Below are 72,089 nucleotides of genomic sequence, written 5' to 3'. Positions count from 1 at the left end.
CAAAGTAATTTAAATATAGATAAACTATTATCAGAGCATGCTTATGACAACTGAAAACATTATCAGAAATCATGTCATATGAATTAATATGTGAGACCAGCCCCATCCAGAAAGAAATTTGTAGCAAATCATAACGTTTTCTAAGAAGCGAGAATAGACAAACAGTTTGTTTGTTTTTTAATTTGGCGCAAAGCTACTCGAGGGCTATCTGCGCTAGCCGTTCCTAATTTAGCAGTGGAAAACTAGAGGGAAGACATCACCACCCACCGCCAACACTTGGGCTACTCTGTTATCAACGAATAGGGGAATTGACCGAACATTATAACATCCCCACGGTTGAAAAGGCGATCATGTTTGGTGGGACGGGGATGCACACCCTCAACCCTCAGATTAGGAGTTGCATGCCTTAACCCACCTGACTATGCCGGACCTGAACAAACAAATCCAGAATCAGTTGCAAATTCGTCTTCGTAAACTAGACAATAGTAAGCAACATAATAAAGTAGGATCTCTGTCTGGAAATGAGGTCAACAGTGTGTGAGTTTATCAAGATAGGGCTTCCAGGTGTACCTCCTGTCCAACCTTGACGTACTTCAAGCATCTGGAAAATACACATAAACATGTTATTCCAAGCGAAAACATAGGACCATGTTGCAAAACACAAAGCATCTTTGAATTTCTATTTGATTTTATTGTTGAAAATGCTGCTTAAAAACCATTGTCATACTAAGTAAGATGGATTATGGAACGTTATAGCTTCAAGTCCATGCCTTTACAATAACAATTACGCTTCAGGGCTATTGTAAAGTTTGTTTGTTTGTTTTGAATTTCACACAAGCTACTGAGGGCTATCTGTGCTAGCCGTCCCTAATTTCGCAGTGTAAGACTAGAGGGAAGGCAGCTAGTCATCACCACCCACCGCCAACTCTTGGGCTACTATTTTACCAACGAATAGTGAGATTGAACGTCACATTATAACGCCCCCACGGCTGAAAGGGCGAGACGGGGATGCGAACCCGCGACTTTAGGACTTGAGTATAACTTTTTAGTTTTGCAAGTTGATAAAAGCTGTATCTAAGTCCACCTTTTGTAATTTTGAAGGCAGAATTTTCTTGTGAATGAATAAATAATGCATTTTGACCGTATCTTTGAATTAATATATTGTCTGCCGATTTTCTGGTATGTAAACGCAGATTTATAGAAATATTATAATTATTGTTATCAGGGGCGTAGATCTTGGGGGGATGGGGATACATCCCCTTCGCTCCCCTTTAGTCTGAGCCTCGATTTTACAACAGGGCTCATTAGACCTGTGTTTGTGGCCCTGATTAATCCATGAAATTTCAGATCATTAACGCCCTCTAATAAAGTGCTGGTGCTTTATGGTAAAAAGAACAATATATTCTCTTATCATAGATAGTAAAATATTGTATTTTCTTGTATAATTAGAACACAAAGGAGTGATTTCAACGGCCTGAAGCCTCTACTCGAATTGTATTGCTAGTTTTTGTTTAGGTGTTTTAATTTAATAGACGTGCTTATAGACATTATATCACAACGTGTTTGCTTTTTGATGAGCTTTAACAGGAATATACTATATTTGTGATTGTTTAATTACTTTTTGAGAAACTTGCAATTACTTGTGTTGTAACTAGCACACATTATTGTCCCAGCGATGCCCAGGCGGTCAGTCGGCTCGGTAGTCACTGTGAGGTTCGCGCGTTTAACTTAAATACATTGTACAGTTCAGTCCTACTTCCATTCTGTTCTATCTTCGTTCGTTGTACGTTAGAGTTTTTCAATAAAGACTATTTTAGCCTGTTGAGTCATCTGGGAAATAGATTCCAATTATGACAAGCAAGCGTCAGAAACTTTCCGATATTAGACAGTTCTGCAAGCCAGTTACTGGTATTACAAGTGACAATGCAGATGCAGATAATCCAACAACCTCAAGCAAAGGAAAAGAAACTTGCCATACAAAGGAAATACCATGTTCATCAGAGGACGAGTCTGAAAATGCTTGTGCAACTATTGCACATCATGAACCACCAGATAGTTGTGAAACAAGTTTCTGCAGTAATGAAAAATCTGACACTCCACAGAAAGTGTGGAAAGCCATATCATCCAGACTCACAACTTATACCACGACAGAAAGCAAAATCTCAAAATATCAACTTCCAGGGCAAGTGGTTTGATGAGTTCCCATGGCTGCACTTCGACAATTAGACTCAAAAATTCACATGCTTTCATTGTGCCAAGGCAGAAAATAGAGGCCTTTTTACAGGGTATACAGGAGTATACCTTCATATCCACCGGTTTTTACAACTGGAAAATGGCAAAACAAAAACCAATCCTCCTCTCAGCACAGATTCGCTATATCTCCAGAAGGTTCACTTGATGTAACTTCAGTGACTGTTCAGCTACATGATGGAAAAAAGAAGCAACGGGAAGAATGCAAAAGAAGTTCTCGCCAAAATATTCAGAAGTTTACGTTTCTTACTGCGTCAAGGTTTAGCATTACGTGGACATACTGATACGGAGGGGAACTTCCTGCAGTTAATGAAGCTCCTGGAAGGGGAAGATCCTGAGTTGACAGCCTACTTGTCAAAGAAAACCACATTCACATCACCCCAGGCTCAGAATGAAATAATGGAGATGTTCAGCTATCAAATACTGAGGAACATAGCACACGAAGTGCAGCAAAGTAAAATCTTTGCATTAATGATTGTTGGCACTCAAGATGTTACAGGTGCCGAACAAGAAGCAATATGTGTACGATACGTAGATGAGAACCTTGACGTCCATGAGACATTTCTTGGTTTGTACAGTGTTTCCAATACAACTGGTGAAACAATATCCTCGATTATACTTGTTGTACTGACTAGACTCAATTTACCACTGTCAGGATTAAGAGCACAAACTTATGATGGAGCCGCTAACATGAGTGGTGCGTACAGTGGATGGCGGGCAAAAATAAAAGAGAAGCAACCATCAGCTTTGTTTTATCAAGGCTAATTTAATAATGCAACATGCAGTTAAAGCTTGTGAATGTGTCCGAGATTCTATCCAGTGGGTACGTGAACTTGGTGTCTTGCTTCAGAAGTCAGGCAAATACAAGACAATCTTTGAAAATATTGTATCGTCAGACAGCCACAATGGTCCAGTTAAATGCATCCACTCACTGTGTCCAACACGCTGGTTATGCTGTCTATCTGCAATTACATGTGCTAATGATCACTATAGTGACATTGTTGATTCTTTGTCTGAATTAGCAAGTGAAAAATCAGATGTAGCAGTGAAAGCACGAGGTCTGCTGGACATATTTGATAGTTTTAGGATTGTTGATGGCTCAGCATCCATTAGCTGCATTAGAGGAAATAAACCATGCATTTCAAGCCATATCAGCGACAGTATCTGGCATGATTGAAGCATCTGCAATGACAGTTGCGCAACTACAGGTATTGCGAACAGAGGAAAATTGCAACAAGATATTTGATGAAGCTGAGAAAAAGGTAACATCCCTAAATCTGGAGCCTATTGAACTACCACGCATTCGCAGATCCCCCAGAAGGATCACAGGTGATGGGTCAGCATACCAATTTGCAACAGCTAGAGATTACTACAGAAGCCAAAATTTTGAATTTGTGGACACAGTCATAGAACATCTGACCACTAGATTCAATGCAGACAACAATGACTTGAGGCAATATCTGGTACTTGAGAACATGATCACATCTGGCAAGATTGACAACTCGGTTGCAAACTGCAATCCAGAAATCTCTGCACAACGGCTCGAGTTTCAGTTGCCCATGTTCAAAGAAACAATAAAAGCAGTATCTCTGAAAGGTGCGAAGGATGCTTACTGTAAAATGCATGAAACAAACTAGGAGATGTTTAGTGAAGTGTTTCTTCTCATGAAAATTTTGCTTGTATGTCCAGTATCCAGCTGCGAATGTGAATGCAGTTTTTCTGCATTCAGACGGTTGAAGACGTGGTTAAGGTCAACTATGTCTCAGTGCCGCCTCAACCATGTGGCAGTTTGTCACACTCACAAAAAATGAGGTCGACAAGATAAATATAGAAGAGCTTATGAAAGAATTCATAAACAGATCATCACAAAAGAGGTCTACGTTTGGGAACATGTAGACTGGAGGACTAAATGAATCTTACTTCAATGAAAAGCATGAATAATTATGTGCTACATTGTATTGATGTGTAATTTTCAAGAGTTCGCAAAGACATTTTAATTATTTTTATGAAACAACATGAAGAGTTTTTCAGTAGATATAAACTTATCAAGGGTAATTACTAATTTTATTAATATTTGAAAACGTATTTCATGCAATGAAAATTATTAGTAACCTTGTCAAGTATAATGGCCATCTTTTATACTGTGCAGTGTGCAGGAATACAATCATGTGGCAGTTAAACTGTGACACATTTGTCTTTATTCTACGGCCCCGCTAGTGCAGCGGTATGTCTCCGGATTTACAACGCTAAAATCAGGGGTTCGATTCCCCTCGGTGGGCTGAGCAGATAGCCCTTTGTAGTTTTGCTATACGAAAAATACACACACACTTTATTCTATTAATATCTTGAAAACTGTTCACAACACTTCACTTATACACACCTACATGGAAATCTTGAAGTATCGTGGCAATAAGATTACTCTGTGACTGCATGTTTATCGCTTTCAGGTTCACGTAATCAGAGATTACCAATTTGCAAATTGAACAGTCGAAATAAGTGGTTGCAAAATCATCCTCCCATCGGGTGAAAAAATGTACGCCCATGTCCTTAAGACTACTTTCTAAAGTTAATATTTTCACGGGTAATGTAGATCTCACTTAATGTATCTTAAATTAAAAATACGACACCTTGAAAACACGAGCGCTTTCAAAGTGGGAACATTTCTTCTTCATTCGTTAACTAGGAATGATCTTTTTGTTTTGTTTCTGTCTGTCTGTGACCTTTATCGAAGTTTCGATCTTATATATTTGTAAGAGCCATGTGCGTTTTTGTCTCAAAGATCTACGAAGGTCTGTTTGTAGTTGACCTCTTCTCAAGACTAAGTCCATATATTGTTATCTATTGACTGTTGTCATTATGATGCTGACTTATTTTGTTTGTTGTATTCTTGTATCTTGTGTTTTATGTTTTGTACAACTCCTGAACTGTTGTATTATGTATGGGAATAAAAAGTATGTTGTTTAGTGATGTTTATGATTAATGTTATGAAATCTTCTTGTGTGGATTCATGATGGGAAACAACATGGTTTGTCTAAAGACAAACAAACATGGCCTTTTTATAACAGAAGTTTGAAGTTACTTCAGTGACTTTTAGCCATGTTAAAATTTTGCAATCTTTCTATAAGAGTACATTGCACAATTCTTTAGTCATAGTTTTTAATCTTATGTATTATTTTGTTGAAAATATTCAAACTAGTCAAGTCGGTTGATGGCGAGTGACAAGCTGACGTGAGATTGATCTATGTTACTGAGTGACGATGTGATACAAACATTGCAACTGAACGAGTTCAATTAATTGATGGTTTACATTTGTGGCTAGTAATAGTCACAAATCATTTATAAGGAGAAAGAAAGTATAAGACAACCTATTGCCATTGTTTTCATTTCAGAACTCATAACAGTGAAGATGTCTACACTTTCGTTTCGTTTTCATTAGCGACAGTGGGAATACCACTTTTAATATGTTTATTATAGTAAGTATAATATTTCTGTTGGTTAGATTTGTTTAATTTTAGGTACAAAGCTATCCAATGGGATCGAACTCATAATCGTTGTGCTATTAATCTTGAAGTTTACAGGTAATTGGTTGGAAGAAGTAATAGTTTAGAAATACTTCAATGTTTCTGACGTTTACTATCACGAACTTTAAAGTTATTTCGAATATTGAAAATTTACAATGATACGATTTTAATACTATTTGAATATATCTAACATGTAAACAATTTACGACTTAGAGTTATAGAATTAGCAATTAAATTCGAATATTTAACTTGCACCCACAAGACAAAATAATTTAAACTCTTATTTATCAGTGTTGATTTGATTTACTAAATCACTAGTTAATTCATTTAATATAGAATTGATATTTTCGTATTTATTTCTTTCGCCCTTATCTTAATCTAGGATCTAATTCAAAGTTGTCTTCGAATAACGAAAATTTGTGATGTTGATCAAAAGAAATAAGAATGCTATCATAAAACATGTTAGGTAGCTGGTGTACTAATATACCACTGTCAACTTATAATGAAGTTAACGATTGGCATGTTACGGTAAAATTGCCCCTATTTGTCGCCGGTTTCATCTTACTATTAATATAAAGGTATACCTACTTATGTCTATAACTACAAACAGATTTAGCAAAATTAGTTCTTTTTCTTTTAGTATTATAATGTGGAAACGGAGACAAACAAACCAGCAACAACAGAGACACACAACAACAAAAGATATTTCAGAAATTTATGACGTGAGTGTTAACAACCATTTAGTTTAAGGTGCTGATAAGCAATATTTATGTTTCAAAATTATGCAATGAGCACAGAAATGTAGTTTTACTTTTGTTTATTTGTTGTGGAGCATAAGGCTACACTACACAATGGGCTATCCATGCTGTCTCCATCAGTGGTAACGAAACTCAGTTTGAACTTTATAAAGCTTCAGATTTACCACTGTGGTACTTAGTTTGAAAGAAAAATATGTTACTTTCTGTGAAACGGATATTGTATTTTTCATATTTTCTGAATGATATTATTTGTTTTCGTACAACTCTGAACAACAGTTGGTCTGGCGTGTCCAGGTGATTTGAGCTACATTCACGAGGTCGAATTCTTCCATCGAACATGACTTTTGTTACTAGTTTGTGGCCATTATACTGTAACGATCAGTTTCACTATCACTGATTAGAATTTCACTATCCGTTAGTCAAGAGTGACCTATGTCTAGTTTTGGAATATTACAGTCAGGGACGGATAGCGGTCATAACCCCAGCCTTGTACGAAATTCAACAACAACAACAACAAAACGAAAAAAAAAGAGAACTGTTTGTGCCATTCGTCCTTATTGTGAATTGGTATACTACAAAGAAGGTAGCTGGCCAACACCACTCACTACAAACGCTTGAAGTACGATAATCAAATTTTGGGATTTAACCGCCACTCTTATAACGCACTCACAGCCTGAAAGTTTAGAGAGTAAATTCACAGTAACGGTATTCGAACTATGGACCCTTTCTAACTGCTAAGCAACGCTGAATAACTGATTGGAAAAACATAATAATATTCTAGATATACACCTAACTAAACAGTAAATCTACTGACATAAAATATAAATCACCTATAGAGTGAATCCCAGAAAATACGTACTTTATAATTATTGTACTTACACTTAAAATATATGTTTATGCATATTGAATTTCTATTCAAATTTGAATATACAATTTTAAAACTGTTGTGATCGAATGTTAAGCCATTCTTTTGAAGGATTTTAAATTTCAAATTTGACACTGTAACCTTAAGGAATTAGTTCATCAAATTACGTATCTATTATATTTTGGTAACAAGTAAAGGAGACAAATTTGTTTTCCAGTCTCAGATATATTAACTTTAACTCAGTTTCAGGATGGTAGTTCGGGTTTCTGTCATGTCAGTTCTGCATTAAAAGTTCTGATGGGCCTGATGATTAACGGGTCAGCTTTAAATTTGAGTTGAACGTAAATTAATTTTGATAAATCTCATTAGCACTGAAAATAATTTAACAATAATAAGTGCTGTTCTTTATTTTGATATTCATTGATGCCTCCTTAAATTCTGAAAATGACAAAATAATATACATTTATATCAAAGACAGTTTAATATTTACAATAAATATTGCTATGAGAAAATATAAAAATCACACACCTGATTCTTTAAAATGAAATAAGTTTAATGTATTCCTAAAATTAATAATAATGTATTTGGGTTACTTTATAATCAGTGTTTCTTCTCCTACCTAAAGATTTTGATTATTTTTAAATATTGTTTTAAAAGGAATACTAATATATCTAATAAAACAACAAATCGTCTGACTTCTTTTACTAATTTCTTTTAGAGGTATTTCGACATTAAAGGTCACTGTTCAGGAAATAATTTTACTGTTAATCAATACAACAACATACATATACTGGTTTTCAACTGAATATAAATAATCTAAAATAAATACTTAAGTAGCAATAGTATACAGTCTATGTAGAAACTAAGTTCATTTCAAGTGTTAAGAAATAAATATAATTAATCAATATACTTTTTCATGATAAGATGTTATTCTAATGATTCTTTCCTTAAAATTATAATATAAATAAAATTTATTCTATAATTTCATAATTTTATTTACTTCTTTTCTATATAAGTCTTATTAACTGTTTTCACTATTTTACAACTTCTACTATCTTTACGAATCCAGTTTCTTCTGCCCTCTTACTACTGGCGATTTAAAGTGGTACCAAAACTTTAATTAAGTGATTTAGTTTTACGAGGTTAGCACAAAGATACAAAAGTGGCTCTCTCTGCTTTGCTCACCACAGATATTGAAACCAGGTATTTAACATTGTAAGACATACTGCTGTACCACTGTGGTCGCGCAAAAAATAAATTATAAAAAATGTTTCGAAAAAATAATCTTTTATCTTTCATATTACATTCTCAGAAAATGAAAACGTGAAATAAACCTCTTTTAGGGCTCGCCAGATGGGTTATGACAATCGACTCGTAACCTGAGTGTCGTGGGTTCGAATACCCGTCGCACCAAACATGCTCGCCTTTTCAAACGTTGTTAAAAGAGTCGGCGGTGGGTGGTGATGGTTAGTTCCCTTGCCTTTAGTCTTACACTGCTACTTTAGGGACGGCTAGCGCAGATAGCCCTCGTGTAGCTTTGCGCGAAATAAAAAAATACAACAAACAATCTTTTATGACTAAATTACATTATTAAAAGACATCGATATATTTGCATAAATTACATGTTAGATTTCCCGAAAAAGTCCATTATATGCCAGTAAACAGTTTCTGAGCGTATCTTGGAAATATTTAGAGTTCTAAAAAAAACACTACATTTTAATGTGTTCCTTTTGAGAACGTAGTGTAAATCAGAAAAGACTGTTTTTCGCAAAAATATTTGGAATTTTTTTGGCACTATTATAATTATCTTGTGGTAAAAGTACAGAAAAATGTGGTTGTGTAAAACCGGTAGTAACTGTGAAACCGTGACAAAATTTACTGACAATTAGAGAAAACAAAAAGTAAGTGAAACTTAGAAATTATAAAATAAATAAGTTCCATTTCTATTATAATTATGAGGAATAGAATGGTTAGGATAATATTTAAAAGGGAAAGTATGATGACTAATTTTAGTTAGTTTTGAACATTTGTAATGTATTAAAATTATACATGGAGTTTATTGTGTATCTGAATCTTTGAAAAGCATACGTATTTATTTAGATTATTCATATGTAGTTGAAAGGTAATATTTGTATGTTTTTCTCTGAAAGTTTTCTCAGTAAAACTATTTTCTGAACAGAAACTTTTGAAGTTAAGAAACCGGAAGAACAAATTAATAAAAGAAGCGGTATATCTGTGGATTTACAACGTTAGAAACCTAGTTTCAATACCCGTGATGGGCAAAGCGCAAAGAGCTCATTGTGTAGCTTTGGCTTAAATTCAAACAAAGAATTTTTTGGTTAAATTTATATATATATATGCAGTTGTTTCACTAGGATACCACAAAACCAACGACTTCCAACCATACCAAAAGCCTCGAACATGCCGAGTAAAGCTCGAAAGAAAAAGGTAAAATATCTCTATTTTTCGACTGTATATTGTTAAAATTATTAGGTTTTAGTCAGAACTTTTTTGAAATATTTATTTTATATGTGACAAAATCTCTTCTTCTTCCTCCTCTTCACTAATTCACACACTTGAAGTACTTGAATACAAGCAACCAAAGTATAGAAGTGAAACTTCACCAAAATAAAACAGAAATGTTTCACAAATAACTTCTATCGAAAACGGAGAAAAGGGATTGGAAAAGAAAACATTTTGTATCAGTTCACTACTTTCAACGCATAAACTTCCATTTTCTACAACTGAACTTTGTGTTCGACAATATCCATTCAGAATATTAATATGATAAAAACGAATAATCAGTTAATCAAATAGAATTAGTCAATACACATCCTAAACTCCTTTCTTATCAAAGCAAAGACAGACCATATGAGCCCAATGTTTCAAGCCAGAGTTATGCAGGACCATCAAAGTGTCTTAGGCCTTAAAAACTAACACGTCATATATTCGGTATATCTTACCAGCTTCTTACCACATCAACTATAATTAAAAAGGATCAAAACGTAGAGAGTAAAACATATTTCTTATAGCCCAGAAATATATTGAAGACAAAAGAAATTCTTGCTCAGGGACTTGTCGCGCTCCAGCAGACATCATTCTTTAGAAGAGTTGGAACAAAATCAAAATCGTTTTGACCATATTTTAAGTGAGCATGGGTTAGCATTCATTCTAATGGAATACCAAATAATCTGTCAACTGGAATAGACTACACACAGATAAAATAAGACAAAATTCGAATCTCACATTACAGCCAATCAATGCCGCAAACTTAATTCATCACCAATTTACAGCATCACTATCGCGAAAAGTTGGATGAAAGAAAAGTAAAAATCATAAGACAACCAATTTGCATGACCTTTTTACCACATGAGTATCTCAAATAACTTTCGAATTAGCAACCACAATTACGTGCTTCTAATGATCACCCAAGGCTAAACACCAGACAAGGGAATGAGACACCATACGGAGTTATTACACTTGTAATATTTATAAACAAAAAAGAATGAGAAGAAGTCTTGACACAGTCTTAGAAATAAATATTTTTATTTTTTCTACATGCCTGATGTCCTGTTAAACGATATTTTAGATCATGTTTTGTCTGTTCATCACAATTTCTTCGATATCAACATTCAAATTGATAAGTTTCAACATTTTGTTTTAATTGTATATATCCTTCAACATTAACGAAAATTTACTTTATCTTATTCGTCGATTGAAATATAGGATAAAATATTTTGCTTATATTAAACACATAAAATTAAATAATAATTAAACATAGAACATAAGGCAGAAGTACACATTCCTTTTGATACTTATGTGAAGAAGCACATTAGGCTGGTATAACAAGTTGGCAAACAACGATTTATACATACAATGAAGTGATGTACATGTTTCCACAGAATATTGGCCTGTCTTCTTCAAATATGGTCTTTAACTCAGCAGTACATGGTTTAAGCTGTTCAATTCAGTTTCTAAGTCGTTTTTGCAAGTACATAATTGTAATAAAATGTAGTTGTGAGTTAGTGAATGTAGGGTTCCCCCAAACCAAAATGTAATTGTTCATTTCACATCCTGTATACATATATATATATATATATATATATATATGCTTGTGTGTTTATAAAATGAAATAATTCGTAAAAATATTAGTTAGAAACATTTTAGAAGACAAGTTTATAAAGAAAACTTCTGTATAATATTTTTCTTCAGGTGTAATACTATCACAGAAGATCAAGCACGTGGGAATAACTGAACAATGTCAAAAAGGTAACGTCTTCTCTGACGAACAAGAACAGTCAGCTCCTCCAGAAGTGATCAAAACGTATGTATTTTGAAGTAAATCCTAACTCTCAGCTTTACTGATTGTCAGGGTCCTCTTGTCACAGTCTTTGGGACGCAGATTTGAACTCTCGTCACACCGAACAACCTCATCCTTTTTGCCGTGAAGGGTGTAAATGTATTATGACGTATTCATTATTTGTAATAATTGCTTTTATTCCAGCGAACTGTGCAAAGACTCGAAGTCGTCGAAAATGTCACTCAAAAAGCGACTTCAGGTCTTTGCAAGATCTGCCAGAAGTACCATCAAAGACATCTTCTGCAAGGAAGGTGCCAACAGACCAAACAAGAAGGAAAGACGGCAAAATCCGCGAAGGTCGAGAAAATCATGTTGTTTTTTTGAAGGCTGAGAATTCCACGTGCTTCGGAAGAGAAAAGGAAGTACTGACAACCAGAATGACTTTGTGGGTTACGACTCGTAAATACGAGGATTTAGATAGGATACCGAATTTTCATACTGCACATACTGAACGCAAACTATTGAATTACAAGAAACAAGTTGTAATAAATGAATTGTAACTGTAAAAATTTTGTTCAGGCCATGGCCTGACTGGCCTTATCGCTTCTTAGGATTCTCTTAGAAACATACATTTTTGACTATACATATATGCATATGCTGGACTGTCCTAGTAGAAGAGATTAGAATAAAATTAATGTTTAAGTTTAACTTCAGTGAAGATCTGTTTCAAAGAAGCGTGTTTTGTTTTTTTTCAGATATGAAAAATACAGTAGTTTTTACATCACTTTGGATGATCTATGATTATTAATTTAATATTCATTTTATGGCAAAGCTTAAATTGTATGGAGTTTGTATATTATACATGTCAGTGGAACTTCTTTTAACAACCATGTCGTATTTTTTATGTTTGTTACTATCATTCACTTGACATAACAATGATTGAAAGTTTTAACTTTTTCATCCATGTTAATATAAAAGGAAAATGCCAATCTGTACATTAACTTATTTATTCACATGACGAATTAAACCACATTTCAGTCATCCTACGTCTGAAAAAATTCCCTACCTCTTTTCGAATACACGTGTGGTCGATTAGTTAAGTTTCTGTCGGATGGAACACATGTTGTGGAAGTAACAAAACCTCCAAATAAGCCATACGGATTTTTTATCGCTCAGAGAAAGGTCGGAAACAACAAAGGTAAGCATCCTCTTGTTTGTACCAGAAAATCGTTTCTTTTATTATTACTATTTCCGCAAATGAGGTCCAAGACCGCCTAGAGGTATTACCTGTTGTTACCATTTGCACCGCCGTTCAGTTGTTTTCTTCTCTGTTTGTTTCTCAGTCTGAAGGCACTAAAATTATGTTATGGTCCAGCATGGCCAGGCGGGTTAAGGTGTTCGACTCGTAATCTAAGGGTCACGGGTTCAAATCCACGTCGCACCAAACATGCTCGCCCTTTCAGCTGTGGGGGCGTTATAATGTTGCGGTAAATCCCACTATTCGATGGTAAAAGAGTAGCCCAAGAGTTGGGTGGTGATGACGAGCTGCCATCTTACACTACTAAATTAGAGACGGCTAGTGCTGATAGCCCTCGAGTAGCTTTACACGAAATTCCAAAACAAATAAACAAAGCACGAAATTAATAAAAAAATAAACAAACAATGATGTAATATAAATGAGACTTAACATTATGATTTGTATTGCCGTGACATTAGTAAAACGTTCACATGCCATGAATCATGAGAATAATTATGCACTCTATAACATGCAACACGACACGTGAACTTGAAAAACAAGAAATGAAAATATTTGTTACTCTTAATTTTGTTTTTATCTACCCTTGAAACAAAACACATCAGAGGACCTTTTAGTAAGCATCAATTTTTTTAAAATACTTCATCGGTGCAAATCTAACCAAAAATGAAAGGATTATTTGTTATTTTCAGGTTAATTCATTACAGGGAAAACAATATTGTCCTGACAATTATCATGACATAATCTTAAATAAAATAAAGTAACCGTTAATTTCAAAATAGAATTACAACAATTTTAACTGATGATGGTACCATGTTAAAGGTTCAAACGATCTAGTTATTAAAAGTCAGAATTTACTTCATGTCGAAGTTGTTGTTATTGTATTTTGAAATAAATTATGTGGTTTAGCAAATTCGTTACTTGTTTCGAAGCTTGTTTCGGCGCTACATAATATTTTATCAATCAGTTATTTTTTGATTTTAGGAGAAAGTAAAAATCACCTGTATTAACTGATTTTGAAATGACATACAGATTAAATGTTTTATATCGAAACTGAAACGATCTTATCTAAACCTTTTACAATTTACCTTTACCAGTTATACCTTTTGGGTTAAAGAAAGAAGGTTTCAAAATAATGTTTGGATAATAGCTGTGGTGGACATAGCGCAGATAGTCCCTTGTCAGCATAAAACACGCACACACACAGATTAACATCAAATTGTCGTAACAAATTGATTAATTTGTGTTTTAGCATATTTTTCACTCAAAGTCCCATATGGGATAACTGAGCATAACTGGTAATGTAGATGGAAGTTATTCACGGAATTACACCCACCAACAACTGCTGCACCCACGAATGACACATCGGTATGCTTGTGGGCTCACACCGCTAAAAAATTGGGTTTTGATTTTCGTGATGGATCGAGCACAGATAACCCATTAAGTATCTGTTCTTTAATCCAAATAAACAATCCAACTCTTAAAACGTTATTTTCTGACCGAATAAGTGTGATTTGACTTTCACTCTCAAAGCATACCCACAGCCTTAAAGATTGAAGTATCTTCTTATGGCGGTGAGACAGGAACTATAATACACGCAGGTCCACTTTCTTTTTCTGCTAACTCTATGGTCAAGCTCTGTCCACTTAACACTTTCAACAGGAAAAAAACATAAACTTATTTGATATGACCTTGTGTATTGCCTCTCTTCAGTAGTTAAAAGCCTGAAAAAATGTTTGTGATTTGAGATATAAGTCAGGGAAAAAGGATGCGAATTTGAGCATGGTTAATAATGACCCCATTTGCTCCAGGACACGTTGTAATACTAACAGTTACACAACAAACCTCATTAAAAGAAATGGGATAATTACGCCTACATAATTGTAATTCGCTGTTCCGCATGTTTTTAATTTATTTGATGTTGCTTTAAGCCACAATGTGTTATTACTTGTTTTCTGCCAAAAATAGTTAAATAAATTTCAGTATAACTGATATATGATTAATATATTAAAAACATTGAATTGTAAGTTTGGGAAATCCTTACCTGTAGAGAAAACGCAACCTAATTTTTCATGTATTTCGACAAGCATAGTCGAACAAATTTCACGATTCAAATATTGGGTTGAGGAATAATTCGTGAGCGTTTTTTCAAGTTAAAAAAAATATATTCATAAATGAAACGCTTTCGCAAAATATTTCATGTCATTTGGTAGATAATTTTTTGCTCTAATAGATGGTGTGTTTGATTTTCATATGTCTTTAATTTTGCTTTCATTTTCAGCTCATTAAATGGAATGTCAAGTGGACAAAATCGAGCATTTTGACACCATCTGCTTTTCACATTTAATTTCTTGCAATTTCGTTTAAAACAATGCATACTACATACCTAGGTATTACATGAAATAAAGTATCATAATAAATGTTTTGGGTGTAATGTGTTCATGCATTGAAGTATTGTATAGTCTTGCATGTAATGCTTGAATGAAATTATTTAAAAACGCTCACGAATTATTCCTCAACCTAATATATATATATCGTTTTGTTAGTTTCAGGAACATTTGTAACCCGGATGAGGGATTGTGAATCATCGATTTTTGTCTCTGGGCTTCTCGACGCAGGCGATGAGATTTTAGAGGTGGACAAAATAAATGTAAAAGGAAAAGACATCAAAGAGGTAGACCACCTAATAATAAAGAAAAACAAAGTATTGTTGACAATATTACCTCGATCAAAACGGAATGACAACTAAAAATATAGAAAAAAGTTCATCGACCATTGCAGATTCGCCAGCGTTTTCATTATCAAACATACTTTTGCAAAATAAACTTAAATTCTATTCTTTACTGTATTATATGTGTGTTACAAAATTTTATTTTACATCTTTCTCAGTATTAATCTTTAAGTCGTAGCACATATACATATGTACAGATTAATACTGAGAAACAACGGATGTAAAATAAACTTAAATTCTATTCTTTATTGTATTACATGTGTGTTACAAAATTTTATTGGTCAATAAATTGAATCATACCCGCAGAATAGCTATAGATGAATCAATCGATAAGAGATTTAAGTTCTGTATAAAGTTTTACTGAGACTAAAAGGTTTTAGTCCCTACAACCAGAATAATTAAACAATGTAACTGTCTTTACCAACAGATCTTACGTGGTTGGCAGCGCGTTAAATATAAATCACTGTTGAAAACAACATAAACAGTAAAAAAACAACAAAGTTCTGAATAGATTATAAGAAAGATATTTCTTATAATGTGTAACTCTTGTCATTATCCATAAAAAGAAGGTTATATAGAACATTGCATGCAGAAACTTTCTGCTCAAATTATAACAAAATTATAAACTCTAGTTTACTGTTGTTCATTAAAAATATTTTTGTATGACCGAACTTTTATTATATTTTTAGTTTTTCCATACAATTTCTAACTTTATGTAATAGTTATGAAAAACAAAATATAATATCCATAACTAATTACTCCAGCTCTTGTGCAATACGCAGTCAGATGTATGTAGGAATCAGATGGAGAGATGGTGTCATACACAACATGACACGTTTACTAAATTAACTTTTTGGAACAGCATGCAGCCTATTTGTCCATCTCAGCTGTTTAATCCTCCAACCTAAATTAAAATAATTTTAAGAATTATAGTCAGCCATTGAGCATGTGAAGGTAACCCATGTCAAACGCCAACCACTCTCTTGGAAAATTGAAACTGTGTGAGCTGAATATGACTTCTACTCTGTCAAAACTTATATTTATGTACCATATTTCAATCAGGACTACCATAACTCTTCTTTTAACAAGAGAAAACAATTTCAGAGGATTTAATATCTCCTCGTATGACAATCCCTCCATCTCAGACACTGTACTAGTAACGCTTCTGTGAACCATTTCCAACAATTCAATGTCTTTCTTAAGGTAAGGAGCCCAAGACTGAACACAATATTCCAAATATTATCAAACTTGTGACAAGTTCAGTGAAATCATAACCTCTTTAGACTTATATTCAATATTTCTGTAGCTACAATTTAAATTTTTATTTGTTCTATCACTTGCAACATCTCACTACTTAGAGGGAGACTGATCAATCATTAAACCACACTCCTTTTCTTTCATGATATTGATAAGGTCGTTCCCATTCAAACTATACTTATAATAAAATTATTAGTACTCACATGTAATATTTTTCATTTTCCATAATTAAAACTCATCTCCCGTTTATTTTCTCTTTTATATAATTTACAAATCTTTTCCCACAACTGATGTAAAACTAATCGGTCTAAATTCACTGAGACAATTTGTATTACCTCTCTTGAAAAGACAATATACCTGAGCTAACTTCCAATCCTCTGGTTTTTGACAACTGTTTTAGAACTGATAAAAAATAGTAGTAAATGTCCCACCTAACCAATCTCTAACATCCCTCAAAACCATTAGAGAAATGTGATATGACTTGGGAGTCTTATCATTTCTTTAATCATCTAACGTTTTTCTTAACCAGTTCAAAATTAATTCAGCAAATTAGTTCAAACTCTTTTACATTGATCAATTATTCAAAACGTGGAATAATGCTTAAATATTCGTAAATAAAAATCGAAGAAAAACAAAATTTAGTAATCCAGCCATTTCATAATCACGATATACTGAGCTTTCTATATCATCCTTGAAGGGTCCTAACTAACAGCATTCTTACATTTTGTTTACTCTTTATGTACATAACGAAATCTTTACTGTTAATTTTTAAATTTCCAGCCAGTATTTTATCATACATCCTTTCCGATGTTCTAATTTCGTGTTTCACGATTTTTTTATCTTCTATAATCCTGTGAAACTCTGGTCATACAAGTCAATTTATTATGCTTTTCTTCGATTTTATCTCTTAAACCCTTTCTGAGCCAACTTGTTCTTTTTTTTTTACCTCCCGCTACCCCTTTCTTTCTCTGAGGAATATATTTAACATAAATATTGAAAAATTATCTTTAAAAATCTTCCACAATTGAGCAGTGTCGCCACATAACTTACATGACCAATTAACAACAGATAACAATAAATCTAAAATATCAATGTTTCTGATAGGTTCCTTGACTATTTGGTAAGTAAATAAAGTAATCCTGAAAAGATTTCAAAACATTTGTCTTCATGGTTTGACCCTAGCAGTTCCCAATATATATGCCTAAAATTAGAATCGTCCAAAATGATTACTTCATTAACAATTTAAATCATAATCACATTATAGAGATTCTCAATTATTACATCAGTATCATTTGGTGATCTCTAAGAAATTCCCACTAAATAGCTTTTCCTTTTTTATCCACTGATACAGACCGTAATTGATTTTATCTTCATACTATTATCTTTAATATTTTCAATTACAACAGGATGTAACCTACATTGTGCATATACAGTCACTCTTCTCCTACCTCTTTAATACTCCATTCCTATTAAATAACCAAAAACCCTCTACTTCAAAACAACCTCTATATCAAAATCATCTAGGGTTACTCGTGTTTCGATTATTTTCATTACATAAAATTCGTCCATTCCTACCAGTGCTTTAAGTTATCTTTTTCATTTCTTATATGTCTAGTATTACAATAATAACAAATAAAGTTATTACATATGCTTATTACATATCTAAAATATTTCTTTGCCTCTCATTCATTTTGCATTTAGTTTTTCTGATCCTTAATATTGTTTAGACCTAATTAAAATCTTCTCTTACAGCTGAGTTAATAATCTTAGCAAGCAAGCCTGCCCCTACCCAATGTAAATGTAAATCATACATTACAATAAATCTCCCTGTATTCGCTGAGCTGATCCCATAAGTCAACCAGAATATCTGCTTATCCTTAAACCTAGCACTTAACCCTAGGGACATATTTATAGCTTCATCACTACAATTAATTTTTGTCAGTATCTATGATAAAACAAACTTATGGCATTTTTCATTAAATGATTATATAGCTAACTGCCTCTCTGCAGGCTCTCTTTATTACATTGTCTAATCTGTCACTTATATCCTCCATGTGTGTCACTGGGTAGTCTTCCATGTGTGTCACTGGGTAGCATAATCTTACTCTTTTCTCCTTCCTTAACACACTGGTTATTGTACACACATGTCTATTCAAAGAATCACCTATAACTATACCCTCCTTTGGTGTTTCTTCCATCCAATAGTTCCTCATCCTCACTAATAATAGGCACATTGTAACTAACTTCATTACGTTTTACTCTGATACTGTTAGTTTTACCTTCCTGAAAGTTACTGTTAGTTGATTTATCCCTTGCATGCAAAAACTTAAGCTCCTCCTAAAATCCTGCTGTCATTTCTCTTTATTTATTGCCTTAACTTTATAAAGATGGTCTCTAACTTCTCCTCCAACCTACAAACGCTACATATAAATTGCATATGTTCATCAATAGTTATCTTAATGTATATGGTAGTCTCAAGTTCCTAAATAAAACACATATATTGCACTCAATACATGTAACAGCTGTGAACACTTAACTCCTACATTGGTCTGAACCACTGCATTTATAATTATGGTCTGACAATAAATATTCAGTACCAAATACCCGTAGTCTATTGTTAACACTAATGTTTAAAAACCAGTTATTAAGGACGTATTCACATGAAAACGTTTCACAAAAAAATCATGAACAAATATATCGTTATAAAATCTGTGGGATTCAAATTTAGACAGGGGTTTCTGTTTCAACGCGTCGACCACGATAATAAACATAGTATATACAATATTGTCAATACTCTGAGAACTACAGTACGTCTTCGTTGTAAGTTCACCTTTCACAGTTCTTCTTCACGAAGATTTTTATTTTTATATTTATGGAGGTTATCCTGATGGGTTAAAATATTCTACTTTTTGATTTCATCGAAAGTAAACATAAACCCAGTAGTGACAACTGGATTTATGGCTCGGATCCAGGTTGACGATTATAACTGTTTTTCTGCATGGTCAGGTTGGTAATCACTGGTAAATATATGCCCTCAAACTTTTTAATGTACATAAATCTTGTGTGAGTATGAAATATATTTCTAATTTCATAGCTTTTACATATCAGATACAATGTTTCTAGACTTACAGATCTCTAAAATTAAATGAAATTCTGCATATCTTAGAACATTTATAGTATTTCAATTTGCAAATTTCCATGTTTCACCAAGTTAAAGTAAAAATCTGAGGAAGATAGATGGGCTGTAAGATCAAAGGCAACGAGTGTATATCGTCTCGAGTATTCGTCATATCTTATATCGATTTCTTGATCTTAAAATTGTTTTCTGTTGCACTAAATATTTCATAAAGCTCTTGTCACGTTGCTTCTCCTTCCATAAAAGGAACCTGGTAGATCAAGGCATGAAAGTACTGCTTGGTCCCTAAAGAAATTCATTAAAACTGTATTATTAGACTTCATTTTCTTTAACATTATCTCCAATATTGTTATGACCTCGTATCCTAAAGTCCATTTAGAACAACATTCTTTGTGTCAATGTCATAACATTTATTACAGCCATGTTAGTGGCACCCGCAAAACTCGTATATCATATTTTATCACACGCAGAAGCATTCTACTCTATAATTCAGGATTTGTTTCTCTCCACAGTTATGAACATGTGGTATATTTACTTCACTGGGCTTTTGTAGATAATCTAACCATTGAATATTAACTTTGCTGCACATTTTGGTGGTAAGGTATTAACCATTAGGTATGAGAGCTATCGACGGATAGCGCAGATAGCCCTGGAGTAGCTTTGCGCAAAATTAAGAAAAACAAAGTGCCAGTGCTGAGAAAAGTATTTTTACGCTGGTAAAAATTATCACATAAAGATGTCGTTTTTTGTTATTCCTTGATTCATGTCTGTTCATTCTTGTGTGATTCTTTCTACAGACTTATAAAATCTGTTATAAACAGTGCAAACCATGGGTTTAACTTTCAAGACTTCATCACTATGAGAAACATTACGATATTCAGAACAATTATGCTCATTTAAAGGTTCAAATGCTTTCTCACATTCTGAACAGTAATAATTTACACTGAGGAACCTTTCATTGACTTTATGACGTTGAAATGACGAGTTGGTACCATTTTGTCTTTGAGAGTGAAGGACATTTATATATTACACAGTTGAAAATTTCTGAAGACACTACTTGTATTTGAGACTTTAATTGACTTTCAAATGTAGAAGTGCCTTGTATACCGAATGGTCTTTCTGTCACATTACCTGAAGTATGCAAGTCTTTAGCCATAAATGTGAATAGTGGTCGTTGGTAATTTCTAATACTGTTATACTTTGGTTCATTTCTGAGCAGTACTGAGGCCAGTACTATAACAAGGTCATTGTTATTATTTATAGCATTGTTGAGCAGTACCAATGGTTGATGCGATTTCTACAGGTAATTACAATGTAGTAAGTCATACTATTGAATGATTTATTCAAAATTTGTCTTTTTTACTTTGATTTAGTCTCTTGCTGCTAGTTAAAACCTTTTCAGTTGAGAAAGTTCTTTATTCTGTTAGCCTGTACTGTTGGGTTTATCCAAATAATCTGAATAAGTGCATGTGCATACTTTCTAGGTGTTTTGTTGTTCTGTCTGTTATATTTTGAATATTCTTATACAGCGTGTCGATAATGTTTATTAGTCTGGTGTTTTGTGATTAAACAATATATTGTATTGTAATAGACGATGCGATGTAGTTTTAACTCTCTTACTCATATACTCATTTTCATGATAAAACTTCTGTTTTCCATGTGGTGATGTTTAGCAGATACGTGTAAAAATCAGAAAATGTATCAATAAGTATAATTTGAAAAGGACGTGGCTGGTGGAATACATTTTGTCCAATAAGAATTAGACCCTTGTGATGTGTGTGAATGATTCATTCTACGTTGTGTTTCCTGGGAACATATAGTTTTATTATTTCAAGTTATGTTTCAAAACATTATATTTGATACAAAAATTAGCACATAATGAAATTTTACACATATCACAGATTTAATTAAAAGTGAATCAATCTTTCATTCTGAAAAATTATTCTTAGTTGACTGAAACTTATATAACGGCTAACAGTATTTCAAAAACTGTGTGTAATAAAAGTGTGCTAACTAATAAAATATAAAGTTATTATTTAAAACAAATAAATAAATTTAATAAATAAAGGTATTGTACTGTATTTGTTATATGCAGAAACTCTTAGGGTGTACGTAGTGTTTGGCCAGTGTTTCTCGTCTTATATGTATTAGTTTGATAAATACTTATATTGTGTTTATATATTAATTAGTTATGTACTACTTGTGTTTAATTTTTTATTTTTAATGCAAACATTCAACTTGATGTAGTTTGATTTGCAGAAATGTCTAAGCAAGATGGCGGTCATTCATGTGTGCAAACGTTTGTGAAAAAACTTGCAGACGAACTTTGCCAAGTATTAACTGCACAGATCATTGTGGGTTCACGTTGTCTTGTTTTTTTTTTTGTTTGTTTGTTTTGGAAAACAAACTCTAGTCTTACACTGCTAAATTAGGGACGGCTAGCTAGTCATCACCACCCACCGCCAACTCTTGAGCTACTCTTCTACCAACAAATAGTGGGATTGACCGTAACTTTATAACGCCCCCACGGCTGAAAAGACGTGCATGTTTGGCGCGACGGGGATGTGAACCCGCGACTCTCAGATTACGAGTCGCACGCCTCAACACGCTCGGCCATGCCAGGCCTACATGTGAACTATTCAGAGTCAAAGTACGAATAAGTACGTTAAATAACGAATGTTTAATATAAATAATAAAAATAATTCTAAATTAAATGTCAAATTTTTCTAAAATTACGTAATTTTAGGATCGTTTAAGACAAAACTATTTTACCAGTTTGTTTCGTTTTCATAAAAAAACTTTCACGAGAGTTACATACCTACTCACAATGTAAGTAGGTTGTAATATCCATTCTGTTTAAATGTGTTCTGTGAACAATTAATATAAATTCTCCTTAGTTTCAGAAAGGACTGCATACTGATTAAAATGTATCTCAGAACGGTTGGAATGGGTATTAACACTTTTATTGATAAGGAAAGAACAACGTTAGGACTTTCATACGTCATCTTCAAGTTAAAAATGACTTATGCAAGTCGAAACGTTGTTCTCTCCTTATTGGCCAGGTGGTTAAGGCACTCGATACTAGTCCGAGGGTCACAGTTTCGAATCCCCGTCACACCAAACATGCTCGCCCTTTCAGCCGTGGGGGTGTTATATTGTGACGGTCAATCCCACTATTCGTTGGTAAAAGAGTAGCCCAAGGGTTGACGGAGTGTGATGATAACTAGTACTCTTCCCTCTAGTCTTATACTGCTAAATTAGGGACGGCTAGCGCAAATAGCCCTCGTGTAGCTTTACGCGAAATTCAAAACAAACGAAACGAAATTTTACTTTCAACTAATGTTGAAGGAGTTGGAAGTTTATTAGAAGAATGATTATATAACTGTGATGTAACATCCTTTCAATGATTTAGTATTTGGGTTCAGTCCATTTAAGAATGATGGGAGCACTTATTCAATACTAGACATCTTGTCCTTACTTTCTAATACCATAGAATCAAATACTTTTGTAAATTCATTTCTGTAATATTATTCCATTAGCAGAACTCTTTGTATGCCTAATGTCATTAATTTATTGAAGAAGTTTAAGTGATATCTGAAAATTTTTATATTTATATTCCTCATCAATACCACTTTGTTTAGCGTAAAAAGCTGCTGGGTCGATTACTTAAACGGTAAGAAAATGTTGAGCAGATGTTTTCTGTGCAAAAACAGTTCAAGCACTGTTTGGGGCCTGGCATGGCCGAGCGCGTAAAGCATGCGACTCGTAATCCGAGGGTCGCGGGTTCGCGCTCGCGTCGCGCTAAACATGCTCGCCCTCCCACCCGTGGGGGTGTATAATGTGACGGTCAATCCCACCATTCGTTGGTAAAAGAGTAGCCCAAAGGTTGGCGGTGGGTGGTGATGACTAGCTGCCTTCCCTCTAGTCTTACACTGCTAAATTAGGGACGGCTAGCACAGATAGCCCTCGAGTAGCTTTGTGCGAAATTCCAAAACAAACAAACAAACAAACAAGCACTGTTTGGAATGCATTAAATTAATTTAATGGGATCCCAACTCCCAGTATATTTGAAGTAATTGGTAAAACCGAAAATGAGACTAGACTATGGGTAATGTAGATGCTTCTATTCTTCAAATAAAGCCTTGATTAAACAGTCAGCAAATAATAATTGAAATTTTATTTGGAGTTTAGATAATTAAGTTTTCACGCTCAACTGTGATATTCGTTTTGAAACTACAAGAAATTGTTTTTAAGGTTTCAATAATTCCATTATGTGGACATTTTTTCAGACAAACTGATCAGATGTGTGAAGTGATTGCTGCCAAGATTTCTCCGCAGTCAACAAGTTCTTCGTCGATTATCTCGCCGATTTCTCCGGTAAATATTATTGGATTACAGCTGAATTTCACCCGACGTCAATTTACATCCTTTATCAACCATGATAAGCCATGAGTGTCTAACGACCCGAGAAATACCAGAATCCTCCGTCGAGGCAGAGTTTTCCTGTAGCTCTCTACCCTGACCGACCGCACTTATCTCTCTGGATCCTGGAATGCTGACATAAATGTCAGGTGTTACATCCATGAAAGCCAAACTAGTTTCGTTCCTTTTGTTTTTATTTTGGAACGTCCGCCCTTCCGTCTACCCAACAGATATTCAGCACTCTATTGAAGCAACCACCAAATTTAATCTCCATATGACTGGATCCGGTCCACCATTACAGACTTCCTCACACAGTTCATGAAAGTAGTAACCACCGCCAAACTAGTGACTGACCGTGTTCTAGCTAATGGCTATTTGTTTCACTTTCACGTTTGAGCGGAACGCCCACCATCATCTATCGCCACTGCATTTCTCCAAATCCAGCAAGCCTGACTTAAAACCATATCTATCAAGGATATCCATGTCGTCACACACAGTCTCACCTACCATTAATACTACTTTATTTGTTTCACAGACGATCGCACACGTCAGTCTACCAACAAAAACAACAGCATCAAATTCACTCAGACACCACCAATCTCGAAGTTAACAACTATCACGGCCCAGTCCAACACCATATGCATAACAACAAGTAGTATGACGTTCTATTTGGATAACTAGCAAACATCCAATCAGTAGATCCCAACCTGGATCCTCAAGAAAGACAAAAACTCCAGACCATTTCTGCGTTCAGTACATGGCCAATAAAATATTTAGTCAATCTTCACCTAGCTGCTCCATCGTCCCAGCACCCCCCAGAAACCATCCGTGTCTGACTATGATAATTAATGATGACCATGACGCCTTCTCCTTCGCCAGATGATCCACCCAATCCAATTTTAATTTGCTTATTTTGTCCCATAAGATGTATAAAATATTACTTATGTTTTATTAACTTCGACTTCTCTTTCAGCTACTTTCCAGCATCGTAAGAGTATTCTATTCTGGCCATGAAAGTGGGTTATTTACTCCCCCCAGTAAAATTATCATCTTGAATCGTTAAATCCTGTGTTCTATACCATGCAGAGATGTCTTCTAATTTAAAACTTAAATGTAAAGTTAAAGTTAAAACAACACTACTAAAAACATTTTAAAGAAAAATTTAACCTCAAGTTATTGTCATTATAAATCAGTTTGTTATCTTGTAAGCTATTACTATATAATCCAAGAATTCGCTACAGCCTTGGTCTCCTTCGCCTTCCATGGAACCTCTAGTTACCATTACCGATCATCCAAGCCTCCTACCCTTTTGTACTTTCCGTCTGATGTAAACTTAAACCTACCCCAAGTAATACGATATTTACCATACCCTCATTTATTGTCATCACTCTATTTAAGTAGCACCTAATCTTAATTCCGCGAGCGGAACTGAAGGTAAATTGACATTTCTGAGCGCTTCTGTTATTAAACCAAAACATTTGCCAGGATGAATTGAAATTATGTGCCAGTTATATCGACTGCACTGATTTTTTGTGGCATAAAATGGTGGTATGTTACATTCTCATGACATTCCCCTTGTAGACGGAATGTTTGCAGTTGGTGTCGATGGCAGAGAAAAACTCAACAAAACTTACTCATCACTATAAAATGTTTAAATGCACTACCTGCCTTAAGTAATGTAGGTATATTTGTTGTCTTGAATTAACTTATGTTGAGAAGAAACTTTTGTATAGATCATATGACTGGAGAATATGTGAACTGTGGTCCTGATTTGCTCGTCGAGTTGCATATTAACCTTATCTGATGTTGCATTATTATAGAAAGTGATTCAGTCTGCAGCATGTAACTTGTAGAGTCAATGACGCCATTTAAAAAGAGGTTTATGGAGAAGGAAGAAGATAGAGGATTTCCTTTCAACGAGAATATCTTGTTGAAGATAAGTTAGCTAAAGAATTTTGTTAAAGGGTGAGAGACGAGGCTTCTGAAACTATTATTACTATAGCCACCAGAGAAGATTCCATGTCAGTCGTTTCTTATGAGGATTTACAGATATTGAAATATTTTGATGTTGCCAAGTTTCAAGTTTTCTGTTTCTGACAATGCATACACTACCATGATGGCCAAGTACCTCGAGTAGCTTTGTGCGAAATTCAAAAACAAAGAAACAAAGCATACACTACCGATATTTGCAAAATCAGTATTGTGGTATGTCCTGACATTCCTCGCTTTGTTTCTGTGGAGGGTCAATGACTGACTTGCCAAGTTGGTTTCAATACTTATGCTGGTGTTCGGAGGATGAGACAGTAGAACCAACAATATATGTATCAGAGTAACATGAGTGGGAGCAAAAGCATCACCAGCATAGCACATGAGGATATGTAGCTCAGTGAATGAATGTATTTTTGCTTTAGACCAATCAGAGGTTAATAAAACAACCTCGCCACCTTCCTTAAGCCTGCGTCTTCGTGCAGCCGTTTGAGAAGCGACCTCTTTTGACTGTATGTTAATACAAAAATTTCTCCTTATATTTTATGTTTACCAGGAAGAAGATGAACTAGCGTTTATAGCAAATAAGAATATAACTGGAAGGAAAGCATACAAACAATTCACAATTCATAACTGAAACTGGGTATTTAGTGATATTTTATAATCAATTGATCAATAGTACAATTTATCGATTACATATGATTAATTACAAACGTACGGTGCTTATTCTCTCTTATATTTTCAATTTTCAATTGACGTTATGTTAAACTTGAACTATTTGGATTACTTTAGGTTATCTAGTCAGCATTGATTAATCTAAAATATGATATTATTATAGCGTTATTTTTCTTTTGTGATAAAAATACTGAAAATTTTATTATTGTTTTACACAGCTGTACTTTGAAAATGTTTACCCGTATCCTATCATCACTGTAGAAATAAAACATTACAGCTCGAAGAAGTTAAATAGTTTTGTTAATTGTTGTATATGTTGGTAATAAAGTAATTTAGTTAAATTCTAAATATAACTCCACAAAAAGTCGTGACATGCGCACTTCATCTTGCTCGTAAAGAAAGATTTAAAGTTTTAATGACTAAAGTCTCTATGACACGTAAAACATAGTTGTTTTTAGCAGTTCAACTAATCTTAAAGTATTGTTACCGGGGTAATACTACAGGTTCTTAAAATTATTAAAAAGATTACTACATTTTGAGTTCTTAAAAACGATCTAAATAATTAGTGCAAGAGAAAAACAATTTTAAGATCAAGGAATTGATATAGGATACGACGAATACTCGGGACGATATACACTCGTTGCCTTTGATCTTAATACCCCATATATCTTCTGATGATTTTTACTTTGATTTGGTGAAACAAGTAAATTTTCAAATTGAGATACGTTTCGATAGGGCCTTACCAAATATTATAAATGTTTTAAGGTATGCAGCATTTAAGTAAAAAATCGATAAGTAAAAAAAAAAATAGTATCTGATATATAACAAATTATGGACCCCTTTAGAAACATACTTTATACTCTCACAAGAATGGACGATTTTTATGTAATGAGAATAATTGAAACATGGTTAATTGTAGGCGATATGCAAGATATTTTGAAATAGAGCGTTTCTGGCTATTTAATAGGAATGGAATAACAAAACATAGGAAAAAAGTGACGTTATATGTAAGAGGTAGGTTACTTCCTGCTGAAATTGAAAATATTAAAGATAATAGTATGAAGATTAAATCCATTACGGTCTGTATCAGTGGATAAAAAGGGAAAAGCTATTTAGTGGGAATTTCTTAGAGATCACCAGATGATACTGATGTAATTAGTGAGAATCTCTACAATCAGATAAAGATTTCAGCTGTTAATGAAGTAATAATTTTGGACGATTTTAATTTTAGGCATACATATTGGGAACTGCTAATGTCAAACCATGAAGAAAAATGTTTTGGAACCTTTTCAGGATTACTTTATTTACGAACTAGTCAAGGAACCTATCAGAAAGAATGCTATTTAAGAATTATTGTTAATTTCAAATATAGAAATGATCGAGAGGGTAGGAACTAGAGAACATCTATATGCAAATGATAATTGGTTTATTAGGTTCAATGTTTTGTTGCAAATGGAGATAAAGAATAAAGATATTTGGTTACAAAGGATGAAACAAGAATCACCTGTTGTTAATTGGTCAGGTTAGTTATGTGGCGACACTACTCAGATGTGGAAAATTTTTAAAGATAATTCTTTCAATATTCATATTAAATATATTCCTTAGAGAATGAAAGGGATAACCGGAGATAAAAAAAGAACAAGTTGGCTCAGAAAGAGTTTAAGAGATAAAAGAAAAGCATCATAAATGTAAGAAATTTAAATGACTTGTATAGCAAGAGATTCACAAGATTATAGAAAATAATAGGAGATTAAAACATAGAAAAGAATACATGATAAAAGACTGGCTGGAAATTTGAAAATTAACATTAAGGATTTCTTTAAGCACGTTAAGGGTAAACAATACCTTAAAATGCTGTTAGGACCCTTCAAGGGTGATACAAAAAGGCTGGTATATGACGATTATAAGATGGCTGGGTTACTAAATTTTGTTTATTCTTCGATTTTTATTAACGAATATTTAAGCAGTATTCCACGTTTTGAACAGTGGACAAATGTAAACAAGTGTGAAAAAATAACTGAATTAATTTTGAATTGGTTAAGAACAAATTTATAAGAATAAGAAATGATAACATTCCTAAGTCAGATCACATTTCCATAATGGTTTTAAAGTGGGTTAAAGATTGGATATGTGCGTCATTTACTACTATTTTCTTATCAGTTCTTAAATAGTTGGCAGAAACCAGGGGAATGGAAGTTAGTTAAGGTAAGTTCTGTTTTCAAGAGAGATAATAAATATTGTGTCAATAAATGTAGACTCCTTAGTTTTACATTGGTTGCGAGAAAATATTTGTAAATTCTGTTAAAAGATGCTTTGGAAAGTCATTTAACAAAGTTTAAAATTTTATTGAACAGTGAACATAGTTTCACTAAGGAAAAACTTACTTTACAGTACAAATCATTTGATGTTCTTTAAAAAGGCTACTGCTTATATAGATGAGGGTAAAGGTGTAGATTTGGTGTATCTGGATTTTTCAGAAAGCATTTAAAAGTGCCATTTAAAAGGCTTGTGAAGAAACTTATCTTTGTAATTGTGAGAAATAACTAACTGAAGAGAAGAATGACTGGATGGAACAGAGTCATATTCAGCTCATACAATTTAAAATTTTTAAGAGAGTGGCTGGCCTTTAAAATGGGTTACCTTCAGGTGTTCTAAGAGCAGAAAATGTGAGTTTAAGAATTATTCTAATTTAGTTTAGAGGATGGACAAATAGGTTACATGCTTTTCAAAATATTATTTTAGTAAACGAGTCATTTTGTGTATGACACTACCTCTCCATCTGATGCCGACATACATCTTACGGCGTATTGCGCAAGAGCTGGGATAACAAGTTATGCCTATTATGTTTTGTTTTTCATAGCTATTATATTAAGTTAAAAGTTGCATAGAAAAATGACTAAAAACATAATTAAAATTAGATCATACAAAAAATATTTTTCATGAACATCAGTGACCTAAAATTTATAATTTTTGCTAAAAATTGAGTACAAAGTTTCTGTATGCAATTTTCTATATAACTTACTTTTCCAGGATAATGACGAAAGTTATATATAGGGAAAATATCTTTTTTTTTATAATTTAATCAGTCTTTGTTGTTTTTTGTCTGTTTATTTTGTTTTCAAATGTGGTTTATGTTTGAAGTACTGCCAACCATGTAAGGTGTGTTGAAAAATATTAATCATTCCAAATCCTATCTCTCTGGCCATAACGCGCATGTGTTTGCCGTAAATGAAAATTAAATATTCATGTCTCTAAAATAATAATATAAGCCTACAAATATTCTAATGATGTGAGAAATCTTTCCTTTGCTTTCATCAGGTAGATTGGCCAAGTTGATAAGGTATTTCGTTTTCGTCCTATTGTGTTTAATTTCAAGAACAACAAAAGTGAAATTAAAAACGAGAGGAACACAGAATTTAGCACATACTGGTGCCAGACAGGAAAGGATGAAAGGGCACAACGACAATAACGCATTCTAGGGACAACTGAACCCGTTAACTAAAGATAATTACAATGTTTAATTAATCTGGTTGTAGGGACTAAAACCCTTTTGTCTCAGTAAAACCTTATACAGAAATTAAATCTCTTTTCGATTGGTTCATCTATAGCTATTATGCGTATAATTCTGCGGCTTTGATTCCGTTTATTAACCAACAAAACATCTCCCACTGACATCTTTTGTGTTACACTGGGAAAACATGGCAAAGGCTAAAAAGTTGACAGAGTTTGAACGTGGCAGAATTATCGATCTGCAAAAGCAAGGTCTCTCTCAACGTGACATCGCTGGTGAGATTGGGCGAAGTAAAACTGTTGTTGCAAATTTCTTAAAAGACCCTGAAGGATACAGAACGAAAATTTCAAGTGGTTGGCCCAAGAAAATTTCGCTGGCGTTGAACGGGAGGATTCGATGGGTTGTCCGGGAAGACATCAACCGATCGTCAAACCAGAACAATAAGACGGCATCTGCCAGAGAAAGTCTTTAAAAACGTAAACGTCTTCAAAGGACACGCCTCCTTCCACACCACGAAACAGCTCGGTTAAACTTTGCTGAGAAGGACCAAACATGGGACGTAGAAAAGTGGACGAAGATTTTCTTCTATGATATGAAAAAAATTTAACCTGGATAGTCCAGATGGCTTCCAACTTTACTGGCACGATAAGGATATCCCACCGGAGACATTTTCTACACGAAACAGTGGATTAGGTTCCATCATGATCTGGGGTGCTTTCTTCTTCCATGGAACAATGGAACTTCAGGTTATACAGGGGCATCAAACAGCAGCTGGCTACATTGACATGTTGGAGAGAGAATCCTTATTGATTGAAGGCCCTCTCTTGTGTGGAAATGACTGGATCTTTGAGCAGGACAATGCTGAAATCCACAATGCCCACAGGACAGAGGACTTTTTCATGGTGAATAACGTGATTCTTTTGGACCATCCAACGTGTTCACCCGAACTCAACCCCATTGAAAATATTGAGGTGGATGGCAAGGAAAGTCTATAGAAGTGACATCAATTCCATACATATATACACACACACACACACACACACACACACACACACACAGAGATATTATGTTTAATGAGAAAAACGCTGTTGGAAGACCCAGATGGCGAATAAACGATGGTCGATGAACTTTTTTGTACATTTTTAATTGTCTTTTTGTTTGGATCGAGATAATATTGTTTATGTCTCACTGCCATAAGAAGATACTTCAATCTTTAAGGCTGTGGGTGAAAGTCAAATTACACTTATTCAGTCAGAAAATAAAGTTTTAAGAGTTGGATTCTTTATTTGGATTAAAGCACAGATACACAATGGGCTATTTGTGCTTGACCGATTACGAATATCAAAACCCAATTTTTAGCGGTGTGAGCCCGCAAACATATCGCTGTGCCACTCGTGGGTGAAACAGTTGTTGGTGGGTGTTATTCAGTGACTAACTCCCATATACTTTATGCTAAAACATAAATTAATTTATTTTACGACAGTTCGGTGTAAATCTCTGTGTGTGTGTGCGTATTTAATCTTAACAAGGGGTTCTCTGCACTGTGCCCAACATAGCTATTGTACAAACTTTATTTTGGGAAATTCCTTTACTTAGCTGAAAAGGTAGGACTAATAAAGGAAATTTAAAAACTTTAAGATAAAATCGTTTCAGTTACGATATCAAACATCTATCATTTCAAAATCAGTTAATACAGGTGATTTTTACTTTCTCCTAAAATCAAAAAATAACTGATTGATAAAATATTATATAGCGTCTAAACAAGCTTTGCCTTGATATTTAGTAACAAATTTGTTAGACCACATAATTGATTTCAAAATACAATAACAACAACTTCGACATGAAGTAAATTCTGACTTTCAATAACTATATCGTTTGAACCTTTAACATGGTACCATCACCAGTTAAAGTTGTTGTTGTTGTATTTTGAAATTAACGGTAAGAGGTAGGGAATTTTTTTAGATTCCTCAGACGTAGGATGACTGAAATGTGGTTTAATTCGTCATGTGAATAAATAAGTTAATGTACAGATTGGCATTTTCCTTTTATATTAACATGGATGAAAAAGTTAAAACTTTCAATTACTGTTATATCAAGTGAATGATAGTAACAAACATAAAAAATACGACATGGTTGTTAAAAAAGTTCCACTGACATGTATAATATACAAACTCCATACAATTTAAGCTTTGCCATAAAATGAATATTAAATTAATAATCATAGATCATCCAAAGTGATGTCAAAACTATTGTATTTTTCATATCTGAAAAAACAACATGCTTCTTTGTAACAGATCTTTACTGAAGTTAAACTTAAACATTAATTTATTCTAATATCTTCTAATAGGACAGTCCAGCAGTGGATAATATTCAGTGTGTTTGGTTGCACTTTTTTATGTCTAAAATTCAATCCACAGAGCAGCTAAATACAGTCCGTTATTTCCGTTTTGCCCAGTATCATGAATGAAACTCAGTTCTTGCTCTAGGAGTTCGATAAAGTATGTTATTGCAGTGGGTGCTTCTGAGTGGTTGGTCAGTTGTTTAAAATTAGGAAAGATAAGATGATTGTGACCTGCCATTGTTTGGAAAATTATGAGCTCTCAATTTTTAACCAGACAATAGTTGTGTTAAAATGTACGAAATTTTGAAACATTAAACACCCACTGGAAGTTCAAGTTAAACTTCCTCCAGACATTAAATCTCATTTGTAGTTCTTTCAGATAAGTATTGCCTCGAAAAAGTCCATGTTAATAATACTGATGCCACTTTGTGGATCATATAAAGATTATTGGGTAAATAACCATTTTATGTACTAAACTGACCACTAAGAAATTACCGTTATTTCACCAGGTAAAGTATAGCTAAACAGTCAGTACAACTTCCACTTGTATAAGAAAAATATACAAAAGGCACGCAACGTTCTCCACAAATCCACTTATACTCACAGCTTTTGTGTTTAATATTCGTCTAAACTGTACATATGTGTATATATATGTGCATATATGTATAGTCAAAATTTATGTTTCTAAGAGAATCCTAAGAAGCAATAAGGCCAGTTAGGTCATGGCCTGAACAAAATTTGAACAGTTACAATTTATTTATTACAACTTGTTTCCTGTAATTCAATAGTTTGCGTTCAGTATGTGCAGTATAAAAATTTGGTATCCTACTTAAATCCTCGTACTTACGAGTTGTGACACACAGAGTCGGTCTGGTTGTCAGTACATTCTTTCTTCCTTCTGAAGCACGTGGGAATTCTCAGCCTTCTCATTAAACAATATGATTTTCTCGACCTGTGTGGATTTTGCCGTCTTTCCTCATCATTTGGTCTGCAGATATGTTCCCTGCTGAAGATAACTTTGATGGCACTTTTGGCAGATCTTGTAAAGACCTGAAGTCGCTTATTGGGTGACTTTTTCGAAGACGTCGATTCTTTCCACAGGTCACTGGAATAAAAGCAATTATTACAAATAATGAATACGTCGTAATACATTTACACAGAAATGAATTTTATGAGAGAAGATAAATATTTATTTATATAAACAGTGTTATATTGATTAATCCTAACCTTAGTTTTAAAGGCAAATAACTAAGTTAAAACTGATAAATATCAACTGAATCTAGTGCATACCACTCAGTTATTGTTCAGTCATTTGCACAGTATGTTTCAAGAACTGCTAGATCTCCATATACCAGCCAAACTGAAAAGTCTTGGTATCACGAAAGACCTCCTTAATACTAGGTATAGCAACTGTAATGTATATGGCATATTCTTTTCCACTTTCATTCACAATTTACTGTAACACCTACACTCCACAGTGACGCTACTTAGAGTAAAAAATGGCTGGAAAAGGATATAGGGAAAAATGATAGTTGTTTTCTTTTTAACTATGCGCAAAGCTACTAAAAATGTTAAGATAACCATTTTACTTAGAACTGTTCAAAAATGTTTTTTATGTGTTTGCACAGTGAGTTTTAATGGCAATAGGTTAAATTGTCTAATACTTTTTTCTCATTCTAAATGATTTTACTTTTATATGGCAAGTAACAGTTGCAAATGTAAACCATCTGTCAATTAAACTTGTTAAGTTGCAATGTTTGTATCACACCGTCAATTACTAACATATATCAATCTCACCTCAGCTTGTCACTCGCCATTAAGCTACTTGACTAGTTTGAATATTTTCAACCAAAATAATACATAGTATGTATGTGTTACAAAATTTTCATGAACAATAGAATAGATAACAAAAAGAACATCTCAAGCTTTTGTTTAGTATTATAAAGATTAATGTTCATGTCAAACATAAATTCGTAGTTTCCTGTTACTTCTCAGTGCTTCTATTGGTAAGTCTCAGGGCTAATTACACAAAAGATTTGGTCTCAATACTTGCAGTGGGTACAGCACAGATAATCCATTGTGCATCTTTGTTTAACAAAAAAAAAGTTTCATGTTTCATAAATGACCTAGAAGTTGCTTGTTTTCCATGAACTTGTAATTATAATATATACTTAAAATAATGATTTATTTAATTTTGTAATAACAATACTGTTACTTGCTTTTTTTAAGCAGTGTCTAGGATTAGAAGTAGATCTTAAAAATTAAAGTTAATAAATTTAGATTTTCTTGCTTTGAAGAATACTTTCATCTGAAGAGATTTAAGATATTTTATCCACACTTGATTCTTGATATTGTGTTGGTTCTACACATTGGGTGTAATGGAAATAGATGAAACCTTTTAGGATCAGAAAAAACTAGCAACAAATAAAGAATTTAACTTGCCGAAAAAAAAATGTCCCAAGTTTGAAAGTAACCAGATGTGTCAGTGAGGATGGCAGGAGCAGTAAAAAGAACTGGTTGATTTATTTTGTACTATTTGTATCATTCAGATTCTGAAAACAATGAAATTTGCACTTTGTGCAATTATGTAGTGTGATTATAAAATGCAAAAAAGTGCTTGCAATGAACCTTTACACATTGTTAGATGGATATAAGTTCCAACAAAAATAGTTAAATCATTTATTCTTTTACTTTTTAGAATTGTTGTATCTTAAACATTTCAGTTGTATATTTTAACATTGTATTTTAATTTGTAAGATTATGATGTAGATGCACTACAGGTTCAGATATTGGAAAACTGAAATATTTCTATAGCCTACAGTGTCATTGATTACAGCAGATAATGCTGCATGGATAATCACATTTATTTCTCTGGTACTGGCTTTTTTTTAATGCGGGAATAAAAAACAGTTTGAAATAGATGCATTGCTGTAAACTGGTTAAGTATGTATGTGTTACAAAATTTTCATGAACATTAGTATTATCAAGGAATGTATGATGGTTTAGTATTCACTGTAAATTGAATTTTCCAATCATTGGCAGGGTGGCTGTTGTTCATATTGAGAAAAAAAGTTAATAAATACTTACAAAATAACAAGGTATTACCAGAGTAAATTCTGGAGATATTATAACTATCATATTAGGATTTTTTTCACATGTATGGGTACTTTTCAAAGCTGATTTGTACCAGATTGTCTTGGGGTGCAACTTTGTTAAGTTCTTAGTGCTTTGAACTTGTAATTTAAAGGTTGCAGGTTTGAAGCTTGCCCTTGAGAAAGACATTTTATCTTAATTGCTTCAGTCTACCCAGCTGTATAATGGCTACCTGCCGTTAGCTAGGATTAACCTGTGTTGGACTAGCATCTCATCAGTATAGACTTCATCACAGGAAACCAGAGGGAAGTACCAACTTTACATATCTTTTGAAACACAAAAAGAATAAACTTACCTACTTTACTGTGTTTGTTCCTTTTTTAATTACATCAAAATGCACCTGCTGTAGATGATTTAACCCTGTCACTATGGGTCACAGGTCAAATGCTATTTCACTGATTTTGTTCATTTGCATTCAAAATTTTATTGAATTACTATTATATGAACTTGTGTAATATTTAATATAATATTAAAATAACACATCTAGATATCAATTTTTGTGAGTTGTGGCATGTTAAATCAGCACTGGTTCAAGTAAGATGTTTGTGATGTCAAAATAGAAAGTCTGTAGTTGTGTATGAATTAGAAACTAAAGTTATCAATATTGGCAAGCTAGAGTATAGAATAAGAACTTTGTATCTTTCCTACATGATGAGGTATTGCTTGTGCACTGAATCTAACACAGTGGCCCTGTTCACCTCTTTCTAATTTTGGAAACAGTCTCTTATATACACACGTTTCAATACATGACATGTAAATAACTTGTCAAAAGTTTGGAATGTCCCTGTAATTGCTTTCTCAGCCATTTCAAGCAGGTAGTTTGTGTCTTTATTTTACTCAAAATTACATATTTTTTTAGACTCAAATACAGATTAGTTAATAAGCTTCATCAGTTATAGTGGAATTCTGTGATATTGATATAGTTATTTATGATTTTTTGATTATTTAAAATGTATATATATATATAAAATATTTAAAAAAATCATTTCCTCCACAGGCAAACTTTGAATAGGCTTAGCAATCTATGGCAAGCAGTAAAGGTTCTAACTAGAAGATATAATATTTTGCTACAGTTAGTTTATTTACTGTGCTATATTTTAAGAAAAATAAATTTAAGAGCTTGTTTGTAAGTAGTGGTAATCAGTGTGTGTGTGTGTGTCTGCATACATATATATATATGTAATGCACAATAATTGAAATGTGACTGTATTTTACCAAATATTAGTCCCTTGAAGCACAACAAAGACAGGTCAGGCTTTTATCAACTTTTTGTGTACAAAAACCTTCCAATCTTTACTTAACATTTATCAAATTATGTGAAGGTATACATAACTGCATCAAACATAATAGTATCAATACTTGTATATATTGTACCAAAAGCATCACAAAAGGGTTAACAAACATATTGTGGTAGAATATAAAAATTACAGTATGCTCTAAGTTGCTACTTGCCATATGTTTGTATAATTTGCCTGTAACTTCATATGCAAGTAGTTTTAATTTGAGGCCTTATTATATTTGACAGTCTTTAGATAAATGTTCTATATATCTAAAGAAGATATAACAAGCTATATCTTGTTGTAGAAGATTCTGATATGCATTTGGATGAAGTGTACTTAAAACTCTCACATCGACTTAAATCAATATCTTCAATGTCTGATCAGACACAGTTGCTCAACAGCTCTCACACTAAGGACAGTACTGAAACACTGGTGAGTTGTATATGTTTCAGTATGCTCCTTTGGCATAATTTTCCTTGAAGGATCATTTATCATTAGTGTAGAAATTTTTTTTGAGGTAGTTTATTTAGTAATGAAATAATAATATTTCAGTAAGATAATATATTCCAGTGCACACCCTGTTTGGAAACTTTCTAGCATAGTTTTTATTATACGTGTATGTACTTCAAACTAACTTTCACGATAACGTAAATTCTTATGAGACTCAAAAGTTTTAAGGATTAAAAAAGTGAAATTTATTATGCATTTTACCTGTATACTTAGAATATCTTAAGTTTTAACAGGATAGTGTTATATTACAACTATTAACAACAAAGATTATCTTGCATGAAAACTGTTTATTGTAACTGAAATATTCACTTTATGTTACATCCTGTACAAAGTGAGCCACAGTTAGTACCAAATGCCAATATGAGTTATTTTGCTTCTTACTTTCCTCAGATTGATTGTGGTTGACTATTATGTTAGTTAATGATTCATCAGTTACAGATAGCATTGCAAATTTTGTAGTTACAAGAAACACTTCAAATATTTCAGAAGACAAAACGCATACACATTAAACATATTTTCCATTTGTGCTGATAATAACTATTTATTTATATAAATATGATGATAGTGTTATTATTATTCTTGAAAAGATGAAAAATTACTACTGACACATAGTAGAAAACCATGTTTAAATTATTATGATTTAGAAAATCAACATTAAAGTTTAACCTATAAAACCTATACTTAAGTTAATTAAATTTTTGTTTTTTGTATTTAATTACTTTATATTTTTTAATTTCAGACAAGCACATTTGTATTAGCTAGCACCTATCAGTGAAAAAAAATGCAAGTCACTGCACACTGCTTTGTGGTGAAATCTATTTCTCTGATAATCATTGACTGAGGATTACTTCCATTGATAAAAGATTCCAGATGTACTAAACCTAGTTAAATGAAGAATACATAAACTACCTTTTTTCAGACCTTTTACCATGTATGTAATGAATTGGGCAGTCATTTCTTTAAAGGAGACAGTGATTTGATTTTATGTTCAATGTAAAAGTTGTAATTTTTAGTGAATTGAAAAGGGCCATTTGTTAATGATATTTATGATTGTTGTAAGTGGTGGTACCACAAACAAGAACAGTTGTGATGCTGCAACATTGTATCACCTGAAATCCAATATAATTTTCAGTAGAAATGCAAAAAATACTTAAATACAGATGACTGAGGCATGATACAAATTTTTACTGCATACATGTGATTTGACTAATATGTAATTTTTAATTTATTCTAAAAGCTCTAATTTCAAAATAACAGTAAACACCACTGAATTATTGTGCTTAGCATAGATAAGTCTGGTTTAAGAAGTACAAAGAAAAGTTAACTTTTTTTTTCATCGACCTCCATTTGAGAAAGTGTTTATCATAACTATCTCGTTTTGACTTTAATCTTTTGAGTTAATGGAGGTATCTAAATTATTCTATCTTCATTACTTCTGTATTTACAGTAATATGAAAAAAAAATATGTACCATAATTTTTCCTCTGTTGATGTTAATCTTGTGACTTATGACAGTATTCTTCTATCTGTAAACCTGAAACAGTGATATATGTATCAGACATGTGTTGTATGTGAATTTTGGAAGGAAACAATTTCTTTTCTTTCTCTTTTCTAAGAATACTACAATATTGTCATATATAAACCAAAGATAATTTTTCTTAATTTATGTATATAAGTTTTAATATTCTATTTTAGCATGACAGAAATAAATGTGTGTTTGGAAGAATAGTCTTATCTGTGACATGATCTTATTTATAATTTTTGAAGAAAAAAAAAGTCAAAGTTTGTCACAATTTTCATTTGTGGACAAAGTTTGTGAAAAAGGAAAATGTACAGTATTTACTTTAGCAACTCTGGTAGATGTTAAACACTAATGTGTAACAAAGGCAAAATACATACAAGTAATTATTCAATACTGTAAAGAAAACAAAGGAAATAGATGGTATTTGTTTTTCTTAATCACCTTCATGTACATGAGCTATAAAAGAAAATGGGCATGCAAGATGGTAAATTTGCTGTGTAGTGGTTGAAAACCAGATAAAAATATAACGTGAAAGTTGTTACACTGTAATGGAACTATCATAGAGTATATTTGCAGAAATGAACTTATCTGTTGTTGTTATGTTATTTTTTTCAGTGTGTATCAAGTCCAACCTAAGTCCATTTGTGCAGTTTTTATCAGTTTATGGCTATTTTTGTTACTTTCCATCAATGTTTTTATGTTAGTGTGGTCTTTAAGTAACTAATCTTCAGTCTTCATGATGTTCAGGGATGAAGCTAGCATAATTCTGAGGGGAAAAAACTTTCAAAAACATTTTTTTAAAACCTATTAAATTTTAGATCTTTTATTTTTAGGCCTCTATTGTAAAGATGTTAATTTCATGAATAATAGCATAAAATAATAATTTTCTTCACAGTGTGTTCTTTCAAACTTTGTATTTCTGTCATAAAGCTTATTGTCAAATAAGTTGTGAAACTTTGATACAAATAGGGCATTTATGGTGTAATTGTGAACTTGTGTAATTGGCTCTGGTCCTGCATACAATCATTAAATTGTTGCATTGTTGCAGCTACCACTGTAACAAGGCTTTGTTGTTTAGTCTTGCCAATTTAAGGGGAAAATGCACCTGTTACATGAACCCTGTTTGGGCAGTCAGAGATCTTGATAGTCTTTTTCCACTAGATTTCAAACATTTGGTCCTTATATCAATTATGTAATCTCCATTTCCAATATGGAAATTCTATGTTCTTTTCACCTATTTATAATGGCTTTCACTCATGCATCTCCACACAGAGTTTTTGCCTTATTTTCCGAGCAGTTTGTCTAATGTCTGGGCTTTCACTAGACCTTGCCTCTTGCTTCATGGTCCACCATTTGCTGTACAGTCCATTAAATTTAGAAGGATAAGACATTTTACAAATTGAATGTTTATATTATTATCTATAATTATTTGAATTCCTTAAAATATGCTTATTTAGATGAGTTAATGCAAAGTTATGTTGTGATTCATAATTAGTCTGTTGTTTCTTCTATATCATTCAAATAAACTTGACACGGTATGTCCTTCATTAGTTTTAAGTATGTTATTTCATTACCTTTGCATCATCATTCAATTGATAATTGTTTTCTTTTCTTGATTTGGGTGGAATCTTTGAACTGGGGCCTACACAAACTTCTCCCAGCATTCTGCCTATTTTCTGTTCAGTTTCTTTCTTAGGTTATCGTTGTTCTTCATTGTTCAGTAAGGTTTAACAAGTTTTCATACTTTTCATTTTACTGTAGTTCTACTTTAGATTTCCTTGTTATTTCTGTTCACTGCTTTGTTTGATTCAATTTCATTACTGCATCATTTATTGGCTTACCAATGGTTTTATTGATGAATTAATATGTACTTTGGTTCCAATTTTTCTTCACCACTACATCATATAGTGTTCATTTTCTATAATGCTTTTTCATTTTGTTTTTACAGTTTATGCTTTTATTGTTGCTTACTTTCTTTTAGCTCCACTTTATAATTATTACCATTCATTTCATTTAGTTTCCACTTTACCCTTTTTTTCTATTAAATTAATTTATAATTTACCCTTAATTAGTTTCCTGTAGTTTCATGGATAGGTTCATATGTACTACAATTATAGGTTTTTCATTAACTCAATGTTATATAGCAGGAGTGGTTAAACTAGCTTAATGTAAGAGCCATGTCCGATAAACTTTAGATGTTTGAGAGACACAAGACATGAACAAATATTACAGTATCACACTAACACTCTGCTAATTTCACTGCCTGCAACACAGCCACACCTACCACAATCACAAGCCACGCCCACTAAAACTAACATTGTCAGCACCCGCTTGTACAATTACTGATTCTCCAGCACAATTCCTCTGTTATCCTTGCTGATCCAAAATTTCTTTAATCCCCCGACTCAAATCTAGCATTAAAATTAGGATTTAAATTCTTAAATATATTTACTCACCATGAACATTAAACTTACGTTTTAATCCAGTGGACTCTCAGTTTATACGCGGTAAATAATTATAAAGCTTGAAAAATTTTTATATTAATTTTGATGCAAAATAGGAGTTCAGCCAACATATTAATGTGACCTGCAGTTTGGCCACCCCTGTCATATAACATACCTTCCAAATACCATTTTTCACTGCACTGACTATCTCATTTGGCTTTTCCATATAGTTTATACGTTTGGTTTGGTTAATATCCATATTATATTTTTTACCAATAATATTGTTTCTTTTATAACTTACTCTTCATACCAGTAATTTAATTTTGTGTATTGCTTCCTAGGAGACATGTTTATTCTACCTGTATTCACTATTTCTTACTTTCCCTATCAAATGGTTGAACCCAGTTTCAAGTATCCTAAAACTGTCAGTTCTCCCTGACTTTATCATGGAATGCCTTCCATACTTATATTGCAGTATGTGCTACACCTCTGTTACAACACATTTTCAGGCAAATTTTTCAGAATATTATATACATGCCTTCTGATCTGTACCTTTTGTATTTGGGCACTTACTAGCCTTTCCTTCTGTGGGCTTTCAATTATACCTTAGTTTAACATTTCCTCCTCACGTGACTTCTTTACTTTTGGGTAAGTAGTTAATGTGACAGTGCTGGGTGATTTCCTGTTCCTAATTAATAGGGTTTTATGGTATGTTCCTTTTCTTCTCTTCTCCATCTTTTTGTGGGTGTTGCTCCTATGGGTAACACCTGTTCACACTTCGTTTTTTGACATATTAGATCTGCTGTTTTTAGGCCCACTTTCAGAATATTCATATCTTTACCTCGTGTTCCGAATTGCAGTTTCCCTTGTCCCAACACATTCTTTTCATCGTAGTGGTCTCTTGATCCTCTTGTTTTCGAGTGGCTTTGTCTTTTGAGATTCTTCCTACATAGATTCCTTCATTATATCTCTTAACCTTCCATTTTGTATTTTGTACTCTTACTTTCAAGAGTGATTTCTCTCATCTTTACCAATTCAGAGTTAGGTCCTTCTGATTGCTCCTTATTGGCCAGCTCAATCCTGGTTTCTACTACTTCTCTACTTTCAGTTTGGTAGAGGTGCATAGAGGGAGTTCACATGCATCATGGGAGATTACTATGTTCCTATTGGTAGAGAGACAGAGCATTAAAATTTGCATGAGGACATGTTGGAACCACTTAAATCCAATGGAAGGGGGAGCTGAAGGCTTATGGTCTGCATAAACGTTTTCTTATAGAGATTAGCAGTGAACAAGAATAGTTAATCTTGTGAGAAGTACCTATTGGAAATACATTTTTAGTATAGGAAAGTTATAACTTTTATAAATATGAGACAAGTAATATCATGCCACATTGTTTAATATGCAATGTATAAAGTACATGCTGAAGTGAAGTTAGTAGGTATTTCATCGTATGAAGTAAATGCTACTGGTAGTACTATTATTCCAAAGCTGTGTGCTTGATGAATGATTATCTTTCCAACACACAGTGACACTGATAGAAGTTATCCAAGCTATGCTACTCTTTTCCAGCTCCAACTCCAAGTGAACAGAAATAACAAGGAAATCTAAAGTAGAACTACAGTAAAATGAAAAGTATGAAAACTTGTTAAACCTTACTGAACAATGAAGAACAACGATAACCTAAGAAAGAAACTGAACAGAAAATAGGCAGAATGCTGGGAGAAGTTTGTGTAGGCCCCAGTTCAAAGATTCCACCCAAATCAAGAAAAGAAAACAATTATCAATTGAATGATGATACAAAGGTAATGAAATAACATACTTAAAACTAATGAAGGACATACCGTGTAAAGTTTATTTGAATGATATAGAAGAAACAACAGACTAATTATGAATCACAACATAACTTTGCATTAACTCATCTAAATAAGCATATTTTAAGGAATTCAAATAATTATAGATAATAATATAAACATTCAATTTGTAAAATGTCTTATCCTTCTAAATTTAATGGACTGTACAGCAAATGGTGGACCATAAAGCAAGAGGCAAGGTCTAGTGAAAGTCCAGACATTAGACAAACTGCTCGGAAAATAAGGCAAAAAACTCTGTGTGGAGATGCATGAGTGAAACCCATTATAAATAGGTGAAAAGAACATAGAATTTCCATATTGGAAATGGAGATTACATAATTGATATAAGGACCAAATGTTTGAAATCTAGTGGAAAAAGACTATCAAGATCTCTGACTGCCCAAACAGGGTTCATGTAACAGATGCATTTTCCCCTTAAATTGGCAAGACTAAACAACAAAGCCTTGTTACAGTGGTAGCTGCAACAATGCAACAATTTAATGATTGTATGCAGGACCAGAGCCAATTACACAAGTTCACAATTACACCATAAATGCCCTATTTGTATCAAAGTTTCACAACTTATTTGACAATAAGCTTTATGACAGAAATACAAAGTTTGAAAGAACACACTGTGAAGAAAATTATTATTTTATGCTATTATTCATGAAATTAACATCTTTACAATAGAGGCCTAAAAATAAAAGATCTAAAATTTAATAGGTTTTAAAAAAATGTTTTTGAAAGTTTTTTCCCCTCAGAATTATGCTAGCTTCATCCCTGAACATCATGAAGACTGAAGATTAGTTACTTAAAGACCACACTAACATAAAAACATTGATGGAAAGTAACAAAAATAGCCATAAACTGATAAAAAACTGCACAAATGGACTTAGGTTGGACTTGATACACACTGAAAAAAATAACATAACAACAACAGATAAGTTCATTTCTGCAAATATACTCTATGATAGTTCCATTACAGTGTAACAACTTTCACGTTAAATTTTTATCTGGTTTTCAACCACTACACAGCAAATTTACCATCTTGCATGCCCATTTTCTTTTATAGCTCATGTACATGAAGGTGATTAAGAAAAACAAATACCATCTATTTCCTTTGTTTTCTTTACAGTATTGAATAATTACTTGTATGTATTTTGCCTTTGTTACACATTAGTGTTTAACATCTACCAGAGTTGCTAAAGTAAATACTGTACATTTTCCTTTTTCACAAACTTTGTCCACAAATGAAAATTGTGACAAACTTTGACTTTTTTTTTCTTCAAAAATTATAAATAAGATCATGTCACAGATAAGACTATTCTTCCAAACACACATTTATTTCTGTCATGCTAAAATAGAATATTAAAACTTATATACATAAATTAAGAAAAATTATCTTTGGTTTATATATGACAATATTGTAGTATTCTTAGAAAAGAGAAAGAAAAGAAATTGTTTCCTTCCAAAATTCACATACAACACATGTCTGATACATATATCACTGTTTCAGGTTTACAGATAGAAGAATACTGTCATAAGTCACAAGATTAACATCAACAGAGGAAAAATTATGGTACATATTTTTTTTCATATTACTGTAAATACAGAAGTAATGAAGATAGAATAATTTAGATACCTCCATTAACTCAAAAGATTAAAGTCAAAACGAGATAGTTATGATAAACACTTTCTCAAATGGAGGTCGATGAAAAAAAAAAGTTAACTTTTCTTTGTACTTCTTAAACCAGACTTATCTATGCTAAGCACAATAATTCAGTGGTGTTTACTGTTATTTTGAAATTAGAGCTTTTAGAATAAATTAAAAATTACATATTAGTCAAATCACATGTATGCAGTAAAAATTTGTATCATGCCTCAGTCATCTGTATTTAAGTATTTTTTGCATTTCTACTGAAAATTATATTGGATTTCAGGTGATACAATGTTGCAGCATCACAACTGTTCTTGTTTGTGGTACCACCACTTACAACAATCATAAATATCATTAACAAATGGCCCTTTTCAATTCACTAAAAATTACAACTTTTACATTGAACATAAAATCACTGTCTCCTTTAAAGAAATGACTGCCCAATTCATTACATACATGGTAAAAGGTCTGAAAAAAGGTAGTTTATGTATCCTTCATTTAACTAGGTTTAGTACATCTGGAATCTTTTTATCAATGGAAGTAATCCTCAGTCAATGATTATCAGAGAAATAGATTTCACCACAAAACAGTGTGCAGTGACTTGCATTTTTTTTCACTGATAGGTGCTAGCTAATACAAATGTGCTTGTCTGAAATTTAAAAAAATATAAAGTAATTAAATACAAAAAACAAAAATTTAATTAACTTAAGTATAGGTTTTATAGGTTAAACTTTAATGTTGATTTTCTAAATCATAATAATTTAAACATGGTTTTCTACTATGTGTCAGTAGTAATTTTTCATCTTTTCAAGAATAATAATAACACTATCATCATATTTATATAAATAAATAGTTATTATCAGCACAAATGGAAAATATGTTTAATGTGTATGCGTTTTGTCTTCTGAAATATTTGAAGTGTTTCTTGTAACTACAAAATTTGCAATGCTATCTGTAACTGATGAATCATTAACTAACATAATAGTCAACCACAATCAGTCTGAGAAAGGTAAGAAGCAAAATAACTCATATTGGCATTTGGTACTAACTGTGGCTCACTTTGTACAGGATGTAACATAAAGTGAATATTTCAGTTACAATAAACAGTTTTCATGCAAGATAATCTTTGTTGTTAATAGTTGTAATATAACACTATCCTGTTAAAACTTAAGATATTCTAAGTATACAGGTAAAATGCATAATAAATTTCACTTTTTAACCCTTAAAACTTTTGAGTCTCATAAGAATTTACGTTAGTGAAAGTTAGTTTGAAGTACATACACGTATAATAAAAACTATGCTAGAAAGTTTCCAAACAGGGTGTGCACTGGAATATATTATCTTACTGAAATATTATTATTTCAGTACTAAATAAACTACCTCAAAAAAATTTCTACACTAATGGTAAATGATCCTTCAAGGAAAATTATGCCAAAGGAGCATACTGAAACATATACAACTCACCAGTGTTTCAGTACTGTCCTTAGTTTGAGAGCTGTTGAGTAACTGTGTCTGATCAGACATTGAAGATATTGATTTAAGTCGATGTGGGAGTCTTAAGTACACTTCATCCAAATGCATATCAGAATCTTCTACAACAAGATATAGCTTGTTATATCTTCTTTAGATATATAGAACATTTATCTAAAGACTGTCAAATATAATAAGGCCTCAAATTAAAACTACTTGCATATGAAGTTACAGGCAAATTATACAAACATATGGCAAGTAGCAATTTAGAGCATACTGTAATTTTTATATTCTACCAGAATATGTTTGTTAACCCTTTTGTGATGCTTTTGGTACAATATATACAAGTATTGATACTATAATGTTTGATGCAGTTATGTATACCTTCACATAATTTGATAAATGTTAAGTAAAGATTGGAAGGTTTTTGTACACAAAAAGTTGATAAAAACCTGACCTGTCTTTGTTGTGCTTCAAGGGACTAATATTTGCTAAAATACAGTCACATTTCAATTATTGTGCATTACATATATATATATATATATATATAAAACTGATTACCACTACTTACAAACAAGCTCTTAAATTTATTTTTCTTAAAATATAGCACAGTAAATAAACTAACTGTAGCAAAATATTATATCTTCTAGTTAGAACCTTTACTGCTTGCAATAGATTGCTAAGCCTATTCAAAGTTTGCATGTGGAGGAAATGATTTTTTTAAATATTTTATATATATATATATATATATATATATACATTTTAAATAACCAAAAAATCATAAATAACCATATCAATATCACAGAATTCCACTATAACTGATGAAGCTTATTAACTAATCTGTATTTGAGTCTAAAAAAAATATGTAATTTTGAGTAAAATAAAGACACAAACTACCTGCTTGAAATGGCTGAGAAAGCAATTACAGGGACATTCCAAACTTTTGACAAGTTATTTACATGTCATGTATTGAAATGTGTGTATATAAGAGACTGTTTCCAAAATTAGAAAGAAGTGAACAGGGCCACTGTGTTAGATTCAGTGCACAAGCAATACCTCAGCATGTAGGAAAGATACAAAGTTCTTATTCTATACTCTAGCTTGCCAATATTGATAACTTTAGTTTCTAATTCATACACAACTACAGACTTTCTATTTTGACATCACAAACAACTTACTTGAACCAGTGCTGATTTAACATGCCACAACTCACAAAAATTGATATCTAGATGTGTTATTTTAATATTATATTAAATATTACACAAGTTCATATAATAGTAATTCAATAAAATTTTGAATGCAAATCAACAAAATCAGTGAAATAGCATTTGACCTGTGACCCATAGTGACAGGGTTAAATCATCTACAGCAGGTGCATTTTGATGTAATCAAAAAGGAACAAACACAGTTAAGTAGGTAAGTTTATTCTTTTTGTGTTTCAAAAGATATGTAAAGTTGGCACTTCCCTCTGGTTTCCTGTGATGAAGTCAATACTGATGAGATGCTAGTCCAACACAGGTTAATCATAGCTAACTGCAGGTAGCCATTATACAGTTGGGTAGACTGAAGCAATTAAGATAAAATGTCTTTCTCAAAAGCAAGCTTCAAACCTGCAACCTTTAAATTACAAGTTCAAAGCACTAAGAACTTAAAGTTGCACCCCAAGACAATCTGGTACAAATCAGCTTTGAAAAGTACCCATACCTGTGAAAAAAATCCTAATATGATAGTTATAATATCTCCAGAATTTACTCTGGCAATACCTTGTTATTATGTAAGTATTTATTAACTTTTTTTCTCAACATGAACAACAGCCACCCTGCCAATGGTTGGAAAATTCAATTTACAGTGAATACTAAACCATCATACATTCCTTGATAATACTAATTTTTATGAAAATTTTGTAACACATACATACTTAACCAGTTTACAGCAGTGCACCTATTTCAAACTGTTTTTATTCCCGCATTAAAAAAAAAGCCAGTACCAGAGAAATAAATGTGATTATCCATGCAGCATTATCTGCTGTAATCAATGACACTGTAGGCTATAGAAATATTTCAGTTTCCCAATACCTGAACCTGTAATGCATCTACATCATAATCTTACAAATTAAAATACAATGTTAAAATATACAACTGAAATGTTTAAGATACAACAGTTCTAAAAAGTAAAAGAATAAATGATTTAATTATTTTTGTTGTAACTTATATCCATCTAACAATGTGTAAAGGTTCATTGCAAGCACTTTTTTGCATTTTATAATCACACTACATAATTGCACAAAGTGCAAATTTCATTGTTTTCAGAATCTGAATGATACAAATAGTACAAAATAAATCAACCAGTTCTTTTTACTGCTCCTGCCATCCTCACTGACACATCTGGATACTTTCAAACTTGGGACATTTTTTTTTCGGCAAGTTAAATTCTTTATTTGTTGCTAGTTTTTTCTGATCCTAAAAGGTTTCATCTATTTCCATTACACCCAATGTGTAGAACCAACACAGTATCAAGAATCAAGTGTGGATAAAATATCTTAAATCTCTTCAGATGAAAGTATTCTACAATACACTTCAAAGCAAGAAAATCTAAATTTATTAACTTTAATTTTTAAGATCTACTTCTAATCCTAGACACTGCTAAAAAAAAGCAAGTAACAGTATTGTTATTACAAAATTAAATAAATCATTATTTTAAGTATATATTATAATTACAAGTTCATGGAAAACAAGCAACTTCTAGGTCATTTATGAAACATGAAACTTTTTTTTGTTAAACAAAGATGCACAATGGATTATCTGTGCTGTACCCACTGCAAGTATTGAGACCAAATCTTCTGTGTAATTAGCCCCAAGACTTACCAATAAGAAGCACTGAGAAGCAACAGGAAACTACGAATTTATGTTTGACATGAAAATTAATCTTTATAATACTGAAGAAAAACAACAAAAGCTTGAGATGTTCTTTTTGTTATCTTTTCTATTGTGTTGCAGCTGTTGTCTTGGAGCCAAAATAAATGTGTTTTATGTATATATATATATTTACTACTAAAATTATGAAAATACACAATCCAACCTTGATTTTTCAATACCTTTCTTTACTTTCACGTGAAGATCCTGCATTTCCCATACAACTTCACCATTCTGTTTTGAAGTTACACAATATCCTGTACAATCTGGAGACAACACATTCTTTTCCTGAGACAAACTACAGGAAAATATTTATATATAACTTTTATAACTCTTCATGTAACATCATGTTATACGTATTTTTTTTTTATCAGTCATTTTAAGGCTACACTATGTGTAGGATATCTTCACCTATTTATATTCAATATTCATATTCAATCTGTAAAATACAGGAAACCTAGAAAAACATTCTTCAACTAAGTTAAATATTATCTACATATAAATGTTAGGGTAGAAAACATTAAGGTCAGATTTTGAATTGCTTTTCAACATCACTTTGTATAAAAATATATTTGTATGGTTACACAAGAATGATAAAAATTCTAGCACAGCTGTAATATGTATACAAATTCTGGAAGCGGATAACATGAAATTAAAAACTAGTAAGAATTAGTCTTTCAGATCACAATGCACAAATTTGAATAAAGATTAAAATACAGTAAAGTAACAAAACAAATAATAAACTGAAACTTTCACTGACAATTTTTCTAGTAAGCATTTCTACAAAACTAAAAACTAATTTTTCATTGGTTAATTACTTTAAACAGCATGTTTGAAAATAATATTTCTTCCAAGTATATAACTCATAATTTAGGATGATCTGTATTAATGGTTATAAATTCCTCATAAATAAAAATACACAAACATGCAAATTCAATGAGTTTTTATTAACAAAGGGAACTTGAAAATGCAGCATTAAAGTACTTAAAACAATAACAGCTTATATGTTTAGCAGAAATTACTTAACTTATTTTTCATATTGTATATAACCTATATTTAAGATTACATGCAACTAAACTAAAGAGAATATTACTTTTGTAAGTCAGCTCAATGGAACATGCTAAAAATAAGAAAATTCCATTGTTCTTACATTCTCAGAAGCTTTTCTTCAATTCTCACTAAATCTCTTGATGTTTTGTAAACATGTGGAAAACTTAATGGTAAGTTCTTGTATTTTCTCAGAAGATTCTCTGAAGAAAGCATTGAAATTCTGACATGATTTCTATATATATGAAAACAAAATACATATATATATATACACACACACACACACACACACATAATAAATAAATAAATATAAGTTATAACTTAGCATGACATATTCTCAATATGCACTCACATTATTTGTATACTCATCAGGGCTCAAAATCAGAAGGAACCCAGAAAGAAGCCAATGGCCCCAAAAGTGCCAGCAGGCCCCTAAAACTGTCTGATAGATATCCCACATAAACCTTAAAATTTTGCTTTCACACAAAGCAGAACCACAAATGGATCTTCAAATTTACAAACACTTGTCAGTCATGTACAATCCACAACCACCATCACTACAAATGCCCATGCAATAAATGTATAGTTTGAAGACACATGCACTAGTTGTGCTGAAGAACAATGTATTCAGCATCTACAGCCTATCATACAAACAAGCAGTGTGTACGTGCGAAATATTTTCGTAGGTGTTTAGGTTTGGTTTGAATTTTTTAATTTCATGCAAAGCTGTGTTAGCCATCCCTAATTTAGCAATATAAGACTACAGGGAATGCACCTTGTCATCACCACCAACTCTTACGCTTACTCTTTTACCAATGAATAGTGAGATTGACCATCACATTACAATTTCCTCATGGCTGAATAATCAAGCATGTTTGGTGTGATGGGGATTTGAACCTGCAACCCTCAGATTACAAGTCAAACATACTAACCACCTGGCTGATGGGCCATTTTGGTTCGAAAACCTTCATGACCAGAAGGGGCCTGAAAGGTAATTAAGGGCAGTCAGAAACTGTAATTTGCTATTTGACCCACTTGTGAAAACATTGTTTGAACAACTAACAAGGCTGCAAAGAAATTAAGATTTAAGATTTTTTAGTGCTTTGAAGAAATAATGAAGCATGAGTGACTGATTCATGAATATGATGAAATAATGTGAAGCTTAATGTTGTTGAAGCATGAGTGACTGATTCATAAATACAATTGGTTAATAGGGTAAACATGCACAGTTTACATGTTGTAATAAACACCAGGGTCAGCAGAAAACTGGAAACAGAAAATTTGTTGAAAAAAAGAAAGATCAATACTGAAACTGAAGAAGAATGCTGGTTTAAATGAAGGTTTGAATATAAAAGGTGATTTAACACTGACAAAGCAGATGTGAAGATTGAGGGAACCAAAGCTGTACCAAAAATATCCAATTAAAAACTGACACAAGTTGTATGAATAAGATTGTTAATTAGGGACTGAAGAAAATGATGAATTAATTATTTATAGGGGACAAATACATCGAAAACTAGCAAATATAGTGACATTTAAATGAGCTTCTATTTATTAAAATTGGTGGCAAAAAATTAAATAGTTTTGTTTGACTTAATACATAAGAATGTAATTTAATTTTGAATACAGAATATGAAATGCAGCAGTCTTTCTCACGGTGGGAAATTTTGAATTCAATGAAAATAATTATGCTGTTGGAGAAAACAGGAGTGCCATGAGAAATATACTGCTTGATCAATGCTTGAATTGTTAAGGATTAACTGGAAATTATAAAGCTTTTTCCTACTTTTATTTTCCAAAAAAAAAAAAAAGAGAGTGTGACTACATAGCTTGGGATTTGGATGGGTTGAGGGCTACGTGCCACTTCTTGCATAAAGACGATAATGCACTGAATGCTATTTGGACCTTAAATGTTGCATACTGAGACAAGTATGTGGTTTAAGGGAAGAGAATGAGATATTATTGACAAAGGACAAAGAGGTTGTATGAGTTTTAGCCTAATGCTGACCTTTGGGGAACATTGGTTTCAAACATGAAGAGCCTAGAGGTCATTGTTGATATGAACTTCAGTTGTTGTATTGGTAAGAAAGCTGTTTATCTATTATACATTATGGATGGGTATGTGACTATCAATTAGTGTATAGCAAAATCCATTGTGCCTTACCATATCAAAGGCCTTTTGGATGCCTAGAAAGGGAGTTATGGTTTATGCTTTCTGTTGAAATCTTGATAGATAGTTTTGTTAAGTCTAACCACATGGTCAGCAGATTGTCTAAATTTTCTGACTGAATTCTGCATGTTGTTAATAATATTGTTGGTTTTTAGGTCAGTGTTTAACTGCTTTGTAATTAATTTCTCCATCAACTTACCAAGAGTGTTCACAAAGCTAATGTGTTTGTAGTTTACAGAATTAGATATTTTTCTTGAGAATCACCTCCATAACAACTGATTTCCAAATACATGATGATAATAATAAATTATAAATTGTTACCAAGTGGGTTAGGATTTTATTAGATAGTTGTTGTGTTTTTCTCAGGATTCAGTTGTTAATTCCATCTTTTGCAAGATCTTTGCATTTTATTGCATTATATTCAATTTTATTTATGGTGTTGTTCGATTTGTCGTTCTTTGAGATAAATTTAAATTTCCAACAGAATATGAAAGGGTTAGGTTTGGATATATCTTAAGAAAGGCAGAAGTGTTTTCCTTTATCTTACTGTTGTAGTAATACAAGTTTCTTAGTATTAATGAATGGTTTAAGTGTAATGTCAAGGATTTGTTTGAAGTTGTTTCAGTATTGTCTGCAGTTTATTAATTCAGAAGCATAGGTCAAGATTTCTTGCTTTGCCAACTATTGCTTCTTTAATAGCATAAATTATGGTATTGATTACATCAGAGGTGTAATTATTCATTTTGGTTTAATTATTCACAGCTGCAATGCACCTTGTTTAAAGTCTAGGCAGTTCAGGTAGTAACAAAACAGACTATTTTCACAAACAAATCATTAGTAAAATTATTTCATTAGAAAATCTTATATTTTTAAACAAAATACTTGTAATCTTCACTAAAAGTTCACATACATTCAAATTTATAAATTTCAATTTTTCATTTTAATTGTATGTATCCTTTAGTATTACCTAAAATTTGCTTTATCTTATTCGTCGATTGAAATATAGGATAAAATACATTGTTGATATGAAACATTTAAAATAATAATTAAACATGGAACATGAGGCAGAACTACACATTCATTTTGATATTCTTAGATATTTTCGAGTACGAAGTTCAGTTGTCGAAAGTGGAAATTTATGCGTTGAAATTATTGCATTAATATGAAATGTTTTCCTTTCCAATTCCTTTTATCCGCTTTTGAATAGAAATTGCTTTAAAAACATTTCTGTGTTTTAATTTGGTGAAAAAAAGTAAGTGAAATTGAATTCCATACTTTGGTTGCTTGTATTCAAGTACTTCAACTGGTGTGAATTAGTAAAGAGGAGGAGGAAGAGGAGATTTTGTCCTCGGGTCCACAGGTAAAATAAATATGTTAGAAGAATTCTGACTGAAACCTAGTAGTTTTAATAATAGTCAAAAGAAAAATAGAGATATTTTACCTTTTTCTTTGGAGCTTTTATCGGCATGTTCAAAGCTTTTAGAATGGTTGGATGTCATTGGTTTTGTGGTATCCTAGTGAAACAAATATATATATAAATTTGACCACAACGTTGTTTGTTTGAATTTAAGCCAAAGCTACACAATGGGCTCTCTGCACTTTGCTCATCACGGGTATTATAACTAGGTTTCCAACGTTGTAAATCCGCAGGTATGCCGCTTCTTTTATTAATTTCTTCTATCGGTTTCGTAACTTCAAACGTAACTGTTCAGGGTTTTACTGAGAAAATTTAACAGAAAAACATACAAATACTGCTTTTCAACTGCATATAAGTAATCTAAAATAAATAAGTATGCTTTTCAATGATATAAACATATAAGAAAGACCATATATAAATTTAATACATTACAAATATTCAAATATAAATAAAATTACTCAATATATCGTCCTGTTTAATTCAAAACAGTATTCTAATCATACTTTTCCTCGTAATTATAATAGAAATGGAACTTAGTTATTTTATAGTTTCGTAGTTTTATTTACGTTTTGTTTTGTATAATTCTTTGTGAGAGTTTTCATAATTTCTACCGGTTTTACACAACCGCTTTTTTTCTGTATTCTTACTACAAAGTAATTAAAATGGCGCCAAAAGAATTGCAAATATTTTTCGAAAAATAATCTTGTATGATTTATATTACGTTCCCAAAAATAATATTTTACTTGACGTTACTTTTTAATCTTATTGCATAAAAGATAATAAGTATATATGTTAGAATTAACTTGAATATGTTCACCTCTGGGACAGCGGTTAGTCTACGGATTTACAATGCTAAAATCAGGGGTTCGATTCCCCTTGGTAGACTCAGTAGATAGCACGATGTGATTTTGCCAAAAGTAAACACACACCCATAAGTGAAAATATAGTTAATTTAGAACTCCAAATATTTTTAAGATAGTTCAAAAACTGTTTACTGGTATATAGTGGACTTTTCTCGGGGAACCTAACATGTAATTTGTGTAAATATATAAATAATGTTTAATTATGTAATTTAGGTTTATTGCAATCTTAAAAACTTGATATATTTTCTAAAATGCGTAAATTGTGGTCATTTGGAGTCGACTGGTGAAACGAATAATTTAAGGAAAAAAGATAAATTTACATTAATTTCATGTTAGGTAGTTCGTAAGTAGCCCGTTATACGTCAGTTTACCTTTTTATGGATATATCTTGATTAAATGATTAAAATTATAACCCTAAAAGAGCCATATTTCACGTTTTTTTCATTTCTGTGAATGTAATGTAAAAAACGAAAGATCATTTTTCGAAAAAAATATTTTATACCTTTTATCGAGACTATAGCGGCACAGCGGCATGTCTTACAATTCTGAATACCTGGTTTCAATATCTGTGGTGAACAAAGCAGAGAGAGCCACTTGTGTATCTTTGTGCTTAACTTCGTACAAATTGTAAAATTGTGAATACGGTTTACAAGACTTATAAAAAAATAAAAAGTAAGTAAAAGTATGGAATTATACGATAAATACTTTTCAATTATATAATAATTATAAATAAAACAATGATTAGAATAACATCTTATTATGAAAAGGAAAGTATATTGATTAATTATATTTATTTTTTAACATTTGTAATTAACGTAGTTTCTACATAGACTGTATTATATTGCTATTTGTGTATTTATTTTAGATTATTTATATTTAGTTGAAAAACAGTACATATATGTTGTTACATAGATTCTCAGTAAAACTGTTTCCTGAAGAGTGATCTTTAATATCAAAATATGAGTAGAAGAAATTAATAAAAGAAGTCAGACGATCTGGTGTTTTGTTAGATATATTAGGTTTTTTCAAACAATATTGAAAAATAATTCAAATCTTTAGGTAAGAGAAGAAACACTGGTTATTAAGTAACCCAAATACATTAATATTAATTTTACGAATATATTAAAGTTACTTCATTTCAAAGAATCAGTTGTGTAGTTTTTTAAATATTTTCTCACAGCAATATTTAATGTAAATATTAATCTATCCTTGATATAAATGTATATTATTTTGTCATTTTCAGAATTTAAGGAGGCATTAATGAATATCAAAATAAAGAACAGCACTTATTAATGTTAAATTATTTTCAGTGCTAGTAAGATTTATCAAAATTAATTGATGTCCAACTTAAATTTAAAGCTAACCCGTTAATCATCTGGTTCATAAGAACTTGTAATACAGAACCGACATAATAGAAACCATAGCTTCCATCCTGAACCTGAATTAAAGTTGTTATATTTGAGACTGGAAAACAAACTTATCTCCTTTAATTATTACTAAAATATAATAGATACGTTCTTTGATGAACTAATTCCTTAAAGTCACAGTGTCAAATCTGAAAATTCTTCAAAAGAATGGCTTAACATTCGAATTCGATCACAATAATTTTAAGATTGTATATTCAAATTTGAACATAAATTCAATACGTATAACATAAACTTCAAGTGTAATATTCCAAAACTAGACATTGGTTACTCTTGACTAACGGATAGTGAAATTGATCGTTACAGTATAATGGTCATAAGGCAGTAACAAAAGTCACTTTCGATGGAAGAATTCGACCACGTAAATGTAGCTCACTAATCACCAGGACACGCCGGACCAACTGTTGTTCAGAGTTGTATGAAAACAAATAACATCATTCAGAAAATATGAAAGAATACACTATCCGTTTCACAGAAAGTAACATATTTTTTTCTTCCAATCTAAGTTTCTATCCCAGTACCCCAGTGGTAAATCTGAAGCTTTATAAAGTTCAAACTGAGTTTCGTTACAGGTGGTGGAGACAGCATAGATAGCCCATTGTGTAGTGTAGCCTTATGCTCCACAACAAATAAACAAAAGTAAAACTGCATTTTTTTGTTCATTTCATAATTTTGAAACATAAATGTTGCACAACAGCACCTTAAACTAAATGGTTGTTAACACTCACGTCATAAATTTCTGAAACATCTGTTTTTGTTGAGTCTTTTGACGATTTTCTACAATTTCCTCTGGTTTTACGTTAGAATATTCAGTTTGTTGATATTCTAACTGATGCTGATTTCTTTAGCTCCGCTTCCAGATTATAATACTGAAAGAAAAAGAAGTAATTTTGCTAAATATGTTTGTAGTTATAGGCATAAGTAAGTATACTTTTATATCAATAGTAAGATGGGACTAGCGACAAGTAGGGGCTATTTTACCGTGCCAATCAATTCGAAGACAACTTTAAGTCAGATCCTAGATTCAGGTAAGGGAAAAAGAAATAAATACGAAAATATCAATTCTATATTAAATGATTTAACCAGCGATTTAGTAAATCTTATCAACACTATACATGTCTAACCGCATATTTTAAAAAAGTTGATAAAGTAAGTGAACTAAATCATTTAACGAAGTAGCAATTGAAAATAAATCAGAACAGAGTAAACTTTTCATAGAATTATTCTTTGTAAATAGTAAGGAGAGTGATTTTGTTTCCTGACTAGCGTGTTTTTATATATGAATTATGTGTTTACATTCTTATTAAATGTATATACGCTTAGCCTTTTATTAGGTTTCTTTATCTTATAAAAACAATAAGTACTATGTGAAATTCGTTTTGAGTTTTATTTCTGGATAAAAAAAATCAACATAAGGTCTCAAATATTTTGTTTTAAACATAAATTTCTTATATAGTAATATATTTTACAAAATAATTACCCGATACATTGAATGAAAAGAAAAAAAATTATAGAAAGCTGTGTTTTCTTATAGCAAAGCCACATCTGGCTACCTGCTGAGCCTACCAGATGAAATTGAACCCCTGGTTATAGCGTTGTAAATCCGTAGACATACCGCTGTACTAGCGGGGGGCAAATAGGGACGGATAACACAGATAGCCCTCCAGTAGCTTTGTGCGAAATTGAAAAAAAAAAAAAGACGTTTTAGTTTTTAAGGCCTAAGACACTTTGGTGGTCCTGGCTGGAAATATTGGGCTCATGTGGTCTGTCTTTGTTCTGATAAGAAAAATGTTCATGACGTGTATTTATTAATTCTATACGATTAACTGGTTAGTCGCTTTTATCATATTAATATTCTGAGTATATACTTTGGAGCATGAGGTTCAGTTGTAGAAAATGGAAGTTTATGCGTTGAAAGTAGAGTATTGATATCAAATGTTTTTTTTTTTTTTGCCAATTTGTTTTCTCCGTTTTTGAATAGAAATTGCTTTTGAAACATATATAAGTAACTAAACAAAAACACAAGGATTTATTGTAAAAGAAATGTTTTCGCCAGGGTAATAGATAAAGGTACAGACTAGTCAAATCTATGGAAGGCGAGTAAACGTAACCAAATATGTTTGATGTTGCTGTGGCCATTAATTATCACGGCTAAGTAAAAGATCGTTTGGTTTGATTTGCTCTATAGTTTCTAAACAATATCTTTTTTTTTTCTTTCCGTTTCAGAATAGTGTAGGACAAAAGATTTGTTACAAATTGGTGGCATGTTGGAAAGGATATATGCATTTAATCTCTACTTTAGTATTCTTTTTATCTATTATTTAAAAATAATTTGTCCAGTGTATTTCTTAATACATTGACATGGGAGACTATATGTATATATGTCTTGTATTGTTCCTTTAACAGGAGTTATTTAGGGTTAGGTAGTTAGTTATTTATCACCATTAGATTCCATCAAGAAACATACGGCCGCAATCGCTTGCGGATTCTTCAAAAAGTATTTAGGTGAGTAGGTTGTTAGCCCACTGCACCGAGCCGTCCCTAATTTAGCAGTGTAAGACTAGAGGGAAGGCAGCTAGTCATCACCACCCACCGCCAACTCTTGGGCTACTCTTTTACCAACGAATAGTGGGATTGACCGTCACTTTATAACGCCCCCACGGCGGGGAGGGCGAGCATGTTTGGCGCGACGCGGGCGCGAACCCGCGACCCTCGGATTACGACTCGCACGCCTTACGCGCTTGGCCATGCCAGGCCAGGGTTAGATAATAAGGTGTTTATTTTACTCGAAGATTTGATGCTTAGTGCTAAAATTATTAAAGAAGTTAATGAATTCATGAGATATTTCTGGTTTGAAATGGAATGTCGGTAGAAGCTAGGGTTAATATGGTATTTTGTAAGGTTCTGAACTTCAATAAAAGCCCCACCTATAACGTTTAGGCTAAACTTCTAGACAGTACCACATTCTTTAAGTTGTTCAATTCAGTTTCTAAATCGCTTTTGCAAGTACATAGTTGTAATAAAATACAGTAGTGAGTTAGTGAATGTAGGGTTCCCCCAAACCAAAATGTAATTGTTTCACATTCTGTATCCATATATATATGCTTGTGTGTGCATAAAATGAAATAATTCGTAAAGATATTAGTTAGAAACTTCTTAAAAGGCAAGTTTATAAAGAAAACATCTTTATAATATTTCTTCTTCAGGTTTAATACTATCATACAAGACCGAGCAAGGAAGAATAACTCAACATAATCTTACCGAAATCATAAAACCTTTCCATTATCAGGAGTCCTCATCTCTTCCTAGGGCAATCAGTGACTCATATATCCAAAGTTGAAAGGCTAACATTCTCTCTAACATACAAGAACAGCCAGCTCCTCCAGAAGTGGTCATACCCAAAACGTATGTATTTTGAAGTAAATCTTGACACTTAGCTTTAGGGACACAGATATGAGCTCTCGTCACAACAAACACCCTCATCCCTTTTGCCGGAGAGTGTGTTATAATATGCCGATCAATCTCACTATTTGTTGACAAAAATATACCCCAATAATTGACGTTGAGTGGTGTTGACTAGGTGCCTTTCATCTAGCCTATAACTACTATGTAATGCATTTAAACATCCTATAGTGGTAAGTAAATTTCGTTGAGTTTTTCTCTGCCATCGACACTAACTGCAAACATTCCGTCTACAAGGGGAATGTCATGAGAATGTAACATACCACCATTTTATGCCACAAAAATCAGTGCAGTCGATATAACTGGCACATAATTTCAATTAATCCTGGCAAATGTTTTGGTTTTATAACAGAAGCGCTCAGAAATGCCAATTTACCTTCAGTTCCGCTCGCGGAATTAAGATTAGGTGCTACTTAAATAGAGTGATGACAATAAATGAGGGTATGGCAAATATCGTATTACTTGGGATAGGTCTAAGTTTACATCAGACGGAAAGTACAAAAGGGTAGGAGGCTTGGATGATCGGTAATGGTAACTAGAGGTTCCATGGAAGGCGAAGGAGACCAAGGCTGTAGCGAATTCTTGGATTATATAGTTATAGCTTACAAGATAACAAACTGATTTATTATGACAATAACCTTAGGTTAAATTTTTCTTTAAAATGTTTTTAGTAGTGTTGTTCTAACTTTAACTTTACATTTAAGTTTTAAATTAGAAGGCATCTCTGCATGGTATAGAACACAGGATTCAACGATTCAAGATGATAATTTTACTGGGGGAGTAAATAACCCACTTTCATGGCCAGAATAGAATACTCTTACGATGCTGGAAAGTAGCTGAAAGAGAAGTCGAAGTTAACAAAACATAAGTAATATTTTATACATCTTATGGGACAAAATAAGCAAATTAAAATTGGATTGGGTGGATCATCTGGCGAAGGAGAAGGCGTCATGGTCATCATTAATTATCATAGTCAGACACGGATGGTTTCTGGGGGGTGCTGGGACGATGGAGCAGCTAGGTGAAGATTGACTAAATATTTTATTGGCCATGTACTGAACGCAGAAATGGTCTGGAGTTTTTGTCTTTCTTGACGATCCAGGTTGGGATCTACTGATTGGATGTTTGCTAGTTATCCAAATAGAACGTCATACTACCTGTCTTTATGCATATGGTGTTGGACTGGGCCGTGATAGTTGTTAACTTCGAGATTGGTGGTGTCTGAGTGAATTTGATGCTGTTGTTTTTGTTGGTAGACTGACGTGTGCGATCGTCTGTGAAACAAATAAAGTAGTATTAATGGTAGGTGAGACTGTGTGTGGCGACATGGATATCCTTGATAGATATGGTTTTAAGTCAGGCGTGCTGGATTTGGAGAAATGCAGTGGCGATAGATGATGGTGGGCGTTCCGCTCAAACGTGAAAGTGAAACAAATAGCCATTAGCTAGAACACGGTCAGCCACTAGTTTGGCGGTGGTTACTACTTTCATGAACTGTGTGAGGAAGTCTGTAATGGTGGACCGGATCCAGTCATATGGAGATTAAATTTGGTGGTTGCTTCAATAGAGTGCTGAATATCTGTTGGGTAGACGGAAGGGCGGACGTTCCAAAATAAAAAAAAAAGGAACGAAACTAGTTTGGCTTTCATGGATGTAACACCTGACATTTATGTCAGCATTCCAGGATCCAGAGAGATAAGTGCGGTCGGTCAGGGTAGAGAGCTACAGGAAAACTCTGCCTCGACGGAGGATTCAGGTATTTCTCGGGTCGTTAGACACTCATGGCTTACCATGGTTGATAGAGGATGTAGTTTGACGTCGGGTGAAATTCAGCTGTAATCCACTAACATTTACCGGAGAAATCGGCGAGATAATCGACGAAGAACTTGTTGACTGCGGAGAAATCTTGGCAGCAATCACTTCACACATCTGATAAGTTTGTCTGAAAAAATGTCCACATAATGGAATTATTGAAACCCTTAAAAACAATTTCTTGTAGTTGCAAAACGAATATCACACAGTTGAGTGTGAAAACTTAATTATCTAAACTCCAAATAAAATTTCAATTATTATTTGCTGACTGTTTAATCTAGGCTTTATTTGAAGAATAGAAGCATCTACATTACCCATAGTCTAGTCTCATTTTCGGTTTTACCAATTACTTTAAATATACTGGGAGTTGGGACCCCATTAAATTAATTTAATGTATTCCAAACAGTGCTTGAACTGTTTTTGCACAGAAAACATCTGCTCAACATTTACTTACCGTTTAAGTAATCGAACCAGCAGCTTTGATGCGGAATATAAATATAAATTTTTTTAGATATCACTTAAACTTCTTCAACAAATTAATGACATTAGGCATACAAAGAGTTCTGCTAATGGAATAATATTACAGAAATGAATTTACAAAAGTATTTGATTCTATGGTATTAGAAAGTAAGGACAAGATGTCTAGTATTGAATATGTGCTCCCATCATTCTTAAATGGACTGAACCCAAATGCTAAATCATTGAAAGGATGTTACATCACAGTTGTATAATCATTCTTCTAATAAACTTCCAACCCCTTCAACATTAGTTGAAAGTAAAATTTCGTTTCGTTTGTTTTGAATTTCGCGTAAAGCTACACGAGGGCTATTTGCGCTAGCCGTCCCTAATTTAGCAGTATAAGACTAGAGGGAATAGAGCTAGTTATCATCACACTCCGTCAACCCTTGGGCTACTCTTTTACCAACGAATAGTGGGATTGACCGTCACAATAGAACACCCCCACGGCTGAAAGGGCGAGCATGTTTGGTGTGACGGAGATTCGAAACCGTGACCCTCGGACTAGGTATTGTGTGCCTTAACCACCTGGCCAACAAGGAGAGAACAACGTTTCGACTTTCCTAGGTCATTTTTAACCTAAAGATGACGCATGAAAGTCCTAACGTTGTTCTTTCCTTATCAATAAAAGTGTTAATACCCATTCCAACCGTTCTGAGATACATTTTAATCAGTATGCAGTCCTTTCTGAAGCTAAGGAGAATTTAGATTAATTGTTTACAGAACACATTTAAAGAGAATGGATATTACAACCTACTTACATTGTGAGTAGGTATCGTAATCTGAGAGTCGCGGGTTCACATCCCCGTCGCGCCAAACATGCTCGTCTTTTCAGCCGTGGGGGCGTTATAAAGTTTCGGTCAATCCCACTATTCGTTGGTATAAGAGTAGCTCAAGAGTTGGCAGTGGGTGGTGATGACTAGCTGCCTTCACTCTAGTCTTACACTGCTAAATTAAGGACGGCTAGAACAAATAGCCCTCGAGTAGCTTTGTGCGAAATTCAAAAACAAACAAACAGTTCACATGTAAAACGATTTTCATTCAATTATCTTATGGTCTTCACATTTTATTTGCATAATCTGTAGAACCTGCTAAATAAATATAAAGTGATTTTTAAAGAAAATGTTTATATTTTATTTCCAATTTTCTCAATTACATCATCAATTCTGTCTTATCATCAACATAGAGTGAAACGAAATGATTTAATTTAAGAAACGAAAATATGTACATAAATTTTAAATGTTCTTATAATATTTTATATTTTTTTCTTTTCTCATAAGAGTAATTTCACATTTTTATATTTTTACTTATAGTTTATTTTTAATTTTCTTTTCCAATTTTTGTCTTTAATTCTTGATGCAGGTATGCAACGTTGTTCCTGACAACGTGAAGGGCCTGGCATGGCCAAGCGCGTTAGGCGTGCGATTCGTAATCCGAGGGTCGCGGGTTCGCGCCCGCGTCGCGCTAAACATGCTCGCCCTCCCAGCCGTGGGGGCGTATAATGTGACGGTCAATCCCACTATTCGTTTGTAAAAGAGTAGCCCAAGAGTTGGCGGTGGGTGGTGATGACTAGCTGCCTTCTCTCTAGTCTTACACTGCTAAATTAGGGACGGCTAGCACAGATAGCCCTCGAGTAGCTTTGTGCGAAATTCCAAAACAAAAAAACAACAAGACAACGTGAACCCACAATGATCTGTGCAGTTAATACTTGGCAAAGTTCGTCCGCAAGTTTTTTCACAAACGTTTGCACACATGAATGACGCCATCTTGCTTAGACATTTCTGCAAATCAAACTACATCAAGTTGAATGTTTGCATTAAAAATAAAAATTAAACACAAGTAGTTTGTTTGTTTGTTTTCGGAATTTCGCACAAATCTACTTTAGGACTATCTGTGCTAGCCGTCCCTAACTTTGCAGTGTAAGACTAGAGGGAAGGCAGCTAGTCATCACCACCCACCGCCAACTCTTGGGCTACTCTTTTACCAACGAATAGTGGCATGTTTGGCGCGACGCGGGCGCGAACCCGCGAATTACGAGTCGCACGCCTTACGCGCTGGGCCATGCCAGGCCCACTATGGAATGATTTATTCAAAATTTAACTTACTACATTGTAAATACCTGTAGAAATCGCATCAACCATTAATACTGCTCAACAATGCTATAAATAATAACAATGACCTTGTAATTGTACTGGCCTCAGTACTGCTCAGAAATGAACCAAAGTATAACAGTATTCGAAATTATCAACGACCGCTATTCACATTTATGGCTAAAGACTTGCATACTTCAGGTAATGTGACAGAAAGACCATTCGGTATACAAGGCACTTCTACATTTGAAAGTCAATTAAAGTCTCAAATATAAGTCGTGTCTTCAGAAAATTTCAAGTGTGTAATATATAAATGTCCTTTACTCTGAAAGACAAAATGGTACCAACTCGTCATTTCAACGTCATAAAGTCAGTGAAAGGTTCCTCAGTGTAAATTATTACTGTTCAGAATGTGAGAAAGCATTTGAACCTTTAAATGAGCATAATTGTTCTGAATATCGTAATGTTTCTCATAGTGATGAAGTCTTGAAAGTTAAACCCATGGTTTGCACTGTTTATAACAGATTTTATAAGTCTGTAGAAAGAATCACACAAGAATGAACAGACATGAATCAAGGAATAACAAAAAACGACATCTTTATGTGATAATTTTTACCAGCGTAAAAATACTTTTCTCAGCACTGGCACTTTGTTTTTCTCAATTTTGCGCAAAGCTACTCGAGGGCTATCTGCGCTATCCGTCGCTAATTTAGCAGTGTAAGACTAAAGGGAAGGCAGCTTGTCATCACCACCCACCGACAATTATTGAGATACTCTTTTACCAACGAATAGTGGGATTGACAATAACTTTATAACGTCCCCACGGATGCAAGAGCGAGCATGTTTGGTGTGACAGACATTCGAAACCCCGACCCTCAGACCCTGAGTGCATCTGGCCTATTACTAGCAAAAATGAAAAATGTAATCCTGAATTTCATTGATATGTAAAAATCATATGTGTAGGTTGTAAGTCGTGTGGCTTAAATAACCATTTCAAATATTCGTCAAATAAATACTTATTTTCTAATTTCCAGACAGATCAGGAAACCAAAATTCATGAAGTAAATTACTGTTATATTTCATTTGAAGAATTCTGTCGATTCTTGTTTTAGAAAGAACGCACGAATTATAAATTTATACTATATAATATGAAAAATTTAGACTGAAATTTTATCCTGTATTATCTTATTTGTTTCGAAATAAAACCCGAAATTATTATAAATCGCGTAAAAAATGTACTTGTGGTTGACAATAGTCTCAGAATTAGAATAATTTACAATTAACATTTTATACCTGTGTCTTTATCATTGTTTCCAAAAACTTCTCCATTAAAATAAAAAAAATTACATCCTCCTTATCTTTTCAATGAAATTTCAAGTCAGAAATGTAGGGAACCTTTATTGGATGCTAGTGTTTTAATTATCCTGACACCATGTCAGTATTCATAATACAAAAGTTCCTGGATTCTCACTTTCAGCAATAAGAGGAAGAATACATCTTTGACTTTCCAAAGTAGATTCACAGATAAAAGAGAAAAAAAAGCACAACAATGTTTATTTTTATCAATTTTTGTTGTTCTCTTGAAAATTGTGTTGAAACTTGCATTTATCGTTTTTTTATTTTTATCTTTAGATACTGTCGATCAAATGTAGATATATTTCGATGGTGTTGTCTTCAATCCAGGGAAGAATTACTCACAACCTATGATGTACGTTCGTTCATGTACACGACTGTTGTTACCATATGTATGACTGGATTCAGATGGAGGTTTATATCACTACGGTCGATAGCTCTCATACTTAATGGTTAATACCTTACCTCCAAAAAGTACAGCCAAGTAAATATTCAATGGTTAGATTATCTACAAAAGCCCAGTGAAGTAAATATACCACATGTTCATAATTGTGGAGAGAAACAAATCTTGAATTATAGAGTAGAATGCTTCTGCATGGAATAAAATATGATACACGAGTTTTGCGGGTGCCACTAACATGGCTGTAATAAATGTTATGACATTGACACAAAGAATGTTGTTCTAAATGGACTTTAGGATACGAGGTCATAACAATATTGGAGATAATGTTTAAGAAAATGAAGTCTAATTATACAAATTTAATGAATTTTTTTTTAGGGACTAAGCAGTATTTTCGTGCCTTGATCTACCAGGTTCCTTTTATGGAAGGAGAGGCAACGTGACAAGAGCTTTATGAAATATTTAGTGCAACAGAAAACAATTTTAAGATCAAGAAATCGATATAAGATATGACGAATACTCGAGACGATATACACTCGTTGCCTTTGATCTTACAGCCCATCTATCTTCCTCAGATTTTTACTTTAACTTGGTGAAACATGGAAATTTGCAAATTAAAATACTATAAATGTTCTAAGATATGGAGAATTTCATTCAATTTTGGAAGTCTGTAAGTCTAGAAACATGTTATCCGATATGTAAAAGCTATGAAATTAGAAATATATTTCATACTCACACAAGATTTATGTACATTAAAAAGTTTGAGGGCATATATTTACCAGTGATTACCAACCTGACCATGCAGAAAAACAGTTATAATCGTCAACCTGGATCCGAGCCATAAATCCAGTAGTCACTATTGGATTTATGTTTACTTTCGATGAAATCAAAAAAGTAGAATATTTTAACCCATCAGGATAACCTCCATAAATATAAAAATAAAAATCTTCGTGAAGAAGAACTGTGAAAGGTGAACTTACAACCAAGACGTACTGTAGTTCTCAGAGTATTGACAATATTGTATATACTATGTTTATTATCGTGGTCGACGCGTTGAAACAGAAACCCCTGTCTAAATTTGGATCCCACAGATATAATAACGATATATTTGTTCATGATTTTCTTGTGAAACGTTTTCATGTGAATACGTCCTTAATAACTGGTTTTTAAAAATTAGTGTTAACAATAAACTACGGGTATTTGGTACTGAATATTTATTGTCAGACCATAATTATAAATACAGTGATTAAGACCAATGTAGGAGTTAAGTGTTCACAGCTGTTACATGTATTGAGTGCAATGTGTGTGTTTTATTTAGGAACTTGAGACTACCATATACTTTAATATAAGTAGTGATGAACATACGCAATTTATATGTAGCGTTTCTGGGTTGGAGGAGAAGTTAAAGGCCATCCTGATAAAGTTGAGGCAACAGATAAAGCGAAATGACAGCAGGATTTTAGAAGGAGCTTAAGTTTTTGCATGCAATGGATAAATCAACTAACAGTGACTTCAGATCTTCAAGTGAGGGAAGAAATGTTTGGCCTTTGTGGAATACGAGATCGAACATGTGGAAAAAACATCTTTGAAAAATTTCTTGAAATGTCAAAAAAAAATTCAGTCTAGATTTTAAGAAACTGGTTTCTGTCACAACAGTTGATGCTCCCACCATAACTTGGGTGAGATTAGGATTTGTTTTTCTTTTGAAGCAGCATTTAATTAAAAATAATGTGAAGTTCACGCTGCCATCTTTCCATTGCATTTTGCATCGGGTAAATTTATGTGCTCAGATGTCTAAAAGTGATGAATTGAAACATTTGATGGACATTGTTGTCAAAATTGTGAACTATATTAGAAATGGAAGCTCTCTCATCCGTCGACAGTTTGTTGAGTCTTTGAAGAAAAGCAGTGACTGTACTTTTGATGATCTTATTAATTTTGCAAATGTAAGATGGTTAAGTAGAGGAAAAGTCTTGGAACGATTTACTTCCTTATTTTCTCAAATAAAACAGTATCTTATTGAAAAAGGTAAAATTGAAAATTTCCCTGAAATTGAAACTTTGTCACGGTAGAGTAATTTGCACTTTCTCTGTGATATGATGGCTTACTTGAATAATTTGCTTACGAGCTTCAGTGAAGAGGTAAAATAATAAGCGAGCAATCATAGTCTATTCATAAGGCTAAACCTACTTGTGGAAAATTACAAAAGAATGATTTGACACATTTTGCAAAGTTGAATAGTTTTCTAGAAAATAATAAGGACTATGATTTTTTTTATGCTAAAGATGATCTCCACGTAAACTGGATCAAAAATATATCTAAAAAATTTAAATCACGATTCTCCGAATTTAGAAATTTGAAATTGATATTTGAATTTTTGCATGATCTATTTCAGTTTAAGTTAGAAAAATTTAGTAAGGAAATTACATCTTCTTTGTCTTTGGATAAGTGTGGATTTGAAGACGAGATGCTTATCCTGCAAAGTGTAGAACACATAAAAGGTAAACAAGAATGTTCTGTCAGAGAGATGTAGCTCACTATTCTTATAAATGAGGGTCTTCCAAGTTTAAAGGTAGCAATTTTAAAATTGTTTTCCATGTTTGGATTCACAGGGGTGTGTGAGTCAACATTTTCTACGCAAGATTTTCTCAAGTCTAGATACAGATTTCGGCTTACTGACATAAATTTAGAGGCAGAGCTAAGATGCTCATTGAACATAGATATTAAGCTAAATTTCACGGAACTTGTTGATTAAAACCCCTCATCAACTTTTACATTGAAGGTTAGTTGAAATACAATTAGTTTAATTAAACTAACATCTTTCTTTTTTTTTTTTAATAGCATGACCAATGTTGTTTTCATTAGTCACAGTTGTGGCCACTATGAAAAATAAGTTGCTCACCCCTGGTCTAGTCTATAGCTACTAAATTAGAACAGAGGTCTGTATATTATTATTCATAGGCGATCTTACTCATTCGGTAAACTGGGCAATTGCCCAGGTTCCAACAAGTGGAAAGGTTTCTAACACTATGCCTTTTAACTTACTTCTGAGTTTTCGTAGCATTATTAGACCCCACGTTTTGAATTCTACGCGGGATTTTGCAGTGACTAAGATCGCCTCTGATATCACCTACCCCTCCCAGAACCCAAAAACGATATAGAAAACATCATTTTATTTTTAGTGAGCAAGAAAAAACTTCACTGTGTAATTCAGACAAGAAAAGTGAACGTTTAGCGTTGGATTACTTTTTAAGTGTTTGTTTATAAGTCTAGAGATACCTAAACTTAAACACAGTACCTGTTTACCAATTGAAATTGAATGATGGCTTGTTTTTTTTTTTTTCTGAAACGTATAGCTATACCATGGGCTAGCTGAGTGAACTGTGTCTACCATGAGTATCTAAATCAGGTTTACAGTGGCTTGAGCTTTAGGACTCTGCGCTGAGCAGCTAGAAGGGGACCTGAAAGACGGTTTGTTTGTTTTGAATTTCGCGCAAAGCTACTTGAGGGCTATCTGCTCTAGCCGTCCCTAATTTAGCAGTGTAAGACTAGAGGGAAGGCAGCTAGTCATCACCACCCACTGCCAACTCTTGGGCTACTCTTTTACCAATAAATAGTGGGATTGACTTCACATTATGACGCTCCCACGGCTCAAAGGGCGAGCATGTTTGGTGCGACTGAAAGACGGACGCAATAATATTCATAAATTGAAACAAGTACAGAAACGAAATTGTCTTTATTAATTAAAATAAGCGTTACTAAAATCGTTTGAAAGCTATAGAAACAGCACTAGTATTACTAAAATATCACTCATAATTTACGAATAAAACATACCAATTATTATGATAGAAATTTAGATGACCGTTTCCAAACGTCCAACGCATGCGCATTTTTTGTTAAAAGTATGGCATTAGAACAGGATAAAAATATACCGCCTTTTCGAACTTAGTGAGAGGCTTTAATTTTGTCTTTATTAGTTAAACTTATAATGGATGTTACTGTGGATTAGTAATGCTGCATACACATATATGTTCAAACATATATTTTTTGACAGTGATTTTTTTCGGTAGTGCTAGAGTGGAAAAATAGCAAATCTGCGTAACGTAAGCCTAAGTATGTGTTAGTCATTTATAATAAGAGTAACATTAGGGTTAATTATGTAAATATATCTTCTGGTATTGGTGCTTTTGATCTGTTCCACACTTTGTAAAGTTTGTTTGATTTTGTGATCCCATTTATTTTATTTTTCTACAGTATTCTATTTGTGTTAAGTTTCTTTATCTTATATTCTGTTCAAATTTAAATGTAATCTTATATATTTCATTAAGTTAATTTTTTAATCTTAAAGTTTAAACTGTGTTAAGAGTTAATTTTGTTAGATCGGATGATGGATAGTTTGGATCTTTCTTAGTTTCTGACTTCTTTTATTCGAACAAAAATCAGTTGAAGTAACCCCCTCCCTGCAAAGTAATGATTCCAACAGTCTTGAACCACAGATTAGGTGAAAAGGAGTTGAGTGACCTTTGAGCTTTTATGGTTTGTTCATCTAAGTTAAAAATTAAACACCTACCAGTGAATTAATGAACAAAGGAGGCTTAAGTCTACTTAGGTTTTTTAATTTCAGTTGAAAGCTTCTACTTTCATTCACACTTTTCACAAAAATAAAATGTAAACCTATCATATATGATTCAGAAAATAATTGAATCTCCTTTTGTCTTAAACTAAAACTTAAAGTAAACTGTAAACAAAAAAGCTTAAGCTTTTATTTAACATTCAAGTGTTTATACTATTAAGTGGTCTGCACAACTGCTGCCAACAACCATTTGATTAGTCAGTCATGTTACAAAAATAAAACTTAACAGGTACCTTACCTTTCCCAAAACTTGAACAATGACCTTACATCCTGTTGCTTTTGGAATTCAGCACAAATAAATAAAAGACTGTTATTGTTCCACATGTAATCTTACATGATTTGATAAGATCACATCTTTCTGTTATTTTATTAAGAAAAATTAAGTTATGAAATTTTAGTTATTCCTGTAAGTGTAAAGTAGTCTTTTCATCCCCTAGAATCATACTAGTAGTTCTCTTCTGCACTTTTTCTATGATATGGTTCTTCTTTATGTACAACTGTTTTTGTTGTGGCTATTTTGCTTGACTCTTGGCTTAATAGTGGGTGGAACTAGTGCTCATTAGGCCAAGCACATATGTTCCTATATAAGAATGTTGTCATAGTACATTTTCTTGACCACTCATGATCATTTCTCAGCAAAGTTACTGATGTGGGTATTGTACACTGATATCCCAGATGGCTAGATGAAGCCTAGCCAATGTGAAATTTGTTGATTTTAACTAACTTTCTGATTCCATAATAAAATTGTCTCAGCAAAATTCGTGTGTATACGTAATTTATGATTGTAGGACTGTTGAAACAGTAAACAGGATAATAGCTCTTGGACAGAAGTTGTTGGTATAAAATGCAAGGAAACATTTTATAAAGATGTGAACTTGAGAGTCAGAGGGAAGGAAGAGTGTCACCTACAAACCTATTAATTTCCAAGGAGAAAAGTTAATTAATTGTGCTAATTTAACTTGAATTATTAAAATAACAGAAATGATTTAAAACAACATTAAGTGGCATAATTTAAAAAAAGTAAAAAAAATTTTTCTGGCCAAGAGCACTAACATTGGTTCTTGATCTCATAGTTAAATATCCAGTAATAGTGTTA

The 72,089-nt window shown here is 32.8% G+C and overlaps 2 protein-coding genes and 1 long non-coding RNA gene across 6 annotated transcripts in view; 2 read left to right on the top strand and 1 right to left on the bottom strand.

Moving 5' to 3' along the window:
- The first annotated feature begins 6,460 nt into the window (after window positions 1-6,460).
- LOC143222784 (uncharacterized) lies at window positions 6,461-12,042 on the top strand. Its single transcript, XR_013012485.1, has 3 exons — window positions 6,461-6,493; window positions 9,770-9,842; window positions 11,607-12,042. It is a non-coding gene; the product is annotated as an uncharacterized LOC143222784 (long non-coding RNA).
- A 3,241-nt stretch (window positions 12,043-15,283) lies between these two features.
- Window positions 15,284-55,910, bottom strand: LOC143222783 (uncharacterized). 4 transcript variants are annotated; one of them, XR_013012484.1, is made up of 6 exons: window positions 55,806-55,910; window positions 54,465-54,742; window positions 50,957-51,056; window positions 49,989-50,104; window positions 33,856-34,113; window positions 15,284-15,632 (listed from the first exon to the last, which is right to left on the bottom strand). XR_013012484.1 is itself a non-coding variant. In XM_076449749.1 (6 exons), exons 2-6 carry the CDS (start codon window positions 54,520-54,522, stop codon window positions 46,038-46,040), a joined length of 438 nt encoding a protein of 145 aa, XP_076305864.1. In that variant the 5' UTR covers window positions 54,523-54,742; window positions 55,806-55,910; the 3' UTR covers window positions 45,491-46,037. The 4 variants fall into 4 exon arrangements, 3 of the variants coding, with proteins under 3 accessions (XP_076305865.1, XP_076305862.1, XP_076305864.1); XM_076449749.1 differs by lacking the exons at window positions 15,284-15,632; window positions 33,856-34,113 and adding exons at window positions 45,491-46,073; window positions 46,889-47,016; XM_076449750.1 differs by lacking the exon at window positions 15,284-15,632 and having other exon boundaries at window positions 33,138-34,113; window positions 50,957-51,088.
- A 14,339-nt stretch (window positions 55,911-70,249) lies between these two features.
- Window positions 70,250-72,089, top strand: part of LOC143223946 (putative cleavage and polyadenylation specificity factor subunit 2) — a 32,674-nt gene continuing 30,834 nt past the window's right edge. Inside the window, exon 1 of the mRNA XM_076452418.1 lies at window positions 70,250-70,473. The gene's annotated coding sequence lies outside the window, so the exon portion shown is untranslated. The remainder of the gene's footprint in view (window positions 70,474-72,089) is intronic.

The sequence above is a fragment of the Tachypleus tridentatus genome, chromosome 8 (genome assembly GCF_004210375.1).
Source record: "Tachypleus tridentatus isolate NWPU-2018 chromosome 8, ASM421037v1, whole genome shotgun sequence".
NCBI lineage: Eukaryota > Metazoa > Arthropoda > Merostomata > Xiphosura > Limulidae > Tachypleus > Tachypleus tridentatus.
The sequence above is the reverse complement of the archived record's forward strand: the minus strand, read 5'-3'. Positions and strand labels throughout refer to the sequence as shown.

Bases quoted from the DNA above. Each gene is read 5' to 3' on its own strand.
- LOC143222783 (XM_076449747.1), bottom strand. From the start codon at position 54,522: ATGACATCCAACCATTCTAAAAGCTTTGAACATGCCGATAAAAGCTCC. The intron at 51,057-54,464 runs GTAAAATATCTC...TGCTTTCTTCAG, and splicing joins TAAAAGCTCCAAAGAAAAAG to AGAATCTTCTGAGAAAATAC. The intron at 34,114-49,988 runs GTATTGAAAAAT...CTTTTATTCCAG, and splicing joins TCACGTGAAAGTAAAGAAAG to TGACCTGTGGAAAGAATCGA.